General features: G+C 27.0%; 4 protein-coding genes across 4 annotated transcripts; 3 read left to right on the top strand and 1 right to left on the bottom strand.

Annotated features, from left to right (window-relative positions):
* The first annotated feature begins 7,038 nt into the window (after positions 1-7,038).
* Positions 7,039-12,657, top strand: LOC135924079 (cleavage stimulation factor subunit 1-like). Its single transcript, XM_065459127.1, has 10 exons — positions 7,039-7,103; positions 7,146-7,270; positions 7,312-7,374; positions 7,414-7,506; positions 7,548-7,588; positions 7,701-7,811; positions 7,853-7,975; positions 9,452-9,607; positions 11,499-11,654; positions 12,499-12,657. The coding sequence occupies exons 1-10, from the start codon at positions 7,039-7,041 to the stop codon at positions 12,655-12,657; spliced, it is 1,092 nt and encodes a 363-aa protein (XP_065315199.1).
* A 20,870-nt stretch (positions 12,658-33,527) lies between these two features.
* LOC135923649 (superoxide dismutase [Mn], mitochondrial-like) lies at positions 33,528-34,791 on the top strand. Its single transcript, XM_065458515.1, has 5 exons — positions 33,528-33,587; positions 33,631-33,806; positions 33,853-33,969; positions 34,009-34,188; positions 34,357-34,791. Exons 1-5 carry the CDS (start codon positions 33,565-33,567, stop codon positions 34,506-34,508), a joined length of 648 nt encoding a protein of 215 aa, XP_065314587.1. The 5' UTR covers positions 33,528-33,564; the 3' UTR covers positions 34,509-34,791.
* Positions 34,792-34,935: 144 nt separating this feature from the next.
* LOC135923648 (calcipressin-1-like) lies at positions 34,936-53,748 on the bottom strand. The gene is made up of 5 exons (XM_065458514.1): positions 53,578-53,748; positions 40,822-40,995; positions 38,317-38,482; positions 36,080-36,184; positions 34,936-35,291 (listed from the first exon to the last, which is right to left on the bottom strand). The coding sequence occupies exons 1-5, from the start codon at positions 53,716-53,718 to the stop codon at positions 35,158-35,160; spliced, it is 720 nt and encodes a 239-aa protein (XP_065314586.1). The 5' UTR covers positions 53,719-53,748; the 3' UTR covers positions 34,936-35,157.
* A 10,488-nt stretch (positions 53,749-64,236) lies between these two features.
* LOC135924078 (uncharacterized) lies at positions 64,237-70,083 on the top strand. Its single transcript, XM_065459126.1, has 2 exons — positions 64,237-65,638; positions 69,356-70,083. Exons 1-2 carry the CDS (start codon positions 64,237-64,239, stop codon positions 70,081-70,083), a joined length of 2,130 nt encoding a protein of 709 aa, XP_065315198.1.
* The last annotated feature ends 2,006 nt before the right edge of the window (positions 70,084-72,089 follow it).

Genomic DNA, 72,089 nt, shown 5'->3' with positions numbered 1-72,089 from the left:
CATTTTGCAAAAAATTTACGACAGCTCCAAAATCATCTTTTCCATATTACCCCATTTCGCTAGTCATAATCGGTTTCATATTACCCAATTTAACTCCATTCGGTCACATATGCGAAAGATATTCTCAACAAAAGGACAACGAGGATAAATGTTTGTGCCAAACATGCCCAAATTGTAATTTGCAATTTACTTCTCCTATAACTTTGAGCAAACCTTACCATCCCACAAATCAATTCGATGTTCTGATTTACCAATATATCGATCCGAATCTAAGCGTATTTACCCAAATGGATTACAGTCACAGAAAATACGGGGAAGTTTTAAGCGATCTCTACGACCTCGAGGACAAAGATGATAATTACAATAATGCCACCGAAATGGATGTGTCTAAAAGTTCATTTGTCGTGAATAACTTGATAGTGAACGCTGTTAAATTTATAAATAATTTACAAAAAGATGCACCCCCAATCGAAAGTTGGACTTACAGTAGATTCATTAATGGTTACCATCGCTGGGAACCCAGGAGGGGCACTGAATACATCATAGATTTTGCTATTCATAAACCTTGGAATTATAGTATTACTAAATCGGTGAGAGTTGAGTTTTTTCAGGGAAATAAACCGCTAATTATGACAAAAACTCCATATAAAATTAATACTATAGCTCAAAGGATCAACTTAACTTTACTAGTTGACATATACACGATAACTCCGTTGTCAAATTTAAACCAGTTTCTAAATGAAATGAGCAGGATAAAGTTTCACCAAGCTTCACGAATAAAATTGATATTTAAGATACCTAATCGTTTACTAGGCCCCAAAATGTTGGAATTTTTGCGTGACAAGATTCTTAACTATAAAAAGGATTTGAGGAACAAAAAATCGCCTGTCATTACATTGATGTCTAATGAAGGTTCTCCCAAGTCGGACCCCCTGGCATTTTTTAAGGCTAAAGAATTTTTAACGGAAAATAACATTATTATCGCGACAAATACTCGTTACCGTATACAATCCACCTTTCTAAACCGATGCGTGGCAAATTGTGAAAATAAAAAAGTGTTATATCATCCTATCCCATTTATTTATTATGATTATGAGATGATAACGAAATATTCATCGAGCTTAACACCTTTTGATTCTTCGAAAAAGAGCAAATACACGGGTATTTTATATAAATCGAATGAATCCTTCAATTTTTTATATATTATATACCAGGCATAAACACTTCTACATTCCCTCCCCCTAAGCCAATAACGATATTATTCCTCTAAAAGTGTTTACTCTCCTACTTCCTAATTTATTTTCTACTCCGCTATCCCAAATATTTTTTGGCGAAAAAGGAAATCAAAATTAAAATTAGCCAAAAAAAGGAAATAAAATTATCTCCCACCCACCTCCGCCCCCAATTTTATTGCAATAACGATCTTGCGTATAAGTGTCTGTGTCGGAATACATTTCCGAAAAAATAAAATTATTAAAATTAAAAAAATGCTCAAAACATAGGATTTAAGGCTGATAATCATTTGTTAAAATGTTTTTATAAACTTTAAAATATAATTTTGTGTTTACAGAATATTCGTACTAGTGGCGTAGCCAGACCCAAAATTCCAAGGAGAAGGGAAGGATGGGGCAAACTTAAAATTAAAAAAGGAGCATTTTTTTAAATCAAATTGCTTATCAAAAATTTACCAGAATAAAATTTTAAAGACCAAAGGGCTTAGGGTATGAAATTCTATTTAAACAAATCAGTCAAAATTGTCCATAACACAATGACTGAAAAAAACATATTGACGGGATTAATATAAAAGATTTATAAAACTATAAGAATAAATTATATATGTTATTTTTTTTCTTACAAGAATAGAGTAAATTTAAAAAAAATTTTTTTTATTTTCTTATATGGAGAGTAGGCACGATAACCATTCGTTTCTATTCGATTCGAACTTTACTAGAAAGATTTAAGGAAATATTTAATGAATATAAAGTTAAATATAATACTAATACTCATCTGATAAAACAATAGTCCAGTCAAACATGGATAAAATATAGAAACAAAATATCATCTCATCAATATGTGAGGTTGAAACATATCTTAATGAATTAAGATTCGCTTTTAGTAAGATCCCATTAGAATGGGGGTGGGGGGGGGGCTGCATGGGGATCATTTTCTCATGTTGTTAAAAATGACAACTAATAAATTGTCCATTCTGGTATCTTCGGCTTCATCGGTTATTCTCAGTAGGGATAAATATAATAATGAAAAATAGAATTTCTTTGAAGGAAGAAACCATTAGACTTTATACTTGAAAAACTGGTTGTTGTCAAATTCGAATCTAGCATAATTATATTTTTTCTGTATTTTATTTTGATATTTATAAAATGAGATCAATTGTGCATTTTTAAAAATTTTTTTATAAAATTTTATAATATTAGATCGAAGAAATAACGTCTAGAAAAGAATTTATTATTTTTATAAGCAATTTTAATTCTAAAAATTGGGTGTTTTTGGCCAATTATTTGGAAAACATTATGAAATCATTGGGTTTTATTTCATTTGTTATTTTCAGAAAATTTTGATATGCTAATGACAATTAGTTTTAGTAGAATCAAAGGTGTCATTTTAAAACATCTGTTTATATTTTTAATTTTCATACTGACAATACTCGGATTGACTAAGATATTAATTAGTCGATGTATCGACTGTTTACTCGAAGTGATTGTAACATATATACACTTATTTCCAATAAATACTGATTAGTGATTTCATCGTCCCCTATTTGATTTATTAAAATGTTTCATAATTATTAATTAAGGTGATTGGGACGATACTTTTAATACAGAAACTATATGCGGTTATCGCGACGACTTGATAGCTTATTTTGCTTCCAAACCACAAGCTAACAGTAAATATAAGGTTTATAATTATTTTATTATATAAAATTATTTGCAGTTTTCTCATTTTTATTGCATGAATAATTAACGTATATAAAAAGTCAGTATAATATCATTTTAGTAATAAAAATGAAAATACCAGTTTGTGTTTTTCTTGTTTCATTCATTTACATTACGAGCTTTGATCTATAAATTATATTATAAAATAAAATAAATACTTTTAATTCAGGATAGGTGGGGAAAAAAATTGTTAAATTATTTTCAGGATAGATGGGAAAAAAATAGTGTTATCAAATCTTAATATTAAATAAAACTATATTCCGACAAAATCAGGGCTATTAAAATTAACATGCTTGCGCTATAAATTATTTAAGTTTAAAAATTTCTAAAAAAAAAAACGTCAAACCCCGACTACATAAAAAACAATCCCTTCAGAAAATGATAATATAACTGTATAAAAATCAGAGATTTGCAGACCCAGCCCTAAGTCAGATCCGGGTACAGGAGCCGGGCTGTATTTTAATTTTGTTAAATATACCCGGACCAGGCCTAAATTTTTTTTATTAAATACCAGAGCCGGGTCGTATATTTGAAAATAAAATAATACATTTTAAAAAAAATCAGAGCCGGGCGGGTCGGACTTGAAAATTATTTTTAAAAAAAATCCGGGCTAAGTTGAAAAAAATTTTTGAAAAAAAATTCCGGGTCGGCAGGACGTGCAAATGGTACCTCACAGATCCATCTCTGATAAAAATGAGGGTGGGATGGGGGTGGGGGTGTTAATATTAAGTCTATAAAACACTTTATAAATTGATAATTTTAATTTAATTATAAACTTTTTTTTTATTATTTGATTTGTTTCGTGCTATCAATAGGTGATCAGATCTCCCGATTATGGATTGCATATAAATCAAAGCTTTAAAGAATGCGCATTTGGTTTTAGTATGAACAATGAGAAAGGCAGACAAAATATCGATAAATGTGTGACAAGATTTTCGGAATTCTATGGATCAAAGAGACAGCTGGCAAGATATCTCTTGTTAAAAGACTATAAAAAAATTAAGACGCATAAAATTGGGCCAAAAAAAAATATGTGAAAATAAAAAATGATTATTTAATATTGAATTAAGATAGCCATTATAAGAGGGTTTTCATATGAATTTTCTGAGCATTAAAATTTGAGAATTTGATTTTACCAGAAATATATTCTAACATGTTTGGAATACCTATCCTATGAATTTCAGACAATTCTATGAACTTATCATTTTAATTTATATTCGTTTTTTATAGATTGTATATATAAATTATAAATGTCTCAAAGGTTTTCTATTTCTGACCCGTTTATATTTTAATAATAAGACAAATTAACGATTATGATAATCATACTTATTAGATTTAAATTCATTATATATTTTTATTCTATCATTCCTGATTTTTATAATATCTCTTGTCATAGGCCACATTAGTCAATGTTATGTTATTTTATTTTTAGATAGAGCATATTATATATTTTTTAAAGGACAGGGCAATTAATTGGGAGGTATATTACAGATATTTAATATCCTAGGTCTCATAACACTATATTTTTTTTAAATCCATGAATTAGGAAATTCGGTGGAAGAGCTCAAAGCCTCGGCAAAATTTTGAAAATAAAAATTTTGTGGTATATCCTATTCTCAAATAAAATCTTGCTCCTACATCTAGATTCCTTTGATTTTTATTTTATTACATCAATCAGAAATATTAAGAAGTAACTAAATTTTGGATTTTATTTACTGAAATTGTTTTTGGTAAATTTGTCTACCCGTGTTATCAGTGAAGATCCTTTATTTCATTTTTAACTCCACTTTTATTATAATTAACCAAATATTTAACCGTTGATTTATCTTTAAAATGATGCTAATTGATAATCTAACACATCAGGATTCAATAGAATCTTTAAAATTTTCAAATCGAAAGTCTAATATTAATATATATTCACACCATGTTCTTCATACTAATTATTTATAAAATCTTATAAATCCCATTTGTAAGTCATGATTCACGACTTGCGCTTTAATATCCAAGTATCTTGGCTATAGACATGAAGCTATTAGCTTTTCATACTCACCTAAGCCCATTAACAAAGTAAGGGTAAATTTTATCTTAGTTAATTGCTAATTTCCTTGCCTGAGACCCTACCAGTATAAATTGTTCTTCAGCAACGATAGATATTTACAATATCCGATTAATGCCGAATAATAATAGTATTGTAGGGTCCGATTTCATATCAAAAATTTATTAGATATTTGCATAATTAAATTTTTCAACATATAAATGATATCAGTAGAAAAAAAAGAAATTATGAGGAAATAACAAAACGAGTTCTACTTTTGTAAAATCATTCCTTTTTATTAAAATTGTATCATGCGCATGAATTTCTCGTCGCATGTAAAATTTTTAATATAATTTCCAGTTAATTTAGTTAATAGACAGAAATAATAAAATTAATATAAAATCGTTTAAAGTTAATAGATACTCAGACAAAAATAAAAGAAACATTTTACTTAACGTTTTAAAAAAGTAATAAACCATTTAAAGTGATAAAAAAAATAACAAATGATAAACTTTAAAATAAAATGAAAGTAAATAATGCGCAAACTATACCCAGAATGGACAAATTGGAATATCATTGGAAACATATTATTTTCTTTATTTCATAATCACATTTATTAATAATACTATATATATATAATATACCAATAGTCCATTATTTATACAAAACAATATCAAATTCACAATTTCAAATATTATATAATGTTCTCGTCTCGAACATTGATTAATAATATATAGACTGATGATTTCTTCTAGGTACATAACCAAGGGATAGATAAGTGGGAATTTTTTTGTCTCTTCAATTGTCTCTTCTCGTAATATGATATTAAGCAAATAACTCCCCCCCCCCTCCCACACATCCAAATAATAATTTGTAAGAAAAATAAGTAAATTAAATAATATAATGCTATAATTCAAAATTTTCGTAATAAAAAAAATGAAATTATTTTTATAAAAATATAATATAGGTAAAGTAAATGTCTACAATATGCATACCCAAAAATCTTCAATAAAATTATAGCGGAAAACTCCATCTTATAGTGCCTAATTTTTTTAGGTACATTTATCCTGTGATTGATTTCTATACAATACAAATCAGGTGGTGCCATTTTTGTTTCCGATATAAATAATTTTCATTAAAATATTTTAAAATTGAAAAAAAATACAATTATTCGGGAACAAAAATGGCGTGTCACCATCTGATTTGTATTCAACGAGGCTTCAAAATGCATTAATGAATGAATAAATCCTAGGTAAGTATTATATGTCATTGATCTCAAACATAAGTTATTAATGAATAGAAGTAATTATATCAAATCATATGTATTTATCTAAGCTTCATTACTAAGTCTTCTCTAAGGAAATCATTAACTAATTCCATATCATAACATTTTATTAAATTAACTCCTATTTTATATAATACACGGATATAATAAATCCATAATATAAATAAAACAATTCCACAATAACATTAAAAGATCAATTTCTAGAATATTATAAATCACATATATATCGAATAATTGTAGATAATTTAATCTTTCTATTAATTATCTGGTCGTGAGAGGTTACAGTTATATTATACAGGACTTCCGATATCAAATAAGATTCTGGTCTATTTTATTCATTATAAAAGATGTGGGCTCATAATTGAAATTTATCTTTCAGCGGCGTAACTAGCCTTTACAATTTCAGGGAAATCAAAACAATTCTTTTCAAAATTACCTTCTCCTTTTTCCTAATTTATAAAATTATCATTGAAAACAAGTTTTTATTTTATCTCCTTGGTCCTAAAATTTAGTGTATCATATAGGATTAAAATAAATAAAATATATATAAATTTCTATTAATTTTTAATTTAAAAATAGAAATATTTCTTTATTATTTACCTCTGATACTCTAAATTTAAAAATATTCATTTTTTTGAAAGTGAATTTATTATATATTAAATTTGTGGAGGAGATTTGACCGATAGACCCTGATAAGGTTTAGCACTTTTAAATAAATATTTATAACAATTTAAAAGCGCGGTAATAATATATGAATTTTAAATTTTATGTCAAAATCTTACTCAAAAAACTCATACAAGAGTAGGGAAGAATTGTATAATTTGATAGTAAGGTATTAAATTACCATTAATTTTGATATCAAAATTCTAATTAGTCAATTATTTTATGATGGTTATCAAACAGTTGCTACAAGTCTTACATCTTTATTAAATTTTCCTGTAATTTGCACTCCCTCTGATAAGTTAGCTAACCTTGTAACAAAAAATTATGAAGAAAGAAGTATGTAGTATTGTCATACCATTAAATAATATTTAGAATAGATATAAATAATTACGATATTTATACATCAGCAGACTGTTTAGATTTTGAAGAAGAATTTTATGGTATATTTAACAAAATTGTAATTCTAATATATTTTTAAGGGAAAACATCTTCTCCAGAACCAGGATTATATGAAACAAAATATTTAACAGCTCATAAAGGCCCTTGTAGAGTAGTACATTTTAGTCCTGATGGTTATATAATATATAATATTTTTAAAAATATGATTTATTAGGTGACTTAATAGCAACTGGTTCATTAGACACATCCATTAAAGTAATAAGTTTTTATATTCATAAATCTATTTAATTTTCTTTTATTAATAATATAATTGTATTTAATAAATTCTATATATAAAAGGGACCTATAAATGTATATATTCCTCTAGATTTTAAATGTAGATAAGATAATGATGAGGAGTGCCCCAAACACTCAGGAAATACTCCAGCAAAATTCAGAGAACCATCCAGTTATTAGAACATTATATGATCATATTGGGGTATAATTTATTAATTTCTTAAATCTTATTTTGGTAAACAGGAAGTAACATCTTTGCAATTTCACCCAACTGCTCCTATCATTATATCTGGTAGCAAAGATTGTACAATTAAAGTATTTGATTATTCTAAACCAACCTTAAAAAAGGCCATTAAATATATACAAGTTACAAATAATTAATATAATATATTAAATCTAAAATTATTATACCAAATATATATGTCATATTGGGATATAGAAATGGAATCCATGTGGATTCAGAATCTCTCAAATCTAAAATTTACCAAGATTGATTTTTAATTTTGAATATCTTATTTAATCAAATATCAGAGTTGTTATGCTCCTGTAGCGTTGGTACATTTTTCAAACACCCTTTTTAAAATTGGGGAGCGGGAGCTAGCTCCTTTTAGGGCTGGAGTGGAGGAGCGCTGCTCCACTGCCCCTTTAAATTTAATGTATAAATTAAATTATTTTTAAATATTAATTATATTTAATAAAAATGAAATTTTATTTAAATTTATCCATTATTTAATGTTTAGCCGAGTTTTATATTGGTTTTTCATCTAATCCTTTTAAATATTAAACATCAAGTTTTCCTTTTTATATTGAAAATTTTTTGGAAAATCTTGTAAGTCATATTAATATTTGTTTTATAGATATTTAATAAAAAATAGTTTTAGATATCATAGATGAAGAAATCGAATTTCCATTTCCATCATACAAAAAATATTTTAAACTTCTAAAAGATGTTGATCCAAATAATCAAACAAATTACTGGCAAAATGTCTTTTGTGTTTAAATAATAAAACTATTTAATTTTCAAAAGTGAGCAGCTTCAATCTAAAAAAGCATCTAAAAGTAAAAAATCTTTCTTGGAAGATTTTTTTGGATTCCATGAAATTGATCATCAGGAAGATAATATATTGGACAAATATTTTTTAAATAATGATACCAAAATTACTATTTTTGATAAATTCCCTGAATTAAAAAATATCCTTATAAAATACAATACCTTGCATCCCTCTAGTGCTCCTGTGGAGTGCCTATTTAGTATTGCAAAACAGGTCTTAGGGGAGAGGCGTGGATGTTTGATAGATTCTAATGTAAAATATATTACTTTTAGAGGCTAATAAAAGGTTATAAATATTTTGATAGATAATTTAATATAAATAAAGCTTTTTGATAAAAAAAATAAGATTTTATTTCGTATACCCTCTAAAAAATGAAAATCAAAGGAGCGGTTATGGAGTGGCACACCATTACCTGGAGCGGGAGCTAGCTCCTTTTGAGAAGGTAGAAGCAGGAGCTAGCTACTTTTAAAAAAGAGCGTTAACAACTCTGAGAAATATATAAAGTACCCATACTGTTAATTTCAGTTATGTACATTTTTTTATATAAATTTAAAAATATTAAAAGTTCATGCTTAAAATTGTCTGAAATTTTTAAGGCACTTACTCTATATATCTGGAATATATTTCCAGTAAAATCCAAATTAGAAATTGCCTTCAATAAATGATTAATGAAAAATTTTGAATCTCCATGGATTTTATATCCCAATATGACATATATATAATTTTTCAAGACCTGCAATTTTGCCAAATCTACAATTGATTTTATATAAACTCTTAAAACATAACTTAGGAATGTGAACCTGTAAACACCATATCATTACATACCTCTGGAGATTATATTTTGGTTGGAACTAATCACCCTACTTTGAGACTTTATAATCTTGCAACATCTCAATGTTACGTTTCACCTCAACCATTGGACCAACACACACAAGCATTAAATTCTGTGATAAATTTTTTAAATTTATTTTATTTTTTATTTGTACCATGTGCCCATTTCAAAATATATCTACCTGAGTTGTTATGCAAGTGTCTAGATACACAAATATGGTATATATATATAGATAAACTTTTATATAAAGTATTTAGATATATTTTTAAAGATATCTGTATTTTAGTTAAATTGTGATATTATTTTATTTCATCTTATGTTTTTTTATATTAAAAAACATTTGAATTCAATCAATTAATCAATTATGTCTGAGTTTATTTCATTACAAAACAGCAGAAGTTTTATTTTATTGAATAGATGTGGGCAGCATGGTAAATTTTAGTTGATAAACTATTAAAGTTTCCAACTGATTGTATACAGATAACTTCTGAAAAAATTGAATAATTTAATATCGCCACACCTCTTAGAGGGCATGATTAATTTTATAAATTTTGACACTCATTTTTGGAAGATTTTTAAAATGAGTGTTTGGATTTTGGCATATTTAAAAATTATCATAAATTTATTCATAAAATATAACACCACTTGCTGCCAAGAATCTTGTTATAAAGACTTTTAGTAGGGTTGTGCTGATTCACAAATTTTTTTCCAATCCAACATTACTACAAAACTGATCCTATATTTATTTTTATTTATCATCTATCTTTACCAATGAGATAAATTTACCAATATTTTCTATTCAAAAGATACCAACTAACTTTCACAAATGATTAAATGTATTTTGTTTTATTTATTCTTTAAAAGTGTATCTCATTTAAAATATGAGCAATGTTTATGGCTGAATGGACTGTTGCTAAATGCCTAAGCCAATATTAGTAAATCTATCTTTTAAATAATTCCATTTTTTAAAAAATATAACAAATAAATTAATATTTGGTTCCTTTTATTAATTTATTATTATTATGTGCAAAATAAAAAAAAATATTGGGTCAGTTTTTTTTAAATTATTGAACCAATCCCATAAAAAAATGCCACAGCCCTACTTTTTGTCTGGCTAAAAATATCATAAACAGGGATGCATTAATGATGGAATATTTAAGAATGTACTATTAATAAAATCTAACAATTATTAATTATAATCATTTAATTTTATATTTATAAATAAGATAGATATCAACTCAATAAAAAATTTTCAGCTCATTTCAAAACTTGAATTTTAATAATATAATCCTAAATTAGGTATATTATGCACAGGGTACAGGATTATAATAAAAACGTGCTCTGTAAAATTGTATCCCTATAGATACATTTTTTCTAATTTAATTAGATATGGATACATTTTCGACGATGTATCGTTATCTAGATAAATTTTAGGTTATATATCTGTATCTAGATACATTTTAATAGTATTTAACACAACTCTGATAGGTAAGCACACTATATTTAAAAAATATTTTAGAGTCCATTTTATGAACCTTAAATAGATCTTTTTTTAAAGATCTTATCTGATATTATCTTAAGTTTATTCTTATTCATACCTTAATTTAGAACTTAACTTCATAAGTAATTTCTAGGCTCCTGTGGTCCTACATTGTTTTATAAAAGGATTAAAAAAGAATTTTTACGTGATAACGACAAAGCAATCAGTGATTTTAACTTATAAAAATAGATTTAATATATATTAGTTAATTAAAAATTGGGCTTTTGGAAATTTTAAGATTTGGGGTCAAAAGAATAAAATTTATGGGACTTAATCTTAGTTATAAGACTCGTTACCTAATCATAAACCCTCTATCTAAAGCAAAAATTATATTTTATTACATATAAATTTGCTACTAACTAATGCTATTTAAAATTAAATTATTCAATAGTTTTCTTCATTTTTATTGATATTTAAACACAAACTCGTTCAATAAAAGTTATAATATCTAATCTTAATATTTAGATCATGTACAACTACGAAAGCAGGATATATGTTACCTCTGCTGATGATGGAGACATTAAGATATGGGATGGGATTAGCAATCGTTGTATAAATCACTTTCCCAGAGCTCATGAAGGCTTTCCCGTTATTTCAGCTTATTTTAGCAAAAATGGAAAGGTTTTGATAACTTCTCTTATAGATTTATATAATCCTTTTTTCACGTTATTTTTATTAATGATATTATAGTTGATTATACATCATTTTATTAGGTAAATGTTTAGGAATTATCATTTTTTTTAAAAAAAATAATTATATAAAGTTGAGCTACATTTAAAAAAAAATATTTTCTTATTATTAGATACCTAATATAAAAAATTTGTTATTTTGAGCTGAACATTTCTTTATACATTTGAAATGGTGCATAGGTGTAGACAGGATTTTTCTGGGGGGGGGCACTATTGGGTGGATCCCCATAAATTTTATTAGAGGTCTTTAAGTCCACTTATTGCAGGCCTTTGGCTATATTAGATTTTTATAAAAATAATTTTGATTTCACTTTTTTTTATAACAATGCTTTTTTCTAAATTTTTGAATTATAGTATTTATTTTAAAAAGTTATTCACTTTTACTAGAATCTCTTTCAAATTCTTCTTTATATTTATATATTGTATACATTTTGAGGGATGGGGGGGGGGTGGCGTGTAGAGAGAAATTTCATATGGACTTAAAATCATATTTACGAGAACAAACAAATTTTTGAAGGGAAAAGGATTCCCCCTTGCCCCCCCCCAATGGTTACGTCTGAAAAAGTGTCTTGACTTTACACCACTTCAGCCTTATTAATTTAGATTCTAAGGAAAGTTAGATCTCCATAAAGTATTTTTATTTTGAGTCTTGAGCAAATCCATAAGACCCAAAAAAGAAGGTTGCTTTAGTTCTTTTATTTTATAAAAACAAAGATTATTAAAATTTCACATTATACGAATTGAATATAATTGTTAATATAAATCATTTATTAAAGTATATCCTATCAACAGCCAGGGACGGCAGTATAAAGCTATGGGAATTAAGCGCCAGTCGATGTTTAATAGCGTACAGTGGAGTAGTATGTAATAGTGGTTCGCCTGATTTTGGATCTCCTGCCGTATTTAACCATACCGAAGACTTTAGTTTATATTAAAATATCAATTTATTATCTGCCTTTTTTATATGAATTTTTAATAAAAAAAAGTATACTAACGATATTTTATGAAATATTAGATTTTTTAAAAATATTTCATTATATAAAATTTATTATATATAGTTTTGTATCCAGATGAAAAATCTGCCAGTTTATATTCTTGGGACTCGAGAACTGCCTTAATTCAATCATCTTTGCCATTAGGTTTTTATCAATGATCTTAAAAAACGAATTTGAAAATATCATTATATTTAATCATGCATAATCCCATATTTACTTGTTCCTTTGTTATTTTAAAATATCAATGGCATGCTATTAAATATTATTTTTAAGCGTTAAGTGATAAAATTATTTTTTGTTATTAAGTTTTCCAGCCATAGGTAATAGCTTTATACTTAAGTAACTTGATTTTGTTTTTTTTGAGGTTTTTATGACCCAATTTTACGCTATAATTTTTAAATATTTTTTGAAACTTGGTTTTATTATGTTTTAAAAGGTCATAACGGGCCCGTCAGATCTATCCAACATAGCAGCTCGATACCCTTATTTGTAACATGTAGCGAAGATTTTAGAGCTCGTTTTTGGGCTAGAAAATTGGAGTTTTGATAAGTACACATCTTAATATTATACATTATAATTTACATAATACATATTTATTATATTATATATTATACATATAAAATAATGTTGAATAAACTAGGAAAACATGTATCAATTTATAATTACAATTTTTTATATGTTAGAATAATTTTTTATATTTAAACAAATAAAGTTATTTATATTATCCCTTTTTTAAAAATGGCTTTTCTAAAGAATTTCTCAGGCGCTTATAATTGTTCCATTCATGGGTAAATCCATTATGTTATGTTCGGGATCAAACGCACAGGCTCCACGAACTATTGGGAGGGGAAATGGGTCTTATATGGGGGGCCCGGACTCGGAGTGGCCCTAGTCATAGCCTAAGAATCTAGAATCTATATATAAAACTTATAAACGTACAAAATTTCGAACTGTATCAACCTTGAGAATACCACAACCCATGAGAATCGATTTGTCATAGGTTTTAAATCGTGAAAATAAAAAATCTCTTAATATTCAAATTGAATTTTTTAAAAAAATCGCTAAAGATGGTGGACATATATATCATCATTGTTCTAAGAATTGGAAACAAAATTTAGGAATATTGATAATATTTCCCTCATTTATAGCGATTATTTAAAAAAAATTTAATTTAAATACAAGTGCTTACTTTCATAGTATCTTTTAATATTAATTTTAAATTTACTTTATAAATTTTCTAGGAAATATAAGCGAGATTAGCAATTCTTTTATGTTTTTAGCGATTTAGAATGAGAACCCATTTTTCTTTACAAATTATTATTTTGTGTGGTATCACCGGAGGGCAGTAAGGCTTAACTACCTGTAAAGTTCATCATGATTTCTTTTATTTCTAAAGTGCCTTATATTAATGAAAATTAAACTTTAAAATTGCAACAATACGATAGAAGAGGTTGTATAATATTTTAAAAAATATACAAATAATTTTTACCAAAGAGTTCTAACACAAAACTAGTTTTTGTGGGTAAGGAGTAAAGTTTTACAAATTAAAATAGACGAATATTGTTTGGAGGTTTTGAATAATTTCTGCTGCCTTCGCTTTTATTTGTTTATTTAGTATTATGCCTCAATATTGTCCTTTTGTTATGATTTTTTTTTTCGTAATTGTTTACTAATTATATATTTTTCAATGATGATTTATATATATATAATATAAATAATAGTATTTGAAATTAAAATCTAATTAAGCGCCTTAAAGATGATTTTTAAACTAGTTATATTAAAAAGTTATCATGTTCAAAATATAATTAGTTAAATAGCTTAGTTTAATTATTTCTTTGAAATGTAACTAGGTTACAGTTAAACAAATATAATAGTTACCTAAAATAATGATAACAATTATATATGACTTATTTAATGCATTAAAGAAAAGCAGCTTTGTGAAGAAAAATAATCCTATTCATTAATGTTATACTTTATTATAAAAAAATAATGTTAAGGAAGTATTTACAATATATGCAGATTCCCTTAATTATATTAAAATTATATGAGTAATTTAAAATAGATTAGTGGAAAAAGACGTTTAATAAACAACATTCTGTTCAAATAGTTTTATAATAAAAATACTTGAAATTTAAAGGACCCGCATAGTAATAACCTAAATTAAATTTGAAAAGTTGCATATAACTTTTTCAAACAATATTTCTGGCAAAATAATGATTGGCAAGCAATAATTACAAACAATATTTATTTTAAACTTTATTTTAAAAAATAACACATTTATAAAATTTTAAATATAACGAGTAGTTACAGGTTAAAGTTACCTTTTCAAAATGTAACTTGCTACAGTTTAAGTTCCTTAAAAAGGTAGCTATTACATTAAAACATTAATAGTAATTTTACAAAAATATAAGATATTATTTTTATCTATTTATGAATTTAATTCTTTTATAAAATTATTATAAAAAGTTAAAAATACTTAGCACCAGTAAAAAGGAAATTATTCAACTGAATAACATTGTAAATCTACAATCGAATCGCTACCAATAAATATTTTTTTCTTAAATCATCGATATCTTCCAAATATAAAATATTTAAATAAAAAGAAATTAATAATTATTTATTTTTGTATAAAATAATTATATATCACAATATGATTGGTTAATGAAATCCCTGTCATACATAATTTCTCACTCAGAATTGTTGTTTTTTTTTTGGATCTGAAAAATTTTTACCAAATTCTTTTTTAAAAATTTAAGTTTTAGCTAAGTAAAAAATTTTCGAATTTCTTTTCAGGAGAAATAGTATAACCTATAGAATTTTTATTTTTATACGCTTATTTAAAAGATATTTATTCTTGTATAAATTATGTTCTAATCAATTTTATAAATTTATTTTATATCTTAAAAAACCTTATAAGTTTAGTGGAATCTAAACCATATATCATACATAATAAAGCAATATATTAAAAGATCATAAATGAATTATCATTTTAAAATACTTTTTAAGATAATGTTTTACACTTAAAATTAACTAGGAAGATCTGATTTTTTAAAATCCGTTATTTTAGTTAAGTCAGAGGTTTAATTTCAAGGAAACCTATAATATTTTATTTATTCTTAAGCTTTCCAATGATACATTTATAATGCACCCAGATATAAAATACAGCTGATTATAAATCAATAGTTTTTTTGAAGCAGTATTTAAATGTAGCCCATAGTAAAAAGAATTTGCCTATTTTAAGCTTTAAAAATTTGCGAAATTTCAGCCCGTATATATATTTTATACAAATTGTCCAGCCCGAACCGAAAATATTTTTTCTTGGTCCGTGAACCGGGCCTCTAAATTTTTATATTAAATATACTTCTTAAAAATAACGCCAACTGAAGGATTTTATTATATAATTTTTATATTGTAAATTAACTTTTGGAACATAATTTATAAGATAGATCTACTTTTCATAAATATTAAATAAATAATTCATTTAATTTAAAAAAAAATAAAATTGTACCTAATATAAGATAATAAGTTTTATAGTTTGTAACTAAATATTTGATATAAATATTAAAAGATATTGCTATGTCCTTATTTTGACTTTTATATACGAATAAGGATATGTTGTATTATTGATTTTTTATGATATTGATCTCTCAGAATTATCGATTAATCTTAATCAAATTCGTACATTAATTTAAAGAATAAATTATTCTACTTTTAAAAATGTTTAAACTTATCGTTTACATTAAAAATTTTTAAAAATTATTTTACTTTATTACACAACAATATTTTCATAAAAAACCTTTAATAAAATTAAGAGGGAATGGGGGGGAAAGGAGATTAGTATATCAATAAATTCATTATTTTTAATTATCATTTACTTAAACAAATTGAGGACCGACTTATAAGGACTGCTCTAGTCTGAGATATATTTAAAGACTCCTGCTTGAGATTAGAGACATAATAAAACTCATTTAAACTCTATTTATGGTAATAAAAAAAAGAAGGCGAAATAAGAATTTCATATTCTAAGTGCTAATTTCAACCCTTGAATACTTTTACTAGATATGGAGTTGCATTATTACTTATCTACGTAAAGTTTCTGAGTAAACAATTTAAATGATGACAACCTTAGAAGTAAATAAAAAAAATTCATTTTTGAATAATCTAATATTTTACTATTTTATAAAATTTGTATTGATTTAATAATTAGCTAGGTGTCTAGCATAAATTGTCTAGTTGCACTGATCCCACTAATTTGTCGGCACTCGGCAGGGGTTATATTTGGGAAGTACACAGTCTGAAAATCTTGATATGTTCACTAACAGGGTTGCCATGTCTCCCCCCATCAGCGGGAGACTCCTGCAATTTTTTATACACGCAGACATCTCTCTCCCGCAAAACTACCGCAATTTTTTAATTTTCTCTCGCAATATCATTAACCCTGATAATGCCTTTGTAAATTTTGGCAAAATCCAAAGTTATCGAATTGAGGCAGCACAATAATGAATTAATACCAATTGGCTGTATATGCCATATACTACATAATTCTTGTAAGAAGGCAATAAATGTACTATCTGTTGATGTCGAAATAATTGTGTTGAAATGTTTTAACGAATTTAGTTCATCAACTAAAAAAGTTAATGAATTAAAAGAGTTGGTCCGGCTGTCCAAGCCTGTCGGTGACCGGGGCAGTGGCATAGCTACGGGGGTGGTTTTCGGGTTTGGACCCCTCCCAGAGTAAAAATTTTTTTTAGATTATACGTTCAAAAGACTTAAAAGTGATTTTATATGAATTCTATTTTTCTGGTTTTGATGTTTGTGAAAGGATATTATATTATTATCGAGATCATTCTGGATAATATTATTATAAAGTCATTGAGAATAATCTACTAAATTATAATAGCATATTATTGATGCATTTAAAAAATATATTTATTATATATTATCGAAGATATGGTTATGATTTGTAAGATTAAATCGGCCGAAGGCCGGGGAAAAGGGCCCAAGGCTCGTTAATAGGGATCTGGGGGCGAAGCCTCCCAGGCTTTTATATGTATGGACCCCCTCTATGGAAAATTCCTAGCTACGCCACTGGACCGGGGTATCATTTTTAAGCTCCGAAATTTATCTATACCTATCAGGTGGTTGTCATTAATACCTGCCATAGATAGAATTTTAAAATTTTACGAACCCTTAAATATCTTAAATAAAAATTTTAAAAGCTGTCCTAAAATTTTGGAAATATTTTTTGAAAATGAAATGGCAGAAGCTTATTTGGGATTAGTTTCACATGTAGGAAATCTACTTCATGTAGTTAATATTCAGTTGCAATCAGAATATTCTTTATTAAAAAAGATTTACAAAATCATGCTACAGTTCTGTTCATCTCTACAGTTAAAAATTGATAATAAATTTTATGGCACTATTGCTAAAATATAAATTAAAATGTTCAAATAATACTCTAATTAATACATTTTTAAATAAAGCAGATATTTTTATTAAGACAATTTTAGAATATTTACAATCAAAATTTGATTTTAATAACTATTTACAAATGTATAAATATTATGACCTTGGAACAGAACCATCAATTGATGGTTTTTATAATTTAATAAATATATTAAAAATACCGAAATACATTGATGTCTTGTTTAAGGAGATTGTAATTCTCTCTATTTTTTATGATTCGCCAAAATACTTAAAGTTAGATGGTCTAAAAGCAGAGGAGAAATGGGTAGAATTTTTTCATAATAACGATAAATCCCCATGCTTGGAAAAAATATGCGAGTATGTCTTCTTTCTCATTCTAATGCCTCATCCGAGCACATTTTTAGCCTGATGAGGGCTGCCTGGAAAAAGGAAAGAAATCGGATTGCTTTAACAACATTAGAGGCCGAGCTAATGGTTAAACAAATATATAATATGTCATGCCAGGAATTTTAAATATCTCAATAACGACGGTAAACATTTAGTTCTATTATTTAAATCTCAAATAAAATATAATTAAGTTTTAGCAATGACGCCATATAATTTATTGTCAATTTTTAACAGTAAAGATGAACACATCTGCAGCATAATTTTGTGAATCTTTGCTAAGATTCTTCTGATTGCAACTACATATTAACAGCATGTAGTAGATTTTCTACATGAAAAATCATTCCTAAATATACCTCTTTATAAAATTTTAAAATTCTATCGATAGCAGGTATTAGGAACATATCGCAACCAACATTGTGCTCTCAATTCTGTAAATACACTCTGTTTTTACCAAATTCACTTAGGCATTATCAAATCAGAAAGCTGACATGCAATTATTAATAATCTCGAATCTGCTATATTTACCATTATAGTTAGCTATGTCTTTAGATTTTTCACTATTTGAGGAAAAAAAATTTAATAGTTTTATTGAAACGACCTTAATTTTGTTGAAATAGCGGAGGATCAAGCTGAAGACAATCCAGCCGATTTACCATCTAGAACCTGGATGGCACTAAGAAGACACTTGGAACTCTTCGAGGGACCCATACTAGAAGGAGCCATCCTACTCCAACAAGACGACGACTCCCTATTCGGGCCCCAGTCTAGCTTGGAAACTCCTTCTTTGATATCAAACTTATCAATACCCGAGGACGATGCAACCACCGTCTCATACAATTGGGATCGATTATCCATCGCTTCCCAAGATTTGGCCTAAAAACGTCAATCAAAATAAACAGCAATAAACAACTATTAGCTAGAACGAATCATCCCTCAATATTTATTTACATAAATAGTTATTATTACACTAATTATACTCATTGTTTATTTTCTATTGCTAATACTGTAAATTTTGATTGACATATTATGTTTAATAAGAAATAAAGGCCTTAGGGACATCAAAGCCATAAAGGCCAAGATGTCCGGTTATTTCCATGTTTTGCCTGAAAGGGCAAAACATAGCAAGGAAATAACAAAATATTTCCCTTATTAGATGCATCTGTTAGAATTGCATATATATGCCCATCTTTCAAATCGTCAAGAATTGACCTCCTGGATTTAGGTCCTAAAACATTAATGATAGTCTTGCTCATTTTTGTTCTACAAGTATAGTTTTCATTAATATTAGAGTCGTTAAATATTAGGGGGAAAAGATTCTACCAACATGGTGATGATAAGTATCTCTGTGAATGTTGTACTACAAGATAAGTGATTACAATTGCCGCAACTGTAGTTGCAGCTGTATTATTTCATATTTTTGGAGTACTTCCTTTATCTTATTTTTGTTTTTTGCATTTGAACTTTTATTATTTTTGTTATAATCTAATTTTATTTTATAAACGGCGTAACCTTACTTTTTTATATATTATTTTACTTTTTTGTATTTCGTTTTATATTCTAATTTATATTTTAGAAAAGGTATTTATACCTTTAGAAAAGAAAAAGAAGTTAGTTAATAAAATATATTTTTTATTTAGTAAAGTTAATAAAACTTATTTATCATTCACCGGCACATATTCATGTTATTCTACATGGTGCCTCCAGTGTTGGCATAAGAAACTCGCCTCATGGAAAATTTTTTTAAAAATAAAATTTTTTTTTTCCTTTGTAAATATGGTTAATAAAAAAAATTATAAAATGGTACAAACAATTCTATATAAGATGGATAAAAAAAAGGGTAAGTCATTTAAAAATTATTTTCATCAATTATGTTCGCCTTCAAACTAATTAATGTACCCCATCAAATCTCCATATACGATATTTTGTTTGAGTTAACCTATAATTCCGATGTCACCTTTTATAGGATAGACGGTACGGAGGACGTGTTGTTTGAATTTATGAACTTAAGAGATATGATTAATTGTTTCGAATTGTTAAATGGGAAACATTACATTTATGGTGACAATAATTTCATTGAATTAATCTGTATATTTACCAAAACATGAATAGCTATACCAAAAATTTGAATTGATAAAATAATAAATGTTATAATTGCTTATTTATGTGTCTTATTAATTAAATATGGAAATTAAACAAGAATTTACACATAAGATCCCTAAGTTAGTGGGTCCTCTTACTGAAATTTATTTAGACAGAATATTAAATTACTTTTCGACCAGTACATTATCGGACTCTATTAAAATTAATACTTTGCTTAATAATTTATCAGACGAAGTTTTTGACGACATTAAGGCAATTTGTTCTGATACCGATATTTTAGATCTTAAAATTGTGATTAAAAAGTTAACCTATCTTTTACCAGCGCTAAATTTAAATACTTTAATTAATAAATTTAATCTTCTTCAACAAAACTCATCAGAGAGTTTTATGCTGTGGTACATTAGAGTATCGAAACTTCATAAGAAATGTAATTTTTTGGACGATAGTAGATTAAAAGAGAAATTACGGACATCTACTTTAAACGATAAAATTAAATACAAATTCTCCAAAAATTTTGACCTTACATTGAATCAGATGGTGGAATTAGGGGTGAAACTGGACTCTAGTAATATTAAGTCTGAGGATAATGATATAAGTTATATAAATAATGATAAAAAATCCGATAAAGATAAAAAATTTTGCAGTAGAAATGATAATAATTTTCGAAATAATTTTAGAAATAATTATGATAATAGATATAGAAATGGGAATTACAATAATAATTTTAGATACAATTATGGTAATAATAATTCGCGATACCACGATAATTATAACAATTATAACTATAACAATTATCGCTATAATAATAATAATCAATCGAATTTTGGTAGAAATAATACATGGTATGATTATAATCAAAGAAAACAAATCCAATACGGTGACGGAAATCGTAACAATTACCAATCTTATTATAACAACTCAGATAATTATAGAGGTAATGATAAGTATCAGAGAAAGCAAATACAATATAACAACAACTCAAATAATTATAGAGGTAATGATAATATTCAGAGAAAGCAAATACAATATAATAACAACTCAAATAATTATAGAAGTGGCGACGAAAATAATAAAAAGCAAATACAATACAATAATGATTACAACATGAATATTGAAGAAATTATTGAAGAGAAAGTTGATTCTACAAAGAACAAAGAGGATAATGATTTTAATGTCAACAATTTATCTGGTGACGTGATTAATGACAAAGATAACGCATTTATGACTACTGTAAAAGTGAACGATGTTGTTACTTGTATGCAAGTGGACACTGGATCCAAATACACTATCATACCTCATGGTCTGGCTAAAAAACTTGGTATTAGAGATCTTAAGAAATCCGAGCTACAACTCACTGCTTATGACGGGAATTTAATCAAAATCATAGGAACTACTCAAGTTAAAGTGACTTATGATGGTATGTCCAAATATTTACAAGCGGTAGTGGTTGAATCAAGTAAAAATGCTTTGTTGGGACGTATGTGGATCAATGCTTTCAAAAATATTTTAAATAAATTTATAGCAAATATTGACACTAATTACGAAGATGAAATAAAAAAATTGATTAAAGAGTGTGAATCGAAATTAACTAATGGGCCAATCAACAAAGCAAGTGTCAAGTTACATTTAAGAAATGATGCCCAACCTAAAATTATACCGCCTAGACGTATTCCTTATTCAAAAATTAATCTTGTTAGTAATGAACTTAAAAAATGGATACATGATAAAATTATTGAGCCGGTGAATGATGTCCGATGGGCAAGTCCTGTTACCGCTGTCTATAAAGAAGATGGGAGCATTAGGCTTTGCGCTGATTTTAAGGATACTGTAAACCCAGCTCTAGAAGATTTTAGATACCCTCTACCACGAATTAATGATCTAATTGCTAAACTTTCGGAAGGAAAGAAATTTACGAAGATTGACTTTAAAAATGCTTTCTTACAGATTCCAATTGATAAAAGTTGCAGAAATATTTTAACCATATCTACGCATAAGGGATATTACCAATTTACTAGACTTCCTTTTGGGCTTAAGACCTCATCTGCAATTTTTCAACAGATTATGGATCAAATCTTCGGGGACATGGATGACGTTATATTTTATATTGATGATTTACTTATAACTGGAAAAAACGATGAAGCCCACCTAAACAACATAAAAAAAGTGTTCGATAGAATATCATCGTTTGGGCTAATACCTAACTTTAATAAAAGTGTGTTCTTTAAAAACAAAGTGAGGTTCCTGGGTCATGATATTGACGCTAAGGGGATTCATGCTAATCACGACAAAATTGAAGCAATAATTAATATGCCAGAACCAAAATCAGCTGCTGAATTATCAACATTTCTGGGTATGGCTGGCTACTATAGAAAATTTTTGAACAATTTTGCGGAAATTGCCGATCCTCTTTATAAGATTGTCAACAAAGAAAAATGGGCTTGGAACCTAGAACACTCTAAAAGTTTTAATGATCTAAAGAAGTTAATTAGTCTTCCACCTGCTTTGACATATTTTAACCCTGAATTACCTATAGGGATAGCCACTGACGCATCAAAATGTGGTTTAGGAGCTGTACTATTTCATATTGAAAAAGATGGTAAAGAAAAACCTATAGCTTTCGCGTCGAGAACTTTATTAAAATCTGAAATGAATTATACCAATATTGAGCGTGAGGCTCTCGCTATAATGTTTGCCATAAAGAGATTTCAGGAATATTTAATCGGCACAAAATTTACAATTATTACTGACCATAAGCCTCTAGTTCACATCTTCACCAAGGGTCTTAAGGATAATAGCACCATGTCGTTAAGACTCCAGAAGTGGAATATTACATTAGGAGGATATGATTTTAATATAAAGTATAAAGCCGGTAAATATAATGTTGTTCCTGATTGCCTTTCAAGATTACCACAAGAATGTCGTGATGAAACTATTGAAAATGTAACCATTATAAATGAATATGAGGATTTACCTATTAACTTTGATCAAATTCGTGATGAAACTTTGAAAGATACGGAATTAAAACAAGTCATAAATGATATTAATAACAACAGACCTATAATGAATAATATTTATAAAAACATTGAATTGGAATTAAGTATAGTTAAAGATTGTCTTTACAAAAGCAATAAAATCATAATTCCGTCTTCTATGAGAAAAACTATACTACAGTCATTACATGAAGGTCACTTGGGAGCAGGAAAAATCAAATCCTTAGCCAAAGATTACATGTGGTGGCCTGGCATAAATAATGATATTGTTATGGAAGTGAAAAGTTGTGACGATTGTAATATATATCACGATAATCCTATAAAGATACAAAAACCATGGGTTTCGGCAACTAAACCGTTTGAAAGGATACATATAGATTATGCGGGTCCGTTTTTCACAAAAAATTGGTTGATAATAGTCGATGCCTACAGCAAATTTCCAATTATTATTCCTGTTAAAAATATTACGACTAATGTTACTTTAAAAGAAATCTTTAAAACTATTTCGCTATACGGAATACCTGAAACTATAGTTACTGATAACGGTACTAACTTTACGAGTAACGATTTTGAAAAATTTTGCAACAATTTTGGTATTAAACATGTGCTTACATCTGCTTATCACCAGCAATCTAATGGCCAGGTTGAACGCATGGTTAGAACGTTCAAAACACACATGAAAAGGAATATTAAAATAGACCCAGATATCGCACTTAGCAAATTTTTACTTAATTACAGAAATACGCGTAATGATACTACAGGAGTTACACCATCACAGAGAATGTTTAATCGAGATATTAGAATTAAATGGGACTTATTAAAACCGATGGAGGAAAAGAAGAATAAAATAAACGTCACTTTACCACGAAATAGAACTTTTAACGTAGGAGATTTTGTTTGGTATAAAATACAAGGTGATGATAAATGGTGCAAAGGTATAATCACACATAAGGAAAGTGACATGATGTTCCAAATTAAGACTGAGAAAGGTATTTTGAGGAGACATTTAGATCAAATAAGAATTAGAAACTGTTTTAACACAATTATTAACAATGACTCTAAGGATTCTTTTAAGGAGGGAAGTATGGACAAAAATATAAAAATTACTGATAATAACGATATAACACCTATCTCTAGACCTGTGCGAATTAAAAATAAACCTGCTTATTTAAAAGACTATGTAACTTAAAATATAAAATAAATATTAAATTGCATAAACTAAATTAAATATTAAAACGCTTATATTAAAACGCTAAAAATATAACAATCTTATTGATTTATCATTCTTCATTTATTCTTATGATGAACTATTATTTCTTATTCGCAACTTATTTATGATAATAACAATTTCGGAAAAATGACAATTAACAATTGAGTACTATCAAACATAAGACAATTTACGATATGGATATCAAGCTTGCGATTTAAACAAACCACCGTGCAAAATCGATTTATACAAACCAACGATTGGACAAGCCAACGTTATGATGATTTGTGATACAACTTGATTACCAAAATTATAAACCACTTGAACAACTAACTCTCTATGACTTCTCCGATGAAATTATCAGAAGAGGGAGAATGTTGCGTTATTCCTTTATCTTATTTTTGTTTTTTGCATTTGAACTTTTATTATTTTTGTTATAATCTAATTTTATTTTATAAACGGCGTAACCTTACTTTTTTATATATTATTTTACTTTTTTGTATTTCGTTTTATATTCTAATTTATATTTTAGAAAAGGTATTTATACCTTTAGAAAAGAAAAAGAAGTTAGTTAATAAAATATATTTTTTATTTAGTAAAGTTAATAAAATTTATTTATTATTCACCGGCACATATTCATGTTATTCTATAACTTTATTATGTATTTAAACGTGATACGTGATAATTAAGCGCCTATCCCAATAATGTTATACACACACACACGATAGATTTCCTATTGCTATCGTTTTGCGGGACATTCGCATAAAATATTTTTTTAATTGTAAAATTAAAATCGTTTTTTTTATAAAATTTTATCATGTTTACATTCTTTTATATTTAAAAGTTCTAGCCAAAATTTGACAACTATGTGCATAGATTGCATCTTAATATTATATTTAGATTCCTATCAAATTTTTAGAAAATATAACTAATATTTTATTTAATTAATTAGAGAAAAATAACTATGAAGATAGGTAAATTCTAAAATTCAAAATATTTTGATATTCTAATAAATCAGATGTTATTTTATTATGAAAAATAGTTACCGACTTTGTATTTATATAAACTAATTACATAAAATATAGGCGGATAATTAAGTCATTAAAAATCCTGACCGAAGTCGGAACTTTTTAGCAATTTTTATATTTCTACCGCAATTTTCATATTTCTCCCGCATAATACTAATTTTTTCCCGCCATTTGAAAATTTTGACCAGGCAACCCTGATCATCACGTTCAGTTCCAGTGGCATAAAGCCAAAATTGGTACTAGGAACAACTTAAAGCTCTTCATGGCCAGGGTTTTCTTTCAAGCACTTGAGGATAAGAATCTTTAATTCTTAAAGTTAGCTAGAGAGCTAAGAAAATTTTCTTATGTCATGGGCTCCGGAAGAGATATACATGAAACAAATATATAATCTTTCATCCAACAGCAGTTTTAAATAAACTATCTATATCTTTCAAAGCTTATAAAAACCTCCTTGCAAAAAAGGCGTGAAGAAAGGAAGGCTGTCAAAGATATAAGATTGACAGGTATAAACCCTAACCCAAATTGTTTTACATAAGGGCCTTGCATTTGCTAAAACCTGCCTAATCGGGACATTCCTTAGATTCCATTAACACAGAATATTATATTTTCCAACAATGAACATATAAGAAAAAACTCTTGTCTTATTCCAATATATTTAATTTAATTCAATTTAAATAAAATAGTTAATTTTTTTTAAAATAATTCTTGGGGAGTAGATATTAATAGGCAATTTATTACAATATACGAAACAGGTTCTTGAATTTCGAATATTAAATATTTGATGCAACTCAAATAAGTATGATTATTATGTTATTTTCTTTGTGTGGTAAATAATAATAGCAAGCCAATTTAGAATAAAATTGAGCCAATGGTAATTTTAATTTGTTTTTTACTGCTTTAGAGTAATAAAGCTAGACTTATTTACAAAACTATTTTTTATCCGTTTGATTGCGAATGCTTAAAATTAGATTTGTTAGTCGAATTTAGAAGCATGAGTTGACATAGGACAATTGTATTTTATCCAACATTTTTTTTTATCATTTTTAAGATCTCTTTTTTTTAGGATCGATCAAAAATTAAATTTTTGTCCGACCAATCCTATCGGATTTTTTTTCTTCTAAGATTTAAGTCCGATCCAAATTATTTATTTAGAATTTTTTTTTATAGGACTGTTTAAAAGTGTGATATTTTAATCAATTCTAAAATATTATAATAAATGACATGATGGCAGCGTCCACATGACATGATTTTTTCTGATGCAAACCCCCCCCCCCCTTCAAAGACCTATGCCTGTTTTCCTAAAAAGTCTTCACATTAGTAATTACATCTTTATAATTATATTGTACTCCATTCATAAATTTTAAATAACTTAAATTATCTTAGCTCTAATATTTACTATGAAAATATTGTGAATATAAAAGAGTTATTTTTTAGATCATGAATTCAATTAAGAACCCCCTCATTCACAATGAATGCATTTTAGAATATTGTTTGGCATGAATATAAATTTGCTGTGAATGTCGAACCCCCGACTGAATAATGAATATTATTTTTCCAATAAAAACATATTATAAAAAAAATAATCTGATTGATCTTGATAATAAATAAACATTTTTTATTTTTCTCTTTAATTAAACATCTACAACAAAAAGGATAAATTTTTACAATATATTTTGTTCTATTATATCTAAAAATTTAAAAGAAAAAGCCTAATAAATTTATCCAACCCCTCTTAAAGATGCCTACCCCCTGCCCCTCCCTCAAGGAAAATTGAATGCAAACTTTTTCTATCCCCCTTTGCTCATGTATACGTTGCCTGAAGGATAATAAACAAATTTGTGGTTATTTTTACAAATGATACTTATGAAAATATTAGGAAAACCAAACTGCTAAGAAGATTGAGGGCCGTGTCCGTTCCCAATTTTTTCTCAAAATAAACTTCTAAATCCAATTGTCCAAATAATGTCTTCCCCTTCAATCTATGTTAGGTTGAACTCAGTTCTTTATTTAAAGGGCTCTAATGTTTAGTGTATATATTTTTATTTTAAAGAATTCTTTCACCAATAAATTGACAATAATAACCAATATTGCAAACATTCTTTTTGTCTTTTCTTTATTTTAGCCACTTACTCAATTTATATAAAATACAAATTAAATATATCATTTATATTTTCAAAATCTGTTTATTTATAAGTTAGTCTATTTATATCTGTGTTTTTTAATATTATACAAAACAAAAAGATTCTCCATTAAATTTTGCTTGGAGACTCATATATAATGTTTATTTATTTTTAGCAGCTGATTAATGACAAATGGATATATAGGATTTATACATAATGGAAGAGATAATACAGTGTCTCTGGGATATCGGCGAAGATTTCAAGCATATGATGTCACTGTTATCAACGTTTTCTTATCTATTGCTTAAAAATATTTATGCTACTATTAATATTTGTGGGCAGTTGGTTGAAAGTTTTGGTGAATATGTTACATCAAAAGTGTTTTTAAATTTTATATTGCAATCATATGATGTTTTATTCTTGTCAATTAAATCCACATTACTCTCAGGATTTGATGTTGTAAAGGAATTATTTAAAATTCTTAATTATGTCAATTCATATTCTTCTAATAATCCCTATATAGTATTTATGATTATATCATTTATTATTTTCAGTTTATACACTGAGCAAATTTTTAAACTTATTATAGTAATTCAAAAAATATTTATATCTATATTTTTAATTTCAAATTATATATTGATAAAATTTATATCCACATTGAGCACCCATATTATCAATATTATCTCTATAACTAAAGCCAATACTATATTTAATCACATTAAAATACCATATGAAATCAAAAAAGTTACCAATCAAAGGAGTTTTTTGAAAGCCAATTTGAAATGCTCTCAAATTAATAATTTAGGAAAAGACATTAATAATGTTATTGAAGATGAAAGATGTTGTGTTGTTTGTCAGGATAACATCAGAAATATGGTCATACTACCATGTAAACATTTTTGTCTCTGTGAAGACTGTTTAAATGATATACTTAATTGTAAAAGAATAGATAACAAATTATGCCCACTTTGTCGTAATAAAATTGAAAATTCAATGTTAATATATTTTTGAATTAGCAAAATATTTAGATTTGTAGAATTATTGTAATTTTCTTACAAATATATTTATATTTAATGTTATTGTTATGTTATAGAATGATTTTATTAATTAAATCATAAAAATATATTATTTTTTCATAAAACTTGTTTATTTATTTGTCTAGACCAGGCCATTTACTCAACTTATTAATATAAATTAAGAATATTCAAGTCATTAAATTTATATAAATAAAGAAAAATTATTTACCAAATCAGTGGTCTGCAGCATGAGCTGGGCTGGGCCATGTAATATCTGGGAAATTTTTTCCAGATCAGGCAAATGATGCCTGGCCCATATAATAGATTTGATAATATAAAAAAATTATTCTAAAGCCTAATTTTGTTAAAACAATATATTTTTATTGGTGTCCATTGTCCAATTTTAATGATGAATAATAATTATTAGGTTTATTTATTGTATTAATCTCAAAATAAGTTCAAAGTTTTATTAGCAGAAATAGGATATATTTTTTATTGCATTAGACTTATTGATTAATTCAGATATTTGATAGAATTGATAACCCATAAAATATAGTATTTTTAATTTAACCACTCCCAAAATAAATAGTTGTTACCCCTTATTCAAAAAAATTGTGGAGATTTTAAAAAACCAGGACTGGCCTGACAATTTTAGTAAAAAAATGAAACAGCAAATTTTATTGAAAAATTTTGCCAGGCTGGGCAAAATCTGAATTCCTTCCGGGCCTTATAATTTTACCATATCAGACCACTCTACCTAATTTCCATTGCTGTGTGAAGATAGTTAGAGGGGTAAACCTTTATCAAAGAAACACAATTACAGGGATACAAACCGAATCGTTAAACCGCTAGTAACTGGTTATTTATCCAACCTGAACAGTCAAATAATATTATTTCGGAATCTGAACCGCCTCGAAAATACATGTGAACTGGTCCGAGCCTCATGATTTTATGCTTATAAAAGAATGTCAAAGTTATTACTAGTTTTTTACTAAAATTTTAGTTTATTTCCGAATTTCAATAAATCAAAGTATTGACCCCCTCCCCAATAAATCAAAGTAGTAATTCTCCATCATCAATTTAACATTTCATCACAGGCTACGAATGGCTTGTGACCATCCCTGGCTCCAACCTTGATTTGCTTCATTCCAACGAAAAACTTCGGAAAGGAATAGGTCCTCGTTTAGGCTGCTATATCGTCACACCATCATCTTGCAAACTATATCAGTTCCCTGTCAATAGTCTAGGTCATCACCTGTTTTCACTGCCGTTTCTCTAAAGGCCGCCATCCAAGCCAACAAGCATTAAATTTAATTATTGCTAGAACTCTCCGTTCAGTTAATATTCCATCAAATTTGGAACCTATAAGTCTTAATCACGGGGAAAATATCACAGAATGAGACATTTTATGGAGCAGGGGAATCCCACTAGCTTGGGATACATGTGTTGATCGGTTTATTCCATCCTTTAGCACTAATTATTTAGAGCTGAAATTGGAAAAATTAATAATACATTAGCATTCCTAATATTACTCTAGCCCACATTGTTTCTGACACAATCGATGCTTTGGATCCAGAGAAAAGGATTTTTTTAGGGCACTCGGCCAAAAAGGCGCTTAATTTCGGGTGGTCCTATAGGAAAGTTTTTACCTATATCAATGAATTTTAATGGAAATTTGTAATTGTAGGTCTCATTGTATATCAATCTACATGCCATAACGTAGATGCACCTCTTCATGTTCATTTTTTTAAAATACATTACATTATCTTATCTTTTTTTTTAAAATAAATAATATATATATATTATTTTTATATAACTTATATCTTTTATTGTAAATTGTAGTGTTGTTAAACGGATCGTTTTGAGCCGATTTTTAAAAACGGCTAACTCAATATTTCATCCAGGAAAATTAAATATTTCATCCAGAAAAATATTACGCAAGCCTGAAGATTTTGTTCATAGAAGGAACAAAGATGTAGACATGTATAACGAAATCTTGAGGCTTGGGCAATATTTTTCTGGCTAAAATATTGAGTTAGTCGTTTTAAAAAATCGGCTCAAAACGAGCCGTTTAACAACACTAGTAATCGTTTTTAAATCTAGATAAATTAAAAAAAAAAATTTGACAATTTTTATAAACATTAGTATATTGCCATTTTACATTTTAAATATTTTTTATGCTTTTAATGCTTAGAGATAAAAGATATAAATGATTTACATATAGTATTATAAATGACATATCAAAATGTAATATTAGGGATTGTGACACAACTATGAAGGGGGATCAAGAGCAAATTTTGACCGTCACATTAAAGAAGCCGCCCTCTAGAACTCAATAAAATTTACAAATCTTAAGAAATAATTATAAACAAATGTTCAAACCGAGTTTTAAAACATAACCTCGAACCGTTATTTTTATTAAACCTAACCCGAACCGATTATCGGGTCGGATCCCGGCATTATTAGTTCACTTTTCATCATATGTTGAAAAGACAAAGAATAATTTTTTCTTTTGTGACTTTTTATTATTAAATTTTTTTGTATATGAAGAAATATAGAGAGAAATTACCAGGATTAAAAAACATATCCTTTTCATTTTAAAGTTCCAGTTGAGAACTCTACAGAGATTATCAATACTTATCCGATACAAAAACTTGAATCAATGATGTGTTCAACCCAGCGTCTACATGAGCGGGAGGGGTAGGAACAGTTTGCATAATATTTTTTTGAGGGGGTAGGCTGCTTTAATGGGGGTAGGATAAATTTTTTGGGGGGTTATATATTAAATTTTGAGATGAAATAGGACAAAATTTATTGCTGTAAAAATTAATACTTTTATTATAGAAATATTATAATACAATTATCGACCAAATCTATATATTGCAAACAATTATACACATTGTTTTCCAAATAAAATTTTCTGCTATTCTTTTTAATTTAAAAGGTTTAGACATATCAGCAAGCTCATAATGCCATAATAATTAATTCATTGTAAATAATAGAGGTTTTAATTGAATTTATTATCTAAAAAATAAATTCTTTATATTCACAAAATATCGATAGTTGGTAGTAGAGATAGATTAATTTAAGTTATCCTTATAGATTCTCTGAAAAGAGTATTAATATAATTATAAAGGTGAAAATAATAATAAAGAGACACCGCCGCCGAAGGTGTCGTGAATTTTTTAAGGGGGTAGGCAAAGGTTTTTGAAGGGGGTTTGCATCCAGTGAAAATCCTGTTATGTAGACGCTGGTTCAACCACTTTTTCCTATCAGTTTAGAAATTTTTTATCCATTTTGGCTCAATATAGACTAAAAAAATAAGATTGGCTATCATATTTGGGTATCAATTAAAATTAATAGCCATCTCTGGGACCGAGACTTTCTCTCCATTATTCGGCCCTTTTTAATAAAATTTTAAAAGGAAAGAAGAGATGAGAGCTTTAATAAATTGGAATTTCATACACATATCATTTATTTGAACCAGAGTTGTACATTTGAATAAAAAGATCTTCAAAGATCTAGTAAAATTTGAAGATCATTTATTTTTTAAAAATTTTGTGTAACGATTTTCAAAGATCTTCATGATATTTATTTTTTTACCCCTTTATTAAAAGCCCAGATGTTTTTCAATTTTATTAATATAAAATTTCTTTTATGTTTTATACCTCTCCTCCTGCCTTGATGAAAATTGAAAAACATCTGGGCTTTTAATAAAGGGGTAAAAAAATAAATATCATGAAGATCTTTGAAGATCGTTACACAAAATTTTTAAAAAATAAAAGATCTTCAAATTTTATGATCTTCAAAGATCTTGCTCAAATTTTTGAGCTAGATCTCGCTCAAAAATCTTCAAAGAAGAACTTTTGTACAACTCTGATTTAAACACGTACATTAATAATTTGGTTATGCGGAAATTACATTATATAATTGATGCTAATTTTATATGTTAGGTAGTCAACCTTACAATTTATTATATTAATCTTAGATATATATATATATAATCATTATAAAACATAAAATAAATTCCTAATTACTATATGTCTCCTTCATTAATTTAAAGGAAACCTACATCTCCTAGAGGCATCCAGACTTGAAGTTTCTCCTAAAAAACTTTTTGGTCTCCATATACCTTTACCATGTGGTGTTACCCTTTTTAACATCCACTCTTCTCTCCCCAATAAAAATTTTGATCTTTCAAAAAGCATCAATTTTATGCTCTCAAAAAAGAATTTTTGAACAAATTTTACCCAAAATTCCAATTGGTTTGTGATTTTTATGCATGATAAAATCATAAATATTAAAAATTTCAATTTTGCTGATCTTCAAAGATTTTTGCCGAAAATTTTGCTTTTGCCCAAAGATTTTCATGCGCAATTATTTGATCAAAATTATTAAGCAATTAAAAACAAGACTGTATATGAAATAATTTTGTAGTCATTGCATATAAACGAAAGGTATATTCATTTTTTTAAATTTACTTTCTAAAATACAACTTAAGCTAATTTAGAACTTTTTACATTTTTAGAGGATCTAAAAAGGCGAGAAAAATCATCTGTGTGAATAATAATAATGAGAATTTTGCTCAATAACTTGTAAAGCAGATTGATATTTCATAATAATTATTTTATTAACTAGAAATAAAGGCTTTAATAGATATAAGCACACACTTCCTAATTTACCTTATGACTTTAATGCCTTGGAGCCAACTATTTCATCAGAAATAATGAAGCTACATTATGAAAAACATCATGCTGCATATGTTAATAATTTGAATATTGCTGAAGAAAAATATGAAGATGCAAAATCAAAAAGTGCAATTAATAATAAATTAAGCTATATTTTATATGATGTAATTAGAGGATTTATCAGCTATGATAGCCTTAACACCTGTTATAAAGTTTAATGGTGGTGGACATATAAATCATTCAATATTTTGGAAAAATTTATCTCCAAATGATGGCGGAGAACCTAAAGGTATATCAAAATATTTTAATCAACTTAAAAATCTTTTAGGAAAATTACTAGAAGCCATTAAGCATGATTTTGGAACATTTGATAATTTAAAACAGCATATGAGCACTGCTGCAGTAGGAATTATGGGATCAGGTTGGGCATGGTTAGGTTTTAATCCTATAAATCATCATTTACAAATTGCTACTTGTCGTAATCAGGATCCACTTCAAGCCACATTAGGTAAAAATTTTTCAGAAATATCTTAATTTAAACCAAAATTATAAATAGAATCAAAAGTAATATAGTGAGAATAAAATATATTTATATAAAAATTCATAAACACACATTAATGCTAATTTATAAATTAACTTTGTTCACAAATAATATTTTATTATTTAATATTTTTAGGCCTGAAACCACTTTTAGGAATTGATGTATGGGAACATGCTTATTATTTACAATACAAAAATGTAAGGCCTGATTATGTTAAGGCAATATGGAACAAAATTAATTGGAAATTTGTTAATGATCAATATGAATTATCTTTAAAACAGAAATGAAAATCTTATTTAAACAATATAACCATTCAGATTAAATTTTATATGGTTCTTTTGTTCATTAAATTGCGTTTTTGCGAGAATTGTTTAAAAAAGTGCTATTTTATTTTTTAACTATATTATTTATACTATTAATAGACGTTTAAATATTGATTAAAATTCTTATAATGTGATATTTACACTGAGTTAGTATTCATTTTATTTATGTTTCAAATGAACTTACATTATGTTACAATCATTAAATTTTACATAAAAATCCCCATAAAATAAAAAATGATTAATACAAAAATAATGAGATTATCTACAATATTACAGCTTTACTCATATTATAAAATGTTTATGAAGGATAATTATTGCAATAACAAATAAAACAATAATTATTTTATAAAAAATTATAATTTATGAAATAAATATATTATTATTAGGAGTATAAAATGAGTTTAATGATATTGCACAAATAGTTTGCATTCAGTTCTAAAATTCGAATGCTTTTAATCATTGTATCTTGAAAAGTAATGAATATACTTCCTACTGAGTCAAATTTAAAATTAAAATAATTCATGAATATCTTTATTAACTAATTAAGAAGTTAAATTTTAAGATTTTCTTAATATTTTTATTTGCAAAAATAAATTAGTGCCATGATCGTATATTATTGAGTTTTTAAAGGAGGCCGTGGGGTATGGATAGCTGTACTAGGTAAGGCTTTTATGCTAAATTTTTTATCCTTTTTCTTTTTTGATTTTTTGGGAATCTCATTATCTTGTGCTATAGAAGAATCTGGATCTTTTTGTTTATTTAAATAAAAAATTAATGAAAAAGAAATATTATGAAATCGGTAGCAAATTTCGATCATATATAGCAAAATTATTCTTCCATAAATTAGATGCTGAGAATTTATACATTGTAATTGTACAATAAATTCATGAAAAAAAGAGTATCAAATAGTCCATTCCCAACAAGCATTCGTTATAAAAAAAATCCCAATTCATAATAAAAAACTTATATGCAAATACATTATCTACACCCCCCCCCCCTTCCCGCCTATTAGATTAGATATTGACATGAATGGTTGGAGACCCTTCCCAGTTGTAACTTCGTCAATCCCCTATAAAACGCACAATTGTGAGTTGCTATGTTTACAATAAGGATCGACAGCACAATTGCAAATTATTAAGCTAAAATATTAAAGCTCTTACACTAATGAACAGAGAAATTATTTCTCCGTCAAAAAAAGGCAAATACCTTTAAATACAATTATATTTCTATTTTTGAAACTCAGCTAAAAAATTTAACCTCTAATTTTGTGATCTTTTTAAATAGTTTTTAGCGATTTATTAGAATATTAAATCGAAATTCATCATATCAATAAATAATATTGACATTCACGCAGAGCATGATTTCACACATCAAATGTATTACAGTATCTATATTAAAACTCTTCTAGCTATGCCGACCATTACATAATTACCACAAGCAAAGGGAGATTTTAATAAATTACAATATTATACTGCACTGTTTGTGAACAAATTTTAATTATATGTAAAAGAGAAAATAAATAATTAAGATTTTACCTTCTGAACTTTCTTCTTCGTCATCTTCATCATTTTCATCTTTCGCTATGTGAACTATGATTTTAGGGGTTTTATGAGTCTCCGGATGTAATTCATGGGATTCGCCTTAACGTATAATTAAAAAACGGGTTACATCCTATAAATATCGAAGACCAGTCCAGCCTTTATCAAGACAGTGGCTCCATTTTTGCCATCGAGCCTTTATCTCGGTTAGGATAGGACCAATAAAAATGTATTAAATATACTTTATATTTTTATACGGTATAATTAACAAATTTAATATAAACAATTTGCAAAAGTTCTATCAACACAAGCATATAATATAAATATATTCAGAGTGCATGAGATGTAAGGTAGTATTATTAACAAACAATTTTACTCTTTTGCGAAAAAATTATATATGTGTACGATTTTCAGCACTGAAAATAAAAAGGGTTTAGTGTAATTTTTTTCAAACTAGTATTGGCATTTACGTATATATGTGATAATGTGAAAGGATTTTAATAGTCATGGATAATTATCATAATTATTTTTGTTAATCAGTTTATGGGAAATATATGAAAATATTGTCATATTATCTTATTGCCTGCCAATTCAATGCTTATAAAATATCACTATAAACCGAAATAAATTTTATTTGTTGACACTTTGCTGCTTATTCAAAGGCTTAAAGTTCAACATAATGCAATGGTAACTTGATAAAGCGTCGGCAATACAGTTCTTTCAGCTAGGTCTATATTCTAAGCGCTAAAACCGTATACAGCCATCTTCCAGGCAGCGTGTAAGACGATTACTGAATATTGTGGGTAACCTTTTTCGTCAAACAATCTTTCGAGTGGTTTATGGTCAGTTCACAATATAAATCTTAAACAAAAAATAAATAAATAATATTTTTTCCCAAGAAGGAGCTTCTTTATCTATTGGTGCATATTGTTTTTTGGATTCCAGTACTGGATGCAAATGCGATAGACCAGATTATCCGCGAATTGAAACACCACACCGAGTGCAGCATCAGGTGCATCACACTCCAAGCTTAATGGTAGATGAGTGCTATATGGCGTTAAGCTTTCCTACAGATGACAATAGTGTTTTGATTTTTGCAAATGCCACCTTTTCCTCCTTAGTTCAACGCCAATATCTTAATATTGACCAAGCGGTGTAGTGACACTATGTATTTATGCAAATGTTGTATAAACAGCTCATGGTATAACCATTTCTAAGAAGTATTATAGTCGGTAAAAATTATTTGGCTTTGGCGCATCTTGGATTGCTTTTATTTTATATGGGTTAGGATGTACCCCATACTGGTCAATAATTAACCCTAAAAAAATTATTTAACAATTCTACTCGAATTTCGCTTTGAGACCTGTCTTTCTAATTTATCGAGAACTATTTAAGATTTGAGAGGTGCTCGTCAATATCATTGCCCAATACATTTCTGCCATGAAACAAAGACATTTATAAATGGCTGAATAAGAGATCGAAAGAACACTTTTCTTGGGAATCTGGCTCCTAGGACATTTGTAGATAAGCATCTTTAAATCTACTATTCGATTCTGCCCCCCCCTACGAATCTTTACTAGAAAGTCATCTAACGTTGGAATAAAATGATGATAATAATATGATTTAAGTTGAACTCAAAATTCGGGCATATGTGAATATGCAAATTTTTAAAAATAAACATTCTCAGGTTCGGTTTGGCTTAAGAGAATTGAAAAATAGTTAATCAATTATAATTTATTTTATATTAATACAATTAAATTTCATAATTGATTAAAATATTATTTTTAGTTTTAAGTATGATTTATAAAACAGGTGAAGGCCGTGTCAACAATCAGATTATTTCTAAACAGCCATCGGCTTAGCCGTCTATATAACTTCCTTTAAAAAGAAAGAGGTGATTAGATTTTATTGAACCTAGATAGATCTTACCTAAAAAAATAAATAACAGTTAATATTTATTTAAATACAAACTTTAAACAAACGAGAATAGGGAGGGTGTCATAGCTCAATAGCCTAGGCTGAACAGAAATAAGTTTTAAAAATAATCCAAGGGTTGACAAGGCCCAAAGACTTAAATATATACAATTATAATATAAGGCTGAATAGTCTGATTAAGGAAGTCATTTCATTTTGGGTTGTCCATTTAACTAACTTTTCTTCTCATAAAGTAATTCATCTTTTTAAATAAAATAAAAAATAGGTCGATATTGTATAAAATATTTAATATATAAAACCTGGTGTTAATTGAGCCAGAGCAGATATGAGATCGTAGTTGAGAACCGGTCGAGCTTCGGGTGCTTGTTCCCAACCTTCGGGGGGTGAACAGGGTGGAGAAATGAGAAAATTTCGAAAAGGAGGAGGAATTTTCAGATGAGTTTCGGTCGATATTTGTAATGGATCCTGGATTTAAAAAGAAGATTTTAGTCAAGCAATGAATATAAAAAATATGCACTTCTAGGACCACTAGAAGGTATATTTAAAATATATCCGGCTATGAAATAAAATTTTTTAGAATTAAGGATTTAGAGATACTTTAATATAGCAAAATATCTATCCAATACATATTATACACTCAAGATTTTATTCTATCTTATTTTGAGATAAGAGAAAAGTGCAATAATATTTTATTTTGATAACGAATTCCAATACGTATCAGATTAAATTATATATATATATATGTATAAATATAATATACAATAAATTTTTAAAGAAATCAGCTATCATATAACTGGTATTCGTTTTAATAACTTAATCTATTATTTTTATTATTTTTTTACAATATCTAAAAAAAACAAGGCTTAAGAACAACTACTACATAAAAAATAAATTTTAAAATAATCCTGCATTTTTATTGCCTATAAATATTTATAACGCGAGACTTAAGAGAAAGGAAAATCTAATAATTTATCATAATAATACGTAAGTATTAATAAAAAAACTCCGAATAAAATATACATATTGAAAGAAGAAACAAAGATTAGTGCGAAAAAAATGAAAAAAAAAGTTAATTTTGTAAAATTGATACCATATTTTACACCAAAATGTAAAAGATTAGTGTGCCAAGTTAGATTCACTATAACATTTATAAATAATAAGGAGAACAAATTTAATTATGATGATGGTAAAATGAGAATTGTTAAATACCATTTTTAAAAAAAAAAATCAATATGATGTTTATACAAATTTCAATCGAGATTTTTAGCTTTGTATTTAGGTTCTAAAAGCAAGAACTTTTACTACCAGAAAGGTAGGGGATATGACGCAAGATTGTCACTTCAATTGGAGAAGGGTAGGTAGTTATGACGACGCTATCCTAATTTAAATAAAATTGGAGAAGATTAAGGTGATGGTTTTTTATTTTGATTTTTTGCCAATCATTTCTTATTTTGCTAATTTTAATTTGATAGAAGGTGAGTATAATCGTCATTGGCTGGGGGGGGGGTATGTAGAAGTCCCTATCTAAAAGTATAAATTTAGTGGATAAGTTGATTCCCTGAACAACTTAATGCCCTACAAGATATGTAAATATTATATCAATATTGATATCACAGAAGTTAAACTTTTATAATTTAATATTTCTAAAATTTCACTAACATATTTTGCCGAAAATTCAAAACAAAAACATAAAACTTTAATAAATAAGGCATATAAGGTATATTTTTAGCGTTACCCACCGAAATAAAGCTAACAATTGTGTAAATAAATCTAAAAAATATATATTTTAATCAATTTTTAGAATGATATTGGTATTGCCTTTAAACCAATAAATGATTACTAATTTTAATAGGCAATCAGGGTTGGCAAGTCGATCAATTCGGTCAAATATTCCAAAAAATCTGAATAAGAAAAAATTAAAAATATGTTTGAAAAAAGCAAAAACGAGATAAAAAATGTGATCACAATGCTGCTTATTTATTGGATCTCCAATATCAAGGGGAGTATATACGAGTAGTGAATTTAATGAAATATGTGATGTAGTGCAAGAATTAGGCCTTTTGCAAGGTGGTGATCAAAATATTTCAAGTGATATCATAAATTTCAGAAAAGCGGCAAGTTTAATACCAAATTATGTGGAAAGCAATGATTTCCATAAGAAACTATCAGATTCAGGCCTCAAGTTGGTGGAATAGGCATTGTTCACCATGCCAATTACAAGAAGTGACATTTTACTAACAACTCCTAGTTCAACTTCTTCTTAAGAAGGAAATTGGTTGATTTGGGTTATATTCTTACTAAATCAGAAATCGATTGAAGGTCTCGACAATAGGAAAATTGATTAAAAAAAATGAAATAAAATGATAATATTGAATATGAATCAGACTTTGCTACGGAGAGTGAAACATTAGTCATTGAAAGACAATGAATTTAAAAAATAAATATTATAGATACATTTTACTATTATTTATTAAATAAAGTTAATATTGTCATAAATGACATTAATTTGAATTTGACCGGTCAAATGCACAGCCCTATTGGCAACGAATGGTGTCAGTTAAAAAAATAAATAAAATATCTGATTTTATATTGGATTGGTATTGAAAACCATGAAAATATTAGTATTGTTGCCAGCCTATGCAAAAGTAAAGATTATTATATTAATTTTTTATTTATTTCAATATGACTATATCTCTAATGTAGTATTTTATTATCATATCATTTGTGGTAAATAATTGTGGGATCACTTTAACAAGGTTTTACCCTGTAATATAATTTTAGTAATAAAATATATTTTTTAAAACTTGAATGAAAAAGGCTTTCATAATATTCTCTTCAAATCGAATTTCGTTCAAAACGATACGGAAATATGTGGCGGATTTGGGGGAATCGAAGTCAACTCGGACCCTCTTGAAGCTGGGCAAATATATCACGTTCTTTACGTGAGAACCTTCTTCAAATAATTTCTCGAATTTAGCCTGATCCAAAAAATAATAATATATTATAAATAAATTAATATTTTTTGCGAAAAATTCATTTTGATCCAAAAGGGCAGCATTGTTTCAATTAAAGGTGCATTGATACAAATCTATATAGACACCGAACTAATTTAGTTGACACCGGCTAATAAAACGATATCACTTATTTTATTATTATAAAATTAATTTAATTTTACTATGTTAAAAAAAATAAAATAAGGTTTACACAAATTAAAAAAAATCTGTGATCCAAATTCCAACCCAATATTAGCATTATGATTAAATAAATAATTTTGCATCCGTCATTATAATACACAGAAAAATTAGGACGATTCCGATGGGTGTTTATCCGTTTCAAATTTAAACTTCTAAAAATGAATTTCATTAAGTAATATTTAATTAAGGGTTCTTTATAAGTTCGATAGTGAAAAAAAATCAAACAAGTTTCCTCAATTTAGTTTATGCGCGTAAGGTTTTAAAACGGTAAGGCTGAGTGAGAAGAGTATTAACCCTCATTCAAGTTAGTGCGAATTCGCGTTGGAGAATACAAAAATAAAGCGTATTTTATATAATTGGCCGTGTCGCGCTAACTATGAATGAGGTATTACTATAATAAAGCGTTTTCGTTAACAGTCAGGCGGGTAAAAAATTTTTTAAATGGGCGGGTGGGTGAAAAAATTTTCTTTTGTTTTATTCCTCTAACATCTTTTTAAAATAAATAGGAATCATTATTATCAAATTTTAAAAAAAAATTGTGTTTCTTTCTGAAAATGTAATAATTAAAGTCTGCTCAACGTGCATAATTTCTTTATCGCCGCATGTTCACGTGTACTTTGTATTTATTTTAATATTTTTCTTCTTTAACGATAATATTTTTATATCTCCGCTATGGCGCTTATTATCATGTATTGCCTAAAAAAAATTTCATCTCATAAATAACAAAATTTTATTTTTATTCACTTTTTTAAACTCACGTTAGTCGTTAGGATTTTTTTAAAAAAAATATCTATTTAACAAATTATTTTAAAAATGAACAAATAAAATATGTTTAGAAAAGCAAACGAATTATAAATTATTGAAAACCTTATAATTTGTAATAAATATTTTATGACTATTTTTGATTTGATGGAATACATTTTAAATTCATCATTTATTTATATCCTTCATTTTATAAGAATTTGCATATTTATTTTTTATTATTTATCAAAAAAAATTTTTTTAATTGTAATACTTAATAACTTGTTGGGCAAAAATAAATTTTGCGGACGAATTCTTATTTTTATGGGTGGCAGTCGGGCGAGCAGAATTTAAAAATCAGGCTGACTGATAATATTTTATCAAAACTATGCGTGGGCAGACTTTAAAATCGAAAACAATGGAATGGCTGAAATTCAGGAACCATGGGCGGGCTTGTAGATTAAAAACTCTCCCATTGCAGACCGTTAGTAGGGGGTCGAACCATTGACAAATCTTAATGTTATGAAATCTAAATGGGGCTAAGTGAAGTCAGCAGTTCGCCATTTTAATTACGAATGTCATAAGCATAGCTATAATTTTCATAAGGAGAGGTCTTGGGGTAGCTTACACTTCCGTAATTGGAGGGCTTTAGGGTTCGCCTTAAAAATAATATTTTGTAAATTTTCCGAAGGGGGGGGGGTTACCGATCCCATTTAGCTACGTCCATGTCAGGTGCTATTAGAAAATAGGCAACCTAATAAAGTGAGAGAAATCGAAGAACTTTTTATTTAATATAAATTTAATTTATAATAATATATCGATTGAGGTGCTTCTTGAAAGTTTTTGAGGCAATTTTTGATTACCAGATTGAATATTTTGAAAACCATTGTGTCAGTTGTTTGCCCTTCTTTTTTTAAAGATTCCATTAATAGCTTTTTGTTCATTATGATTTTGTGGCTCGATTAGGAACCCGGGTTGATATTTAAATTTACAGTACAATAATTTTCCATAAAATCAGACAAGTAAAAACACCTTTTACCCCTCACATGGTTAGCGATAATTTGTGGTGCCACGAATTTGCTCTAATTATGATTGAGGGTATAGTAAATCACAAAATATATGGTTTTTTATATATCTGTCGTGTTAGCTAAACAATTTGATTTAACCGATTTTAGCTAAAATAATATTACGCAAGCCTAGAGATTTCGTTCAGAACCTTTCTTCCATCCATGAGCAAAAATCTTCAAGTTTGCTAATATTTTTGGCCAAAATATTGGGTTTGTCATTTCTAAAAATCGAGCCGTTTAACAACACTGTAGTATTATTGGGATATGGATTCCATGGGGATTCGGAATCTCTCGATTTTGAATCAATTAATGAGGGCGATTCGTAAAATTCAATTTACCCCTATTCCCAGTTAGCGCAAATTCGTGAAGAAGAATACAAAAATACGGCATATTTTGTAAAATTTGCCGCGAATTCGCGCCAATGAATTCAAGGTAACCCTACATTCATAGTTAGTGCGAATTCTCGGCTAATTATTTTATTGTGCATTTATATAATGATAAATAATAATAATTAGTCGGCGTGCAAACCATAAAATGGCGCTACAGCTGATTCCTATATATGAACATTTTCACTAGTAGTATATATATATATACGTCATGGATCCCAATACGACATATCTACTATTATATAATAACAATTTAAAAAATATTAAATACAAAAAATAAATTTTTTAAAAAAAGGGGGGATTATAATCCTTTTCCCCCTTTTAATGCGCTAATTATTATTTCCATTTCATTAATTTTTCTACGAAATAAGATGCGTGGGTTATTATTTATGATCCAATTAGAGTGTATATTCATACACGATTTAAAATCGTAAATTAGTTAGTGCATTAGAGTGTGTGCAGAGAAAAATATATATTATATATATATTAGAAAAGATAATAATAAATAGTATAACGAACACTGGCAATAATTATATATTTTTAAAAATCATTATTATATATTATTTTAAATCTATCGAAATTATGCTTATTTCTGCAATATCTTCAAAAATCACAAAAAAAATATAGGCTTCGATTGCTTACCCTTCTAATCTATGATGTAAATTTTTTTTCAAATTGAATCGGTAGTAGAGAGGAACCTTGATTTAAAATAAAGGTAATTTTTGAGGTAGATTAATTGTTAGAAAGGGAAAAAATAAATATAATATGCTTACTAATTTGCCTTTAAAAATCGGTTTACAATATATTTTGTCTGCCAAAATTTGACTCGTTATTTTTATAATAATCATTTTTTATATTTAAGGAGAAAGACTACGCTAATTGATAGTAATTAATCGGAATTTTTAAAATATAAAAATAAATATATGTTATTTTAACCTTTATTCTTGAAAAGTTGTTTGTTTTTTTAAAAAAAAAGAAAAGAAAAAGGATAAAATTTACGGGTTTTCTTTATCATTTAAAGAAATAGTGGATAAATATTCGTTTTTTTTAAAACTAACGCGAATTTGCGGAGAAGAAAACAAAAATATAATGTATTTTGTATAATTCGCCACGAATTCGCACTAACTATGAATGAGGAGTTAGACTAGGCCTATTTAAAAACGAGTAATTTTTTTGAACGAATCGAATACGTTAGTAAAATACACATGAATTAGGTTGCATAATTACGAATATTAAAGGATTCAATTCGTTCTAAAGAATCGAATATCATTATTGAATATACTTGCGCTAGACATTGCAGGCACAGTTATTGCGAATTCGCGGGGAGGTATACAAAAATATGATATGAATATAATAATTTTAAATTAATTTTTGTAACTTAATCGCGAGTTCGCGCTAACTGTGAATGCAGGGTAAGTCCTGGCTTTTTTTATCGGAGACCCGACCCTGTCAGAATTTTATTTATAGCCGAGCTGATCGGATATTTTAAAATTGGGACTATTTTTATTTTTATGGCTACATATTATTTTGAAAATGATTTGAAGGAAAAATAATGAGAAGCGAATGAATGTTCAAGGGACGACAATGTGATTTATTTTTAACAGGATTTCATCAAATAATCAATACACGTCCTAGCCCTTGACACATGGGCCGTGCTTTAATCCGGGGTCTACAAATTCGTTTTCTCTCTTTCTTCCTTTCCCTGAGGAGGACAAACGCTAAAATGAAGAGAATTCGATTATAAATATAATTTGGCTACTAAAAATATGATTGGTTGTTTTTTCCTGGGATGGACAATATTAGATAAGATTTTGATTACTTATAAAAAAAAATTTGAATCCTAATTAATTTGATTTCTTGAATCAATGATGCTTCAAATTTTGATCCACGGGGAATAAAAAAAAATAAAATCATTTAAATGGCTTATAAAAAAATTTCAATAATTATATTTTCTTTTTGACAATCATTAAACGATTAAATACTTCCATATTCTGGCGAAAAGTAGATCATCGTGATTACTACTCACTCAGCACCCCAAAAATGATTACTCATCCTAAATAAAAAATAATATTTATTATTGAACAAATGAAAAATGTGTTGATCTATTCTAAAAAATCCGAGAATATTCAGAATCTCCCAATTCGGTAATTATGAAGGCGATTTTTAAATTTGAAAAATCTGATTTGATCGGATATGTATTTCCAGCATAATATAAAGTATCCATAAGGATTAGCTTCTAAATCCCTAAAATTTTTAATCTCGTTTATATCTCCTAAGAAAATTTTTAAGTAATATTGAAAATAATATTAATAGATGCTAGGAAGTAAACACTTGTATTTAAATTGAGTTTTTTAAAAAAAATCGCCAAAAATGGAGGAAATATGGGAACAACATTTAGGAATAGGAATATTATTTTTCTCATTTTTAGCGATTTTTTTTAAAAAAACTCAATTTAAAACAAGTGTTTACTTCCTTAGCATCTATTAATATTAATTTCAAATTTACTATAAAAATATTCTAAGAGATATAAACGAGATTCCTAATTTTTCTTTTGTTTTTAGCAATTTTTATTTTAACGTTTAGAACGGGAACTTTTCCATACTTAGAATTTTCCACTCTTTCGCCTCTAACTTTTCTATTCATATAATTTTTTTTACACAAAAGTCAATGGCGAAAATTAACTGAATACTGTAATACATTTTCAAAATCAGATTTTTCTAAGGTAAAAAATTGAGTACAATAACTGATTTAAAATTGAGACTCTGAGACGACACGAATTCCATATATATTAATACAAATGGCGTATCTGAATTTGTCTAGAATGATATAGTCCATGATTCAAAGGCTTTTCAAGAGCACAATGTTTTAGCCCTGGCTATGACTAGTTCTCCGATAGCCCAGCGATTCAATTCAATCCAAAATGTTTACAAGCTAGGGAGCTGTATGATCACAATTCGAAATGCATGATCTTTAATAAGAGTTAACTTTAAATATGTAAAAAAAAGGGGCGTATGAATGACTTTAAACCATTTCAATTTAAAATTAAGGGCTCCATCCTTGTGGGAAACATTTCCACAAAGCTCATAGACATCTGCTAGGCCAGGAATATGACATTTTCCTCCCTTTCCAAGGGCTTTTTTGTAACCTTCCATAGATGGACGCTATTCTCTCCATTATAAATATACTGTAGGAGTAGCAGGATTATAATAAAAAAATTTCGTCGACCTATGGAGGCATCCAAATTCACTAGAGTCCCCAGGTCTGAGCATACTCATCGGAATGTATCTATTCGATATAAAATTAAGTTCAGACCAGTAAAGACACGTCGATCATTTTGTTTGTATTTTATATACATTAATTTCAATGGATGAGATAGGGGAAAATATATTCAGGATTACTATAATTCAGTATAAATCAGATAACGATCAAATACAATTTATTTAAAATAGTACTAATGTATTTTTAATCAATCAAATAATTTTAAATTATTAAAAAAATATTTTTAAGTGTCAAAGAATAAAGAGTAAACATGATGACATCCTTTTAAGTTTTAATTTTTAAAAAAAATTTATGGCTTCTTGGTGATTTTTTTTATATATTAAAAAAATGCGTTTATTTACCACATTACTCAATCAAATTCCAATAATGTATATAGTCGTTAACTATTTTTTACCGCATTATATAAAAAATGGCATCGCATCACTTTTATTACATACACGAGGAAAATGTGATATTAAAACGTAAAGCGATTATCAAATAACCATAATTATTTTTGTAAATCGTAATTATTGATGTGTATTAAACTTCTGATTGAGACTGTACTATTATGTTTAAATGGATGGCAATGAAATATAAACACCGATATTAAATTAAATATCATAAAATATAGATCTTCTAAATATCAAATAAATCCTTGTGGCTAACATTTTTGGTAGGTAATTTTTAATATTATTCTTGCCCCCCTCCACCGTAGTCAACTCATAACGTTAAGCATTGTGAGAGTAAACATGGCCTTTCATTATTTTTATAAGCTATTGAATAGCAGATTAATCCATTGCTTATTTGTATTCAGGTTTTACTAGATCAATGATTCAGACGATTACCCCGAGTTGGATGTCTCTGTTTGTATTAATATAGATGAGAATAAGATCAACCTCAAACACCATCAATAATCGCCTAAGAAATTCAATCATCCGCTAGCGTCATTAATAATTGCGAATATTGAAAATATATAATATAAAACATTATTAATCATTCTTCGAATGAGTAAAGCAAAATTTTTACCTTTAATAATCTTATTATATTTGAAATTTACAAAATTGGTTCTGTTTGTGGGGTTTTACTACAAATGACTAACAAAAATAGTATTTTTTTATTTAAAAAAACAGCTAGCAGACGTAGTGTAAGGTTTCCTAGTTTAAATGATAAATGTGATAGTTTTATCTCCTATCTTCTAACATTATCAGCGTTTTAAAGGAAACGCTTATTTTTAGCTAGAACGAGACCTACAATTACATGTAATCGTAATATTTCGTTAAATTTTACTAATGGATATTTGTTACCGTTAAAACATAGCCTTCTAGATCTCCATGAAAACTATCCTGAGGCCTGATGACTAAAGTATAAAATAATATTGATTATGAATGTTGACTAACAGGGTATCACCACTCGAAATTTCAATGAAGCAATTAGATTATACCCCCTACCCCTTTCCCATATTAGAAAGATCTGTGCCCAAAATAAGAAGTTCAACAAAAGTCAAGCTAGGGTGACTCAACAAATTTTAGACCTCTTCTAATTTTTTATTTTATTATTAAAATTAGATATAATTACAAGGTAAATTTTTATCAAAAAAATATACACAGCCACTAAAAATGATTGCAAAAATTTTACAATAACAAAAAAACAACTATATTATAAGGGCACAAATCTGTGGATGATTATGCATTTAGACCTGCCTGTAATAGTTTTTCTTGAAGATAGTAAGTTTTTTTTACTAAAATCCTTAGGAAAAATGATGTTTCATTGCCAAAGTTATCTGGCATAGAAGTGATGAATAGCATTGACATTTTCCTGAAATGAATATAAGGTGTTAGTTTCGGTGGCCATGATTGAAGGATGTGTCAATTTGATTTAGCAAACAAATAAAAATTTATGATTATAATGATTTGTAATTTTAGTATTTTAGTAGATTAAATTTGATATTATTTGTATTTATAATATCAATTTCCTGATTCAAATTGTCTTTCTTTGACACTTTAACATGTTATCAAGGGGGTGGTTATATTCTTGTTTCCATCTACTATTATATGATATCCTGCGTTCTTTGAAACTAGATTTTTATTTTTATTTCTTTCTTCCATCATATTTTATAATACAATTATATGCTTAAAGAAATATATTTAGAGTTTCTTTAGATTTAATCTGAAAATATTGATGTGATAATTTCAATAAATTATTATAAAAAATAATTTTTTTTAATAAAATATATGTTCCAGGATCTCATTGGAGTATATGAAGTAATTAATGACCAACCAAAAATTTTTAAATATAAATCAAATAACTTATATTGGAAACTAGTAAAAAATACATAATAAATTCATTCTCTGGTATTCTACTGTTATAAATTATTATTACTTAAAATACAAAAATTTATTATTATTGACAGCACACTTGGGAGAGTCATAAAAGACAAGTACAAAGTTGATCTGTTAAAATTAGGAGCACATTTGTCGACATTGCTTGTATACAAGAAACACATTGGATTGATACTTGTAAAATTAATTGCAAAGGTTACCTACTCTTTAATTCGGGCGAAACTGAAAAAAACTGGTGTGGAGTATGTATATTGATCAAAAAGAATCTATCGGGCTACATCTCAAAATTCGACGGCGTAAATAGTAGGGTATGTAGCATAAAAGTAAATACGAGATGTAAAACCTTAAATATTGTAAATATCTATATACCAGTGAACTATACTGAAAAACAACTCTTCTTCATTTTTCTTGACAAATATCTAAATAAATTTCCGAAACGCGAAAACTTACTAATTGCTGGGGATTTTAATGCGAAAGTAGGAAAAATCGATATAAAGAATCATATTTCCCTTGGTTCAGGAACACTAAATATTAAATCCGATATTGGAGGAAAACTACTATTAAAACTCTGTCATAAGTTAGATCTTCGTATAGCTAATACTTTCTTCGAACATTCGGATAAAAGAGAGATATACACATATTTTAGCCCAACATACAATACTTGGTCTCAAATAGACTATTTTATTTGTAATAGGTCGACTATGAGCTGGATAAAAAATATTAAAGTTCATTATCAGGTTTTATTTAACTCTGATCATAAAATTATAGATTGCTCTATGGTAATAGACCCGAAGATATGGCATATGAGGAAGAAAAGAAACGGAAAGTCACTTTCGAAACGTCCCAAATTAGATATCGAGGCTTTAAATGATCACAATATCAAAACTGAATATATAGAACAAATCAGAAATAATTCTCATAAATTTATCAATCATACTAACAACTTATCCTCAGACACACTATGGGAAAATACCCGTGACATTTTCAACAATGCGGCATCAAATTCCTTACCAGCCAAGATGAATTATCCGGACTGGATCTCAATAGAATCAAAAAATCTTATTTCAAATCTAGTGGGGAGTGGTCATTATAGGAGAAACAGAGCCATGTATATCCTAAACGATATTAGTCATAAACTCAGAAGAGATAAGAGGAAATTCCTTGAGGATCGTGCCACTGAGATAAGTAATTCGTTCAGTGCAAATGATTCATATAAAGCTTTTAAATTATTGAAATCCTTCACTTCCTTCAAAAAAGAGCAATTTTTTAAACTTAGTCACAATGCAAAAGAAATCACAGATCCAGAGATACAAATGGAAATATGGGTTTCACATTACTCTAAAATATTTAATAGCAACGAACCCTCCTCTACATCAAATAATTGCAACGAACCCTCCTCTACATCAAATAACCAAATAGTAATATCTCCCATTGATCAATGTCCATCTACCTCAAGTTTCTGGCCTCCAAATCCGCTAAACCGTGGACTTCCCCAATTCCTTCCCGCTCAAAATTCTTATATCTCAAATCCTTTATCTAATTCTACATACAACTCAAATTTAGAATCTCCCATTGTCCAAAATGCATCTTCCTCAAACTCCTGGCCTCCTCAGCAGAACCCTACTAAATGGCCTTCGGATCTATGCCCTCAAAACTCCTCTTCTTATAATCTCTTGCCATCTAAATTATTACATTTACCAAACCAAAGTGAGTCTTCCATTCATCATGGTCCATCCACTTCGTACCTCTGGTCCCCACAATTATTTCTCCCTCAAGATAATACCCATAATACTACATCTTTATCTACACATTCTTCCCCCTCTACCTTATTCCAAAATACAGATAGAATCATAGATCCAGTTAAGAGTGAAATAATAAATATAATAAAGAAGCTAAAAAATCACAAGGCGTGTGGTCAAGATAATATTCGTAGTGAATATTTAAAAACGGACCCTATATTATCCGCCGATATACTATTCCCTATCATATCGAGAGTATGGAAGGAAGGGATATGCCCTAGTGATTGGCTATCAGCTATACTAATTAATTTTCCAAAAACTAAGTACCCTAAAACTCTAGAGGATTGGAGAGGAATCTCACTAAATTCTATAGTTTATAAGATTTTCACTAACTTAATCTTAAATCGACTCAAACCCTTTATAGAACGAGATTATGTGGATTCTATAGTTTCATTTAGAAAGGGACATAATGCTCTTGAAGCTATTCTCAACTTAAAGATACAAATGGAGAAATCTATAATACGAAAAAGGCAATTAATAATTATTGCTCTTGATTTTAAGAAAGCTTTTGATACGATTAATCATGATAGGTTATGGATAGCATTAGAAGAAGTTAATACTCCAACTTCATTGGTAAAAATATTAAAAAATATCTATAACGATTACTCGATACAAATTATCCATGCGGGTCATAAATCAACAAAAATACCAGTTAAGATAGGTTTGAAACAGGGATGTGTCCTTTCTCCTCTTCTTTTTAATTTTATTACAAACTATATCATAAAAAGAGTGACTAAACAATGTTTAGCTCAGATTCCCATCGTGAAATTTAATATTCTTGCTTTTGCCGATGATATTTGTATTATAGGAGATTCTATATCACACCTCCAATTGCTAGTGGACATGATGACCCAAGTTGCTGACCTTTTTGGTTTAAAAATAAATATTGATAAAACAAAGTTGATGACATCAATATTCTCCCCTACAAACATAAATCTAACGATACAAGGGGAAAAAATAGCAGAAGTTCAACAACTAAAATATCTAGGAGTGATACTAGATAGAAAAGGAAATACAAAGCTAGACCTAATAGCTAAAATAAATAAAGGCAGACAGAAATATAGATCCTTTATGAAAATATGGAGTTCGAATCAATTATCAATTCCGTTAAAGATTCGATTATTTAAAACTTTAATATTCCCCTCCCTAATCTATGGTATAGAAACTTGGAAAGATACCAAACAAGAAAGTAAAAAGATGCAAGCGTTCATTAACAAATGTCTTCGATATATTACCAAAACTTTCTACCCGTATAATACTTCAAATCATAATCTTTGGTCCAGATGTGACATTCTCCCTATATATAGACTATGTGAATATAGGAAAATCGAAATATTAGGGCACATTCTCAGACAAGCCCCAAACAACCTAGTATATCAAGCCCTTTTTATTACCCCTTTAGAAGAATTATCTCTCAAACCTTTCCTATCCTACAAAAATAGTTGGTTTGGTAGAATAATTCGATCATTATCGGACATAGATCTATCTTGGGAATTCATAAAACGTGCTTCGTTAGATAGGAAAACTTACAAAATCGTTTTAAGACTTATTTACGAACACTTGACGAATAACTGCTGAGAATGTAACAAGTAAAGATGATGATTAAATTAAATTAAATTTGGTTTATTATTTAAATATATAATTCCATATATTACTTTGATATAACAATGAAAGTTGAGTAAGTAAAGTTATGTTATTACTAAAAATACAATTTCTTATATTGCTTTGATATATATCTAAGAGTTGAAGTAATTGAATAGGGCTATAGTAAATGAAGGCAGATTAAATTAGTGCACATTGTAAGATAATTTCTAATAGATTACATTACATTATGAGATTTAAGGTCAAATAGATTAAATAGATAGATATTTTAAACTAAATAATTATAAAAATTAAATATAATTATATTTTCTAACTAATAATTGGGAACAAATTGTAAATAAACTAAATAAATTTAATAATCATAATAATAATAAAAATTAAGACTAACTATAAAAAAATAATGTTAGATAATTAACTAATGACTAATAATTTGTATTGGATGATACAGTACTACTATTTTTTTCCTTTTAAATATGCTCATAATCTTATTCACTATGCTATTATTATTATTATTGGATTGGGTGAGTTCCACTCCTCTTAATAATTATATCTGGGTTACAAGGTTTGTTGGTATCCTTGAGGAAAAAAATCGGCATAATTATTATGGAGGATAGGGCCTCTATAGTAATTCACGTTCGCTCATTTTGGGCAGGTCCATGACCAACGTGCTAGATAAGATAAGATAAGAAGAAATATATATTTTTTAAATTAAACAAATCTATAAAAATGTATTAATCATTATGGTGTAACTAGTCTGTTTAATTGTTAAATAAATCACAAAATATATAACTTTTTTAAAAACCCTTTAGAGCCAGATTAAAAGAAATCAGAATCAAATATCATAAATACCCCCGTTTCTAAACTATGTAAAACTTGATACCTATGTTGAAAGAAGTTTATATTGAAAAAATATTACTTAAAGTTTAATTATTCTAAAATAATTTTGGACATTAATAAAAAAAAATTTAACATAAATTTTATTGCAGTGATATTGTAAAGGTTTATAATTATTGTGCCAAATAAATTATAGGCTTTTTTTATAACCACATTCAATATTTCCTTTAAAATTAAAACACTATATATTTAATTTATCTGGGCCATATAATTAAAATTATATATATATAAATATATAAGCAAATAGATTCATAAATTAAAATATTTCAAACAAATTTACTTTAACATTATGATCCGTGAATACATTATTTGAAACATTAGTTATTATAATATTTGAAGGTAGACCAGTATAATCAAAATTATCATCAATTTGTTCCAACATATTTTTAACCATTATATCATTCTCGTCAGAAGAGTCCATAGTAAAAGATGCTTTAAAATTCAGCTGAAAGGATAGAAATCTTTTATAAAAAAAGAAGTTTAAAAAGAAGTTTAATGCTAAATCCTAACCGATGTAAAAATTGGCATATTTATAACTTAATACGTAAGATTTTGTTTATGATTTCTGGTTTCTTCTAATTAATATAGTTGTGAGTTACGTATTTAATTTGATAATTGAAACAGAGGTCTGAATTTAAAAAATCAATAACGATAAATTCCAGCCTTCTTTGAAATTTAAAAACGTTTTCTGTCGCTTTAAAATCGGCTCCTCCAAATTCAATTTATTTTCAGTTTTGAGTTTAATTTTTAATGTAATTTACTTCTTACCAAAAACTTATCAAAACTATCATATTGTCTTATTGCTTCAATTATGATCATTTCTATTTTATATTTAATTTTATAAAATGTAATAAAGGAACTTTGGATTTTACCATTTAAAAATTCTACTCTTTCAAATGCTGTTGTCATTATTTTAAGATATAAAAAGTTTTCAATAAGATTTACTTGGTGTAATAAAATTTTTGCTCTTGTAGCAGCCACATGGCTAGTATTTATAATTTAATTTATAATGAAAGTTTCATGTTTATTTCATAATTCCTTTCTATTTATTTTAGACATATTATTCTCATACACTAGTGTGTAGGATATAATGTCCCGAAAGAAGTTTAGTTATCACTTCATCTTGGAGGGAACTTAATATCTTCATGTGTTTGACAAAATCTCGAATAGAAGATAAAAAATCAAAATTGTAAATTTTTTCAATATTATCAAATAAATCTCGTACAACAAGATTTGATATAAGACCTACACAATGAACATTGATTGCTCTAGCTTCATTACAAAGGCGGTTGTAAACCAGACAACTTTCCACTCACGCTAGAAGCTCCATCCTAATATTGATCTCTGTATTTATTATGTCTACAAAATATCGAAATAATATATCTTTGAATTTATTGCCCCCATAGAAATTTGTTAATGGCAGCGAAAGCCCTGTTGTCCCAGTATAGTCGGCTCCTATGCTATGGACTATGTTTACAGCCATATAATTTTCTAACCCTAGTCATCGGCCTGAGACAATCCTTAGCTATCAACTTGATTTTACTAATACTTTTGTACTATTCAAACAAAAGTTGATGTAACCACCCTTAGAAAATATTTTCAAAATAAATAGTGATACGTTTCTCTTATACATAATATGTCAATTTAAATTATCAGTTATGACCATAAATTTTTTTTATGCCTGGATAATTTAAATTTTTAACTAAACAAAAATTGCATTCATAATGTAGATACATAAGTATCACGTTTTATTCTTATGATTTAAGCTGGGTTATACGAAACCGGGTTACAAATTGATTGAATGTATAAGCGTTTAATAGTGTATTAAAAAAACCTTTATTGGATGGGCCGTGAATATTTTTTTGCTAATTTAAGATTTGGATTTCAAATTTTTACAAATTCTAGATTAGATTCTCTTTTTTCTTCTAATTTTAGATTAATTTCTTTTTTTTGAAAATTAAAATTGGATTTACTTTTTTATTTGCTATTTTTTTGAACAGGTCCTAAAATAAAGTATCGAATATGCCACTGTGAGGGTTTAAATGTTTATTTTCAGATGATTTCATTTATGCAGGGCTTTTGAAAGCGATATGATGATAGTAGATTTATTCATTATTCTTAAATAAAAATGCTCTATTTTTTAAAATTTACTTAAAAGTTTAAGAAATATTGGTAATGCATAAAGTTACATTTATATTTATATATATACTATATACTACAAGTTTTTACATTTTGATGTTTCTACAAGCTTGTTAAATTTTTTTGTTCGGGATTTTATTCTCTATAAGGATTAACTCTATATTTGTTTTTAACATTTTTTTATTATAGTCTATGATAGGTGCTTTTTGATTATTACTTTTTGTTAGATTTGAACCATTAAATAAAATAAAACTAATGAAATACTTTTAATGTATTTATTTTAAAGAGCAATAAGATTTTTAATAAAAAGAAAGGAATAGGTAGTAAGTAATGATTTCTACTTATAATTCTTATAATTTTAGTATAAAAAGGAGAGACCCAGGGATATCAATAAAAAGAATTTAGTCCTGCCCGGATTATTTTTATAATAATTTTATTTTTGTGCCGGCCTGGGTGCATAAAATTGTTTTTTTACTGCACGAGGTTTATAAAAATTTCGGTCCGATAAAATATAACAATTTGGCATTTTACACTTAGTTTTTCAGCGAAATTATTTTTATTCCAAGATGAAGATTATTTTTCATTTAATACAAGAAAAAGAGTGCTTTTGTATTCAATTTTGGCGAAATGTATTTTATTTGAATGTTTTATTGACTCTAAATAATAATTATAACTATTAGCCTCTAAATTAATTACTATTTTTTACCTAGTAAAGTAAAGTATATAATGATAAACTAAAATGATAGGGTTGGTTATATTGTATGTTATTTTCTAATAAATTATAAAATTTGATAATATAAAGAATTACATAGAAGGATTTGGTTATTATATTAATTGCGTAAATAGTAACTTTTCATTTCTCTCTTATATTTTATATAATTTTTTATTAAAAATATAAACTATAAATTAGTCTCCTAAATTAATAAATATTTATCGATTTTTTTAAATTATAATTATGATTAATTTTTTTTATTTATATTATAAAAATAATACTACGAATTTAATGCCACTACCGATATCTATATTTTCTATGAATCTTCTATTTCTTTAGGCTTTATTTATTTTTGAAAGGTTTCACTCGCCCGCGAAGATTCCATCCTATAATTTGATACATGAATCTTCGATCCCTTCCGATATCGAAGGTCCACGAATATTTATGAACATTAAATTTGGTAAATTATTTATTGTTTAAACCAGGTATATTAACCCGGATTCAAGAATTTTAAACTCTATTTAGCATAAATTTTGATAATAGGAACTTAATCGAAACCGATTTCTTAAGAAGGGTCCGACCCGCCCAGAGCCCATATTATTCGAAATTCAATGAGTTGTCCGTAAATCGGTTTCTGTTTGGTCTATGATCTCAAAATGCCCAACCAAACAATTTTAAATTTCTGAACCCGGGTTCGAGTTTACATTCCTGCTATAAACTTGCTTATTTACTTCTCATCGTGCATCTAGATTCTAAGGCCAATTTTGTTTTTTGAATTAAGATTATATCGGAAAAAATTTTTGAAATAAAAAAATAAAATTTATTCAAGTCATTTAACCTTCGTTTTCAGAGGTATTAATTAGACAGAACTGCACGATGCTTTCTAGAGAAATTAAAAATTGGTCTATTTTTAATCTTATTAGTCTTGGATTTTTTTGAATGGTATTTTTTTTTAAATAAAAATGTAATTTCTGAATTGTGCCACATTTGTAAATATTTATCTAAATTGAGCGTTTACATGAGAGAGAAATGGGAGGGGGTGAGATCGATTTGCCTTCAATTTTTTTGAAGGGGCATCTATTGGGGATAAGGTAAAGTAAAAATAAATACTCTTTGTAGATTAAAGATAAAAATAACTGATAAAAATTTTTAGATTTATTTATTTCTCTTTCATTTACAGTAACTTTTGGTACAGTTTGAAGTTATACACCCTCATGGATAATGTTTAAAATACGTTTAGAGTTGATTATCATCAAATAATGTTTATTTGTAATTCCATGCCTAAATAATCATGAGGACTAAAAGAGTTTAATTAGAATTGTTTGGAGGTTATAAATAATATTTTTTAATTTTTATTTTGAGGCTGTTATAATATAATGGGTAAATATATAACGCGGACTTCAGCTGTAGAATTTTTTTAGGTAGATTTTGGAATGGGTTTGCCCATAATCAATTTTCTATCATATAGATGTTACTAATGATTTTTATATTATATATCATTCAATTAATAAAAAAAATTGTTCATTGTCAAAAGGAGACCTAAGAAGTGGATAAAAAATATCCCAATTTATTATTTCTTTTAAAGTAAATTGATTAATCATAATACTAACAACATACTTATTTAAAATTCTTATTTAAAAATTTAAACGAATTTGTTAAATTTGGGCTATTTCTCGCCTGTAGTATTGCTAAATTTACCCAATCCTAACAGTCAAGAAAATTGGCTAAGCCTGAAGCAAGAGTATATTTTTTTAAGATTGAGCTATCCTTTAAGTTTAAAGCATCGAGGTTAAGATGATAGTTTTAGCTTAAAAATTTGGTTTAGCCTTTTTAAAGTTGGCTCAAAATCTTATAAAAATGGAGCTATTTATCACCACTACTTGTTGAAGATAAAGCATTTTATACTTTAAATAAAGCAGAAGTGGCGGCAACATATACATTTCCATAGAAATAATGTAAATAAATATATTTTTTAAAAAAATATTTGCTTCTCCATCTTCTACATGGCCATATAAAAATATAAAAAAGATTTTTGAATATTTGAAAATTTTAATTTTTATAACAATAATAAAAAGAAAAGGGATATTTAAAACTTTTGAAAAATATTTGGGTATGGGAGCTCATCTCTTTCTCAAAAGTTGAAAAGGGGTCTAAAAATAAAAAAAATTTGCTGGGGTCCAGGGCTCAAAATACACTCCTGATTATTAGTAAAAATTAGCGATAATTGTTATTATAATTAATTATCGGTCTAAAAGAATTTCAACCAAAATATAAAAATTTGGTATAGTATTATATTTCAAGGATTAAAAATAGTTTGGACTTTCAGTTATGATAATAATTTTTAATTTATAGTAATTGAAATATATAATTGTATTTTATATTCTTTCCATGATCGCAAAAAGTAAAAACGAAATGTTTAAAGGAAATTAACATTTATATTCTTGACAATTGTTATCTGTTTACATTGAAATTATAATAATACAAGTTGAAGATTGTATTTTGGCCGATTTTTTTTTAAAAAAAGGATAGTTGCGACAATTGCAGTAATAAGTTCTTAATAAAATACAAAAATTTAAAAATGACAATTATTACCTTTTTGTGAATTTATATAAGTTTAAAATATATAATTTGTCAAAAAAATGAGAAGATTATGATATTATATAATTAAGTTTAGTAATATCAAATATTAATTCTAACTATTGGTGACATATATTTTTTTTTGTAAAATGTACAAAAAAATAATACAAGGAGTCGCTTATAGCTAATATCTAGAAAACATATTATTCGAAATAAATAAATTAATAGCTTTTTTTGGTCTAACCCAGAGATGTTGCTTAATTAACTTTTTATATTTACTTAATCAATTAAACCTTTAGTTATTTTTGTTTCAATATATGTCTTCCAATGGTCTAGGTAATTAATATTCTTGTTAGATATTACACCGCACGCAGGTGCTCAACTGCTGATTCTTTAGATATAATGTTTTGTGAATGTTACTAACTCGTTGGATAAGGATCAATTATAGAGTCAAAATATTATTATACTAAACACTATATTCCTGTTCAATGAAAGCTTGGTAAATAAGTCTAATTTTGAAATGGAGCTCTAAATAATTATGCATAGTTGCATTTTTCTTTAATTATTTATTTCAATCATTTCTCAATAAATCCAGAATTCAATGTCAGTCGGATAATATATTTTTCTTTCTACCAGTATATATGTGCTTTATCTTATTTCCTAACTAAGTAATGCTTTTCCCATGACATTGATTTTACATTTTGTTCTCATACATTTATTATCTCATAGTGGCATGTTCCACTATTTTAATTTCTTTACCTGATCTCTGTTTTGCAAATCATCAGAGCATACGACTCATTTTTACTATTATTAATATCTCTTATATTTTTCATTTATTATTATTATTATTTCGAACACTATGCTTTCTGACAGGCCCTCTATCGACTTTCTATTTCAATCCCTCTTTTTTCTCTCCTTTTTTTTTAACTTTTCATTTTACAATTTAAATAATTTTAAAAGCAGAAATAAAATGAAAATTATTCTCAAAATCGTATCCTGGATCTTATATAATAAAAAAAACTACATTCTAAAAAATTTGATCTATTCCGGTAATTTAGCCTATTTTTTTTAATGTTCAACATTATGTTTACTTAATTCTTTAACCTATTCTTTACAGTCTTGACAACTTCTTCTTTTTTCAACCCTTAAATATCACATTTTAATATTCTAAACACTTTAATAGCAATCTTTTTATAATTTAAACTCAAATATACTAAATTGTTAATCCTTTCCTAACAATTTGACACAATCACTATGTTCTAAATTTATCATCGTAACTAACTCATAGAAAACATTTTAACTGCCTTTTTGTATTTCTCCCATTTTACTCTTATAGTTCACCTTCCAAGAAATGTACAACCACTAAATCACATTCTCCACTCAGTACTTGTCAAAACTCTAAACTCCCTTTAAAAACTTTTACTTGCACAAAATAGAACATTAGCTGTACCTTTCCGCTCATTCAAGCTCATACGGCTCAATTTAAAGCAACTACTTTCTTCAATCCCATCATGTTCATCTAAAAAAATTTTATCAATGTTATCAATAAATGTTTATATCTCGAATTATAGCATTCAAAACCTCAGAATTTTGCACCCTTTTGGTTATAATGATTTTTAAAAATCCTATTTCAAAAATCAAAATTTTATTTACACAACAAATAAATGACTCGATACTAATATTAACAAATCCTTTGGACTGCTAATAAAGATTTAAAAATATAACGCACTAAACTCTCTGAATATTAGCTAAAGCTTATTCAAAAATATTTAATAATCTAAAAATAAAAATGCAACTAGCTTGCAGCATCATCTTTTCACTTGCTTCATTCGATATGCTTACATTTTAAAAACTCATAGAAAAAGATGTACCACCAAATAATTTAATAAAATTTGAACATTTTATCCAACAAGTTCTCCTAGCATATCAATTTATTTTCTTCCAGAAATATGCAGTCTATTGAGTGCATGCATCTCTTTATTTTTAACTGCCCCATTCATACAATCACATCTCGTACCACCTTGTGAATCTGCCTGCAAAGAAAAAATCATAAATTTCAAGGTTTAAACGGAGAAAAAATTTGCACATTTCTTAGTCAGAAAAATATTTTGTACAAGTTGCCCGAGCACAAATCTCTTCGAGTAATTATTAATGAATTATGGATTTTACTTTTCACTAATCTACTACAAAAAAGAGTTATATAAAAAAATCAAAGCTACAATTGGATGAAATCTTAATGTAAAAAACAGTCGCAAGAATTACTCACGCAGATTAAAGATTTTACTAATTTTGTTCATTTTAGGAATTAAATAATTATTATATAATTTAACAATATTATTCAATCGATTGCCCTTGGAAAATACGAATTCAATGCTACGAACAATGTTTTTGATGGTAGGGGATGCCCCTATGATTTAAAAAAATGTATTATTATTATAACAAAAATATATAATATTGACATAAATGCTATTTCGCAATATATTATATATGTAACCACATGTGATGATGAATAATAATAGAAATTATGTGGGCACTAAAAATGTATATTAATTTTTATTGTATCGAATAATTATTTAAATGTATCCTTAAAGGTCATGGAACTATTTTACAATTTGTACCAGTATGGGTTTAGATACGTTTATAAATGCATGATTATCAACTCTGAATATTACACATCCTATTTATTTAGATAAAAATGACATAAATTAAAATTTCATAAAACATAGTGGGACTTATTTTACCCTCGTCCGTTTATTTAAATATTAAAAATCATAATGGGGTTATACTTATATACTTTTTCAAAAATTATTAAATTTGAATACCGATTTTATCATTTATAATTTGGAGTAATCGACATCATCATAAACCTTTTTCAACAATTAAAATATCGTGTCATCAAAATAATTTCCTTTCGGAAATGCGTTATTAGTGTATATGTCACTAAAAGTTAAATATTTTTCATTTTTTTTATAAAAAAATATTTTAATATTCGTTTATTAAATGAAACAGGTAAATATTTATATTTTGATTCTTTTAAGTAGTATTCCATAAATGTATGTCTTATAGGGATATGGAATTGGATATTCGGAATCTTTCATTTTAAAATCTATTGCTGATGGCTTTTTTAAAAAATTTGAAAAATTCTATTTAACCTAAAATGTGTTCCGGCAGTACCGACACTGTAAATTTCAAAAATTTGTAAATTTATATTAATTTATAGATATTTCATAAAATTGAAAATCTATAAAAGTTTATACCTTAATGTGAAATTCATATAGCAGGTTCTCCACACATGTTGAAATTTCCGGTCAAATCAGTGTGTTAAATGTAAAAACCCTAAATAAAGGATTTGAAAATTGAGAGAATATGAACCCTTACGATTTCATATTTCATAATAAGTAATATAAATATTACAATATCCAAAGCGGTATAGAGGGTATTACAAAATTTACAGGGAAAATTTTACCCCAGCCACCCATTTTTACTAATTAAACATCAATTTGATTATCATTTAGAGAATTTTTAGAGAGTTTAAATTTTGAAACTGTTATAATAACATAGTTTAAAATATAAGGATTTTGAAATTTCAACACTATTTAAAAACAAAATCTTAAATTTTCTGATTTATGAGTTGTTAAAAATTTCATTTTAAATGGAAATTAGTTAAGAGTTACAATTAAAATTGGGTTCGGAGAGGGAATATCAATATAAACTGAATGATAGATTTTTTAAAATAAATCCCAACCCGCCCAATCCGATATTCTTGAGTTGAGTAGTTCTCTATTTGGTCTATGTACGCGAAATTCTTAACAAAACAATTTAAAATTTTTGAACCCCGATCTAATCCAATTTGAAATCACTCCAAAATACATAAATAAACCAAGTTCCTTTCTATTAAATTTAATATGCAATATGTGAAAAAAGTTTTCAGGATTATTAAAATGTTTAGCGATTTTTTAACAATAATATTATTTTTATAAAAGCATTATGCTCATAGTATAATTGCCAATTGTGTATTATACTCATAACATGCCTTGTTGAGATAATTAATTTATTTTAACACATATACATATCTTGATATCAAACATTGTTAATATTCAAAGGGCAGGCAACCTAGATTATGTTTTAAAAAACTTTTTTATTGTGCCTTTTTGCTATAAGTTAAGATGATAGGCCTCGGCCTGGTTTTTATCGCTGCTTTTAAAACGCCTTCAATGTTTGAAATAGGAGATAAAATTCTCACTTTTAACATCTTAAGCGTATTAAAATAGGCGTTAAAGAAGTGAACCAAGACTTTTATATCCTCAATATGAATTTTAACAATATTTTAGTATTCAAATATACTTATTATTTAAATAAGTTGCAATAAATGTTAAATAACATATTATTATATTAAACAACGATGCTATATTATAAAACATGATTTAAAAAAAAGATAATTTAATCAAATTTGTAGGGAATCTAGATCAGTAAAGGCGAGGGTTTTGGTTTTATTTAACTATAAGGAGGGTTGCCAGATCCTGATTAGCGGAAAAGAGGGCATAATTTTTTTTTATGTATTTTAAATAATGCATATAAATGCATTTAAAAATAAATTAATTTTTAAAAATCAAGCAAAATCGATATAACTTAAAATCATATTATTTTTATTCCATATTTTTCATTTTCAGATATTTTTCATTATATATTTGACCTTTTCTCTAAAGATTTATAAAATTTCAGCGATTAATTATATTGCGTGCATATGATTTCTCTTATAGAAGATAATCTATTCCTCGGAATTTGTTCATTTATTCTTGATTAAAGAAAGTATTCTTTCAACGTTATCAATATCATCCGGTATAGCAAATATAAAATTGATATCATTATTAGCTCATGTGTTCAAAGATTCGAATATCAGAAATATTTGGCCCATTTTTGGTGAAGTGGAAGCTTTGTATATTCCAATACTATCCATTTTATTTAAAATAAACAAATTATGGTTGTAAAATGGGTAGAACTAAATGCTTTAGATAAACTTTTCTATATTTCAAAAAATCTATAGACTTTTCTAAACCTACCCCTTTGAATTTTTAATATAGCATTCAAATTCTTCTAGAGGTTCTGATCAAAGATATAATTCAATGTAACATCTATATACAATTAATAAATTATTTTTCATTGCGCCTAAGGATTATTTCTCCATTTTTATTTGTTTTTACTTATGGAAAAACATATTTAAAAAAAACAAAAATTGATACCGGACATATTTTTAGCATCTCAAAAGAGGACATGTCCTCTTAAAAGAGTATGCATAACTATAAGTAATGATAATGATAATATATTATAAAATATAGCCTTAAAATATAATAATATACTATATCAAATTAAATTACATATAAAACTCATTTAAATATAATATAATATAATATAATAAATAAAGGCAATTTAACTATAATTATATTATAAAATTTATGTATATAAAAATTTTTTATTCAGGTACTCAATAAACATTTTCAATGGATCTTGTGAATGTTGATATCCCTTTGGCCGGATAATAAATTACATAAATGGGTTATTGGAATTTCAATACTCTTCATATGTTTTTTGGGGTCTAAAATATTCCTTAATAATGAAAGTTTTACCTTTTCCAGGCTTTTTAGTTTTATAAAACAAAATAGTCTACCTCAAATAATCATCAATATACCCACTAATTTTGATTATGACGTGAATACGCCTAATTGTAAAATTAGACGTCTCAATCCGAAGGATAAAAGCATATTGCACTTTATTGGCAGAACAGTGGGCCCCTTAACCTGTTCCAAAGTCCCGGCCCTAACCACACTTCAAAATTCTATTTTAAAAATCAATTACAATGTCCTTAAGAAATATTACAAGAAGATAAATCTGGATTTTTGCAAATATCATGTTATACTAAGAGATTACAAAGCTAAAAACCCGGACGATTACACCAAATTGTCCTTAGACGAAATAGTTTTTAAAAATCATACTTTTGTAAGAGAAGATTTTGTGATGGTCAAATGTTATGATAAGAAAAAGGGAGCGAAAGGGGGGGTTATCTTCTATAACAATACACACGCTAATGGTGTTATAGACGCAATAACCTACCTAAAATATAGACGCAAAAGTAATAGAACTAGGCCTAATCCCAAGAACTACAAGATATTTTTAACCTCACCCATTAAAATAAATAAAATTAAAGTTGGAAATAGTCCAAAAGTCAAAAATAACAAGAATAAAAAAATACTGAGTGTTCTCATGGTTGGTATAGATTCCACCTCCCGCTTAAATTTCCTTCGCGGACTACCAAATACTCATCGTTATTTATCCTCGCAAAGAAAGGATAACTTTATGTTCAATGGGTATATTAAAGTAGGAGACAACACCTTTCCCAATTTGGTACCATTGTTGAGTGGAAAGTTTATAGAGGAATATCCTAAAAGCTTTGGTAAGATATACTTCGACAACATTAGTTTTGTGTGGAAAGCGTATAGAAAGAGTAAAATTGATTATGCGACCGCTTTTATAGAAGACACGCCAAACCTGGCAACTTTTAATTATGTCAGAAAAGGATTTTATGATCCTCCCACTGATTTTTATTATCGTCCCTATTCGATAGAATCAAACAAATTATTTAGAAAGGAGGAGGATTGTATACAGGATAAACACGAAGTACAGGCATTGTTGGAATATTCCAAAGATTTAATGGTCTCTTTGAAGTCTTGGCCTTATTTTTGTCTCACCTACACAACTCAACTGACTCATAATTACTTGAATAACATTAAATATTTAGATAAATTGTTCCTAAACTACTTTAAGAGCTTATTCGCTTCTAAATCCCTAGAAAATACGGTGGTGATTATTTTTGGAGATCATGGTATGAGATATGGCGATTTCAGAAAAACTTTTATTGGTATATATTTTTTTTTTGGTGTTCACTTCAGAGACCTGCAGATGTCAAAATTTTAGGCCAGAATTTGAGTTTTAATTCAGCCCTGAATTTTACAAAGTGCAGTGATTTTGAAAATAATGTTGCCTATATTTGCATATTGTTTCAAAGGGAAATCGCGGATATATGAGCAGTAAAATTACGTTCTATTCTGTGATTTTCAAGCTGATTAATTGATATGATTTTTAAAAAAAACTTAATAGACCCAGCCTCGACCAGCTTGAATTTATAAAATCATACTAATTTTAAACCTATTTCAGGCCGATTTTTTGGGCTCTAATTTATTTATAGCACCCAAATATAAATTCAATTAAGATCTTAAAGTAAATTGATTTTAAATTTATTTCAATTGAATCAACATTCGTATCTTCTTTAAAACGTGGGCTGGCACGAACTGGCAATTTTTTTGAAAATGTTTTTTGACCCAGCTCGTAAATACATTTATTTAGCTCGGCCCATGAAATAATTTTCTAATTAATCATGAAGGAAAAAAGACAGGAGTGTAGACAGGGGGAGGGGTGTCACTATGGTAAATATAATTATGTAAAATTTTACAATTTACTAATATCTAGACAATGAGCTTTCATTTCTTTTATATTAATATAACTCATTCCTTAATTTACATTTCTGTAAAATCGTCTCAGAATTTTTTTTTTCTGTTTAGAAAAGTATGTGGAAAAAAATCGCCAAAATCTACGAAGAAACAATACTATAATAGGATCATTAAATATATTTTATCAAATTTTCACATAAATTTTTTTTTATATACTATTTAAAAAATTTGAAATTATGTCTGAAAGGTACTATAATTCCATTATGATTGAAGCCTGACTTTTCTATTTCCCGATGTAAAAGTTCATTTAGAATTACTTTTTTAAACATTCCCACAATCTTAGCACTTGAGGTTAAACAAATAATCTATTGTAATCGTTTCCAATTTCGCTGTAACTACCCATCTGGTTTGCATATTATATTAAAGATGCTACAAGTCTATTTGATTATTTCCTTGCTACCACCACTAAATTAAAGCATCAAATCTACAGTCAGAGACATCAAGTTTCATATTTTAAAATATAATAAAAAAAATTTTTTTATAATAATGATAGTATATTTTTTTTATTGAGTTTATTTAATTTTTTTTATTATAATTGCTTTAGTGCCTCTAGATTTTTCGTTTTATCTTGAATCTTGAAATCAATTTTAGAAATTTTCTTATTTTGCTTATAAATTTTTTTTTATTGCTTACCAAACTGATTGAAGCATAAACTATAATGTATATACAAGTTAAGCATAACATATGGACCTAATTTTAAAATTATAAGTTTGGCAAACTTTATACTTAGGCCTGCTTTTTATTATGAGATTTAAATTCATATAAATTTTTGAAAGTATAACTCAATTCAAAATATAATGATATTTTAGCTATTTTACTTTTATATCTATTAAATAAACGATATTAAGATCATAGAGGAAAATGATACCTCAATTGATTTTTAAATTGCGATTCAAAATCCGTTATTAAGAAGTGGTGGCGTAAGGCATGACGTTATAGTTTAATTTCGCTGTAACTCAGTTTCTGTTTAGTGACTGACAAAACTGATTAAATTAGTAGGTTCTAATCAGTCTTTACATATTGACGCACTCAGATATTCAGTGTTTCTATAATTTTAATTCTAGCATGATGTCAAACTTGGCAATATTTTATTATTTTATAGTGCGTTTATTTAAACTTTCTATCAAAATAGGCTGTAGTACTAATATTATTAAATGCAAATTATTGATATAAGTTTAGAAATTATTCCAGTTTGGTTGACATAATTCTTAAAGTGTTATAAGTAGTTTTTTTATAATTCGAGTATTTTTTGGTGGCTGGCAAAAATAATTGAAGAATTAATAAATAAGGCTAGAACTTCTGTTATCCGTTCTAGCCTGATACCAATTTTGACAATATTTTTTTAAATTTTTTACCAATAACTTTTCCCCCTTTAAACCATTTACCAATTAAAGAAATAAAATTAGTATAAGCTGGTATATGTTTTGGTATTAGTTTTTCGAAAGTTTAGCTCACTAATTTATTTGTTTATAATTTGATTTTTTTTATGTGCTTCGCAAAACTGATCAAATAAGTTCTTCTCTATTTCCCATTCTGGTATGATAAAAAATTTTTCTTATTTTACAAAGACTTATATGCTTCATGCTGTCAGTAAGAGATTAAAATATATAAATTTAGTGTCTTGGTTCATTTTATTTTTAAAAATTTTCTGTTTCCCCAGTCTAAACATATTTTAAACTAGAATATCCTACTTAAAGAAAAAACGTGTGCATTAAATAAATATTATTTGTTGTTTATATATTTTTTCGGTACAAGTAAAGCAAATAGACGGTATATCGAAATTCTATTGACTGCTATACTAGTTAAAGTATTTATATAAGCACTAAAAGCCGGAAACATTAGCATGAATTTTAGAATTATTGCTTTCAATTATTCGGTCAAATTATACGGAGAGAACAAAAATAAATAACCAATACCGACCAAATATCGAACACCTGAGGGTTTAAGACAAAGTCACAAACTTGATAAATTTGGTCACTTGGAAAAAACATTAATTTGCCTAATTCTAATCTTTTAAAAAATTTTGAAATTACGTCCCCGTGCATGAAAATATTTTTTACCTTGTACAAGTTGTCCAGCCTAGTTCGAAAACCTTTTGGACTTTCGGGCTGCCCGCGTCGACCTTAAATCTTCATATTTTAATGTTAAATATTATTAAGAACATATCTCCCCATAACTGGGTTTGTCCATAAATTAAAAACATTCATATAACATAGTCAAGAGAACAAATGTATGATTATAAATAAATAAAATTTAAGCATTACGCCTTTTCTAGACAGAACCTTTTTTCAAAGCGATTTTTTAGATATGTTTCCAGCTAATTTTTTATTAAGTTCAAAACAAAGAATAGTAATTTATTGAATTAATTGTTTGCATAATAAAATATTTTCAAAAAAAGCTTTAGCAAATCTCTCCCAGACGGTATTTAATCGTTAATAAAAAAATAAATGAGTTTGATTTTTATTAACGATTAAATAGTGCCTATGAAAAAAAATAAATTAAAAGATTTGTTAGAAAAATACCTAGAAAACCGCTTTAAAAAGATGTTCTTGGGAATGGCCCTAGGTGTATTTTTAATTTAATTTGAAATATATATTTTTTAAATTATTTAATAACCTTATGAATTTAATTACTTTAAAAATAATGATATTACTTAGGTATTATATTTATTATAATTTTCAATTCAGATATCGCCTAAAGTTATCATTAATTTTTTTATTATTTTTTATAAACTTGTTTAAAACCAGGCTTCGAACCCAATTTGGGTTCAAAAATTTAAAATTGTTTAGTTGTACTATTTGAAAATATAAATCAAAGCAGGAGAAGACCATGGACAGTCCATCAAACCCGGGATATTTTCTGACCAAGGAGGGCTCAGACCTAATTAAGAAAATAGTCGATTAAGATTTTAATGCTAAAATTTTAGCTAAGTTTATTTATAAAATTTTTAAACGCATAGGTACGAATGGTTTTAAATTTAAGCAAAGTGATAACCAACTTTTTCTCTCCTCGTAATTTAATTTGGTAATAAAATTTATTATGGTCTTATAAATATTTTTTTCCTGCAGGTATGATGGAAGAAAGATTACCGCTACTCTTTGTCTTGCCTCCAGCTTGGTTCTTATCTAAATACCCTTCAATTCATTACAACATGAAAATAAATACTAAACGCATACTGTCACCTTTTGATGTTCATAAAACACTTCTGCATCTGATTAAACTTAACGAACACGGAGCATATACTGATTCAAAATTTGATCATAAAGTTCGTGGTTTTAGCTTTTTAGAAGAAATTCCATTTAACAGAAGCTGCGAATCAGCAGAAATTCCACTTCATTACTGCCCTTGCAATTTGATAGGAGGAGGATTAATCGAGTCAAATCAAAGGGAGGAGTTAAAAGTTTCAGCTCTGGCCATAGTGGCCACAATCAACACACTATTAAAACCAGTTCAAAACGTGTGCAAAGTCTTGGCATTAAGCAATCTTGATACCGCAAGGATATTTAGTTTAGAAAATCAGGAATATGGCTCTGAGAATTCTATAAATTTCCTTAAGAATCGTCGCTTTTCAAAAATTCGTTTGCTGCTAACTATAGAGGTTGAGCCAAGTGAAGCTCTATTTGAAGCATCTTTAGGGTTTAACTCAATATCACAGTTGTTTGATAAAGTCATAGGAGACATTTCGCGGGTAAACAAGTATTACAATCAATCATGGTGCATAAGTGACCCAGTTATGAAAAAATATTGTTTTTGTAAAATTCAACCTTTGAAATCTAAAAGATCCAGAAAAGGGTAATTCGTAAAAAGAAAACTTTCACTTTTTAAGTCCATAGAAAGCAATATATGTAAAATGTAAAGTTTTATTAAATAATTATTGCTGGTATGCTTTATATCATAAAATAACTGTATATGTTATATATTAAAAAAATATGTTAATAAATATGGTGTATTTAAAAATTTTAATTTATTACTTGCAGACCAACCCTTAATTGATATTCTAAATTGAATATGATATTTATTTAAGTAGTAACTATTATAATCTTAAGTGTTTGTATAGAGGTAATTTTAGCCAAATATATCCTTATTAAAATATACAATTACACTTCAAGGATAAAATATTTGAATATAAATATAAATACGTTTAAGGAAACGTATTATAAATATAATCACTAAATACCTACTAAAATTTTCTATAAAAATATTTAAATACATTTAATTAGATATAAATACTTTTAATTAGATATAAATACTTTTTGTATCAATTTTTATAGTTAACACTCACTATCAATTTTATTTACTTAGTATATATTTTTTTTATTAACCTTTACTAAAATTCTAATAATTATCCAAAAGCAAAACTATCATCATATCGAAAAAATTTCAGTTATTTCTTTTAACTCCGGTAATACAAACATTATAAATATATATGCAGTGACATATTAAATTATGTTATAATTAAATATCATTCATTGTACGAGAGATAGACTTACGCCAAATGGCGTATTAGCAAGAAATAAAAGTTATATTTTTTCTTATTTATACGCATTTTCCGAATCGATAAAAAAGTTACGAAAATTTAACGAATCATTTAAAATTTGTATTTATAATAAAATGGATGTATAAATAATATCGTGGACGAAATTTAGTAAACTATAAAGCAATATAAAAATTTAAAATACATAAATCTTTATATATCAGATTTTAGAATGTCACCAAAAGTACTACCATAGTAATACCTTTTTAAAATACATAAATCTTTATATATTAGATTTTAGAATGTCACCAAAAGTACTACCATAGTAATACCTTTTTAAAATACATAAATCTTTATATATCAGATTTTAGAATGCCACCAAAGTACTACCATAGTAATACCTTACTTATTTCCCAATATTTAGTAAACTATAAAGCAATATAAAAATTTAAAATACATAAATCTTTATATATCAGATTTTAGAATGTCACCAAAAAGTACTACCATAGTAATACCTTTTTAAAATACATAAATCTTTATATATCAGATTTTAGAATGTCACCAAAAAGTACTACCATAGTAATACCTTACTTATTTCCCAATATTTAGTAAACTATAAAGAAATATAAAAATTTAAATTACATAAATCTTAAGATGGCTATGAATTAGGAAATTTAGAATGATTGAGTAAAGAATAAATCTTACCTTGTGCTTCAAATTTACAAACAATTACTCATTTTTTATATAAATTTTTTTATTGAATTTATGTTGAAATTTATAAATTATATTGTATGTCTTATTTTAAAGGTTACCTGGGAACATTAAAGTTCTTACCTGGTGATGACTTATTCTATAAAATTGACACACAACAATCCCTAACAAGCTTCAAATCTACAAACAATTGCTCATTTTTTATATAATTTTTTTTATTGAATTTATGTTGAAATTTATAAATTATAATGTATGTTTTATTTTAAAGGTTACTTGGAAACATTAAAGATCTTACCTTGTGATGACTTATTCTATAAAATTGACACACAACAATCCCTAGCAAGCTTCAAATTTACAAACAATTACTCATTTTTTATATAAATTTTTTATTGAATTTGTTGAAATTTATAAATTATATCTTTTGATATTATTTTTTTAAATAGAGTTTAAAAAATAAATTTCTCTTAATGAGCTCCCATAATGTTCTTAATTAATTTACCTAAATTAATTTAATTTTAAAAATTTATGATTGGACATTTTCAATTATTTTATAAATGATTGTATTAACTTCAATAATATATTTCAATTTAATGAATAAAATTTATTTAATACTATAT

The sequence above is a fragment of the Gordionus sp. m RMFG-2023 genome, chromosome 2 (genome assembly GCF_954871325.1).
Source record: "Gordionus sp. m RMFG-2023 chromosome 2, tfGorSpeb1-WG-v2, whole genome shotgun sequence".
NCBI lineage: Eukaryota > Metazoa > Nematomorpha > Gordioida > Chordodea > Parachordodidae > Gordionus > Gordionus sp. m RMFG-2023.
Note: the sequence above shows the minus strand (reverse complement) of the source record. Positions and strands in the feature narration are given on the sequence as shown.

Coding starts and splice junctions, on each gene's coding strand:
- LOC135924078 (XM_065459126.1), top strand. CDS start 64,237: ATGTTGATATCCCTTTGGCCGGATAATAAATTACATAAATGGGTTATT. Junction 65,639..69,355: donor TTTCAGAAAAACTTTTATTG/GTATATATTTTT, acceptor TTTTTCCTGCAG/GTATGATGGAAGAAAGATTA.
- LOC135924079 (XM_065459127.1), top strand. CDS start 7,039: ATGTCAAAATCTTACTCAAAAAACTCATACAAGAGTAGGGAAGAATTG. Junction 7,104..7,145: donor TTGTATAATTTGATAGTAAG/GTATTAAATTAC, acceptor AATTCTAATTAG/TCAATTATTTTATGATGGTT. Junction 7,271..7,311: donor AAAAAATTATGAAGAAAGAA/GTATGTAGTATT, acceptor TATTTAGAATAG/ATATAAATAATTACGATATT.
- LOC135923649 (XM_065458515.1), top strand. CDS start 33,565: ATGAGAATTTTGCTCAATAACTT. Junction 33,970..34,008: donor TGATGGCGGAGAACCTAAAG/GTATATCAAAAT, acceptor AAAATCTTTTAG/GAAAATTACTAGAAGCCATT. Junction 34,189..34,356: donor TCCACTTCAAGCCACATTAG/GTAAAAATTTTT, acceptor TAATATTTTTAG/GCCTGAAACCACTTTTAGGA.
- LOC135923648 (XM_065458514.1), bottom strand. CDS start 53,718: ATGGACTCTTCTGACGAGAATGATATAATGGTTAAAAATATGTTGGAA. Junction 40,996..53,577: donor TCACGGATCATAATGTTAAA/GTAAATTTGTTT, acceptor TTTTTGGATCAG/GCTAAATTCGAGAAATTATT. Junction 38,483..40,821: donor TGAAAGCCTTTTTCATTCAA/GTTTTAAAAAAT, acceptor TTTTAAATCCAG/GATCCATTACAAATATCGAC.